The sequence below is a fragment of the Ranitomeya imitator genome, chromosome 2 (genome assembly GCF_032444005.1).
Source record: "Ranitomeya imitator isolate aRanImi1 chromosome 2, aRanImi1.pri, whole genome shotgun sequence".
NCBI lineage: Eukaryota > Metazoa > Chordata > Amphibia > Anura > Dendrobatidae > Ranitomeya > Ranitomeya imitator.
Window position 1 is genome coordinate 421799268 of NC_091283.1, and position 72089 is coordinate 421871356.

A 72089-nucleotide genomic window follows, 5' to 3' on the forward strand; every position below is an offset into this window, starting at 1 on the left:
TGACTTCCTAATGAATCCTCTTGCCAGATTTTCCTGGATGTACTGTGACATTGCCTCTGTCTCCGGGAGAGATAACGGATAAACTCGACCCCAGGGAGCCTCAGCACTAGGCAAGAGTTCAATAGAACAGTCATAGGGGCGATGGGACGGAAGGGTCTCTGCCGCCGTTTTGGAGAACACGTCTGCATAAGACCAACATTGCTTGGGGAGAGAGGATAAATCTGCGGGTACCTCTGTAGTAGCAACCTGAATGCACTCCCTCTGACACCTACCCCCACAAGATTCACTCCATCCCAGAATTCTGCCTGAGGACCACTCAATATGAGGAGAGTGGTACCGCAGCCAAGGTTGCTGTGAATTCTGTGGCAGAGCTCCCTCCTGTGGTCACAAGTGGTACTTCGGCTGATTCTCTCTATGAGCTTCCGTTGGTGGAGGAAAGTGGTACTGCGGCTTCTGAGTTTCCTTCCTCAGGTGATGTGGTGAAGTCGTTAGGTGCTGCTCTATTTAACTCCACCTAGTGCTTTGATCCTGGCCTCCAGTCAATGTTCTAGTATTGGACTTGCTTCCTCCTGGATCGTTCCTGTGGCCTGCTGCTCTGCATAGCTAAGTTGCTCTTGTGTTATTTTTGTTTGCTGTTTTTTCTGTCCAGCTTGTTTATTTGATTTTTCTTGCTTGCTGGAAGCTCTGGGACGCAGAGGGTGTTCCTCCGTGCCGTTAGTCGGTACGGAGGGTCTTTTTGCCCCCTTTGCTTGGTTGTTTGTAGGGTTTTGTGTTGACGGCAAAGTTACCTTTCCTATCCTCGCTCTGTTCAGAAAGTCGGGCCTCACTTTGCTAAATCTATTTCATCTCTACGTTTGTCTTTTCATCTTAACTCACAGTCATTATATGTGGGGGGCTGCCTTTTCCTTTGGGGTATTTCTCTGAGGCAAGGTAGGCTTATTTTCTATCTTCAGGCTAGCTAGTTTCTCAGGCTGTGCCGAGTTGCATAGGGAGCGTTAGGCACAATCCACGGCTGCCTCTAGTGTGGTTGGAGAAGATTAGGGATTGCGGTCAGCAGAGTTCCCACGTCTCAGAGCTCGTTCTATGTTTTTGGGTTATTGTCAGGTCACTGTATGTGCTCTGACTTCTATGTCCATTGTGGTACTGAATTACCTAATCACAACAGTACTGGAGGCCCAAAGTACTAATGATACTCAATAGAGGGAAAAAAGAAGTTCTGAGACCATTTTTTTTCTCTGCACTGTGTTTTGCCTTTTTTTTCCCCTAGACATTTGGGTGGTTCAGGACACAGGTGTAGCAATGGACATTAAAGGTCTGTCTTCATGTGTGGATCAGCTCACGGCAAGAGTACAAAATATTCAAGACTTTGTGGTTCAGAATTCTATGTTAGAACCAAGAATTCCTATTCCTGATTTGTTTTTTGGAGATAGAACTAAATTTCTGAGTTTCAAAAATAATTGTAAACTATTTCTGGCTTTGAAACCTCGCTCCTCTGGTGACCCAGTTCAACAAGTCAGGATCATTATTTCTTTTTTACGTGGCGACCCTCAGGACTGGGCATTTTCTCTTGCGCCAGGAGATCCTGCATTATGTAATATTGATGCGTTTTTCCTGGCGCTCGGATTGCTGTACGATGAACCTAATTCAGTGGATCAGGCAGAAAAAAATTTACTGACTCTGCGTCAGGGTCAGGATGAGATAGAGGTATATTGTCAGAAATTTAGAAAGTGGTCCGTGCTCACTCAATGGAATGAAGGTGCGCTCGCAGCTATTTTTAGAAAGGGTCTCTCTGAAGCCCTTAAGGATGTCATGGTGGGATTTCCTATGCCTGCTGGTCTGAATGAGTCTATGTCTTTGGCCATTCAGATCGGCCGACGCTTGCGTGAGCGTAAATCTGTGCACCATTTGGCGGTATTATCTGAGCATAAACCTGAGCCTATGCAGTGTGATAGGACTTTGACCAGAGTTGAACGAAAAGAACACAGACGTCAGAATGGGCTGTGTTTCTACTGTGGTGATTCCACTCATGCTATCTCTGATTGTCCTAAGCGCACTAAGCGGTTCGCTAGGTCTGCCACCATTGGTACGGTACAGTCAAAATTTCTTTTGTCCGTTACCTTGATCTGCTCTTTGTCATCTTATTCTGTCATGGCATTTGTGGATTCAGGCGCTGCCCTGAATTTGATGGACTTGGAGTATGCTAGGCGTTGTGGGTTTTTCTTGGAGCCCTTGCAGTGTCCTATTCCATTGAGAGGAATTGATGCTACGCCTTTGGCCAAGAATAAGCCTCAGTATTGGACCCAGCTGACCATGTGCATGGCTCCTGCACATCAGGAGGTTATTCGCTTTCTGGTGTTGCATAATCTGCATGATGTGGTCGTGTTGGGGTTGCCATGGCTACAAGTCCATAATCCAGTATTAGATTGAAAAGTCTGCAAAAGTTCCTGGGCTTTGCTACTTTTTATCATCGCTTCATCTGCAATTTTTCTAGTATTGCTAAACCATTGACCGATTTGACCAAGAAGGGTGCTGATGTGGTCAATTGGTCTTCTGCTGCTGTGGAAGTTTTCAAGAGTTGAAGCGTCGTTTTTCTTCTGCCCCTGTGTTGTGTCAGCCAGATGTTTTGCTTCCGTTCCAGGTCGAGGTTGATGCTTCTGAGATTGGAGCGGGGGCTGTTTTGTCGCAGAGAAGTTCTGATTGCTCGGTGATGAAACCATGCGCCTTCTTTTCCAGGAAGTTTTCGCCTGCTGAGCGAAATTATGATGTTGCCAATCGAGAGTTGCTGGCCATGAAGTGGGCATTCGAGGAGTGGCGTCATTGGCTTGAGGGAGCTAAGCATCGCGTGGTGGTCTTGACTGATCATAAGAACATGACTTATCTCGAGTCTGCCAAGCGGTTGAATCCTAGACAGGCTCGTTGGTCGCTGTTTTTCGCCCGTTTTGACTTTGTGATTTCGTACCTTCCGGGCTCTAAAAATGTGAAGGCGGATGCCCTGTCTAGGAGTTTTGTGCCCGACTCTCCGGGTTTGTCTGAGCCGGCGGGTATTCTCAAAGAGGGAGTAATTGTGTCTGCCATCTCCCCTGATTTGCGGCGGGTGCTGCAAAAATTTCAGGCTAATAAACCTGATCGTTGCCCAGCGGAGAAACTGTTTGTCCCTGATAGGTGGACGAATAAAGTTATTTCTGAGGTTCATTGTTCGGTGTTGGCTGGTCATCCTGGAATCTTTGGTACCAGAGAGTTCGTGGCTAGATCCTTTTGGTGGCCATCTCTGTCGCGGGATGTGCGTTCTTTTGTGCAGTCCTGTGGGATTTGTGCTCGGGCTAAGCCCTGCTGTTCTTGTTCCAGTGGGTTGCTTTTGCCCTTGCCGGTCCCGAAGAGGCCTTGGACACATATCTCTATGGATTTTATTTCAGATCTTCCCGTCTCTCAAAAAATGTCAGTCATTTGGGTAGTTTGTGATCGCTTCTCTAAGATGGTCCATTTGGTACCCTTGTCTAAATTACCTTCCTCCTCTGATTTGGTGCCATTGTTCTTCCAGCATGTGGTTCATTTACATGGCATTCCAGAGAATATCGTTTCTGACAGAGGTTCCCAGTTTGTTTCGAGGTTTTAGCGAGCCTTTTGTGCTAGGATGGGCATTGACTTGTCTTTTTCCTCGGCTTTCCATCCTCAGACTAATGGCCAGACCGAACGAACCAATCAGACCTTGGAAACATATCTGAGATGCTTTGTTTCTGCTGATCAGGATGACTGGGTGTCCTTTTTGCCTTTGGCTGAGTTCGCCCTTAATAATCGGGCCAGCTCGGCTACCTTGGTTTCGCCGTTTCTCTGCAACTCTGGGTTCCATCCTCGTTTCTCTTCAGGGCAGGTTGAGTCTTCAGACTGTCCTGGTGTGGATACTGTGGTGGGCAGGTTGCAGCGGATTTGGACTCATGTAGTGGACAATTTGACCTTGTCCCAGGAAAAGGCTCAACGTTTTGCTAATCGCAGACGCTGTGTGGGTCCCCGACTTCGTGTTGGGGATTTGGTTTGGTTGTCTTCTCGTCATATTCTTATGAAGGTTTCCTCTCCTAAGTTTAAACCTCGTTTCATTGGTCCGTATAGGATTTCTGAGGTTCTTAATCCTGTGTCTTTTCGTTTGACCCTTCCAGATTCTTTTTCCATCCATAACGTATTCCATAGGTCATTGTTGCGGAGATACGTGGCACCTATGGTTCCATCTGTTGATCCTCCTGCCCCGGTTTTGGTGGAGGGGGAGTTGGAGCATATTGTGGAGAAGATTTTGGATTCTCGTGTTTCAAGACGGAAACTCCAGTATCTGGTTAAGTGGAAGGGTTATGCTCAGGAAGATAATTCCTGGGTCTTTGCCTCTGATGTCCATGCTCCAGATCTTGTTCGTGCCTTTCATATGGCTCATCCTGGTCATCCTGGGGGCTCTGGTGAGGGTTCGGTGACCCCTCCTCAAGGGGGGGTACTGTTGTGAATTCTGTGGCAGAGCTCCCTCCTGTGGTCACAAGTGGTACTTCGGCTGATTCTCTCTATGAGCTTCCGTTGGTGGAGGAAAGTGGTACTGCGGCTTCTGAGTTTCCTTCCTCAGGTGATGTGGTGAAGTCGTTAGGTGCTGCTCTATTTAACTCCACCTAGTGCTTTGATCCTGGCCTCCAGTCAATGTTCTAGTATTGGACTTGCTTCCTCCTGGATCGTTCCTGTGGCCTGCTGCTCTGCATAGCTAAGTTGCTCTTGTGTTATTTTTGTTTGCTGTTTTTTCTGTCCAGCTTGTTTATTTGATTTTTCTTGCTTGCTGGAAGCTCTGGGACGCAGAGGGTGTTCCTCCGTGCCGTTAGTCGGTACGGAGGGTCTTTTTGCCCCTTTTGCGTGGTTGTTTGTAGGGTTTTGTGTTGACCGCAAAGTTACCTTTCCTATTCTCGCTCTGTTCAGAAAGTCGGGCCTCACTTTGCTAAATCTATTTCATCTCTACGTTTGTCTTTTCATCTTAACTCACAGTCATTATATGTGGGGGGCTGCCTTTTCCTTTGGGGTATTTCTCTGAGGCAAGGTAGGCTTATTTTCTATCTTCAGGCTAGCTAGTTTCTCAGGCTGTGCCGAGTTGCATAGGGAGCGTTAGGCACAATCCACGGCTGCCTCTAGTGTGGTTGGAGAGGATTAGGGATTGCGGTCAGCAGAGTTCCCACGCCTCAGAGCTCATTCTATGTTTTTGGGTTATTGTCAGGTCACTGTATGTGCTCTCACTTCTATGTCCATTGTGGTACTGAATTACCTAATCACAACACAAGGTATTCCCAACAGGACCTCATCAATTCCCTCAGGAATGACGAGCAGAGATATAATCTCCTGATGGGATGGCGACATGGACAGAGTAAAAGGGATGGTCTGGTGTGTTATCTGTGAGGGCAGTGTCGACCCATTCATCACTCGTACCGTTACTGGTTGAGCTAGCATAACCAGGGGTATTGCGTGACGTTGGGCGAAGGCAGAAGACATAAAATTGCCCTCCGCCCCAGAATCCACGCAGAGCTCTACCGAGTGAGTGAATGAGCCTATTGTTATTGTACCCTTAAAGGACAATTTGGAGGCAAACGTCGCCATGTCTAGTGTACCTCCACCTACTACCACTAGACATTGACGTTTCCTCGACCACGGGGAACATCTGGTGGCAAGATGTCCTGACTGCTGGCAAAGATGACAAACCTGGAGTGCACGTGCGGTCCGGGACTTAGATCCCGCTCGTGACACTTCCATGGCCTCATGTGACTCAGGGGCCTGGACTGGAGATTCCAAAGGTTTGGCAAAGGTGGGAGCCAGCCGAAACCTCTGCCTACACTGGGCTCGCTCTAACCTCCGCTCGTGAAAACGGAGGTCAATACGAGTGGACACAGCTATTAACTCCTCCAGTGTGGCAGGAATCTCTCTAGTAGCCAGGGCGCCCTTCAAGTGGTCAGCCAGCCCCCTCCAAAATATCGGAATTAGGGCTTTATCCGACCACTCCAGCTCAGATGCTAGGGTGTGGAATTGGACGGCAAAATGGCTGACCAAGGACGAGCCCTGAGTCAATGCCAACAGTTGGAGCGCCGTATAATGGTTGACACGAGGTCCTAAAAAGACCGGTTTCTGAGTGCTCAGGAAAAACGAAGCACTCTACACCACATGATCGCCACGCTCCCACAGCGGCGTAGCCCACTGCAACGCCCTATCCGACAGGAGAGACACAATAAACCCCACCTTTGCCCGCTCTGTAGGGAAACGAGAGGCCAGAAGCTCAAGATGTATAGAGCACTGACTCACGAAACCCCTACAGGACTTACTATCACCAGAAAATTTTTCTGGCAGCGGGAGGCGTGATAAAGTCGGTACAGGGGTCGCAGTGGACAAGGTTGCTGCAGCCACGCTAGCAGCTTGAACAGCAACTGCGGTTACATCCACAGCTGAGGTTGTACACTCGAGAGCCGCCAACCTACCCTCCAGCTGCTGGATGTAGTGCAAGGATTGCTGTTTGTCCATCATTGCTAGCCAGACCCTGGCGCTAGTGTAATGTTAGGGCTAGCGGAACGCACCAAATAAGATAGGTAGAATAAGGTGCGTTCGCAGCCCGGGGTCCACCGTGCAGAGATGGAACCTGCTGCCAAGTAATGACAGACTATATGGCGGTACAATGTGAATATACACGGGTTAACTTCACCCTGTGTGAAGGAAGCAAACCCTGTTAAGCCACCGGGCCGCGGTACCGCACACAAGAGCACAAGCAAGGAGTCTCCGAGCTCAGTCCTAAGACTTGGGTTCTGAGTCTGTGTAGACTACTTGCGGTCGACACCGCAACTGGGGTGTCAGCGTAACCAAAATAATAATAAAGGAATGCACGAGAGTGTGTTGTGCGGTGCCGCACTGGCGGACGCCACTAACCACCCAGGCTTGGGTCAGGAAAGCGCTGTGAAAGGGCATGGCGCCGCACTGGCGGACACAGCAACTAGACGCTGTATTAGTGTGTAACGTGCTGTTGGATAAGTCGGGGACTAGATAGCAATCATACACCTTCCGTGAACAGACATCCAATAGGGAGGGTTATTTAAAGAGTGACTTTCACTCACAACACACACACGTTTACAAATGTACACTAGCACATAGCCGTGCGGCCATGCGAGCCTTATATAGCTGCAGCACATATAGGACCTTTAAAAAGAAGGACCAATGGAATTGCTGCAGTACCTGAGCATGTGACCCTAGATCTCCACTGAGAGATCTTGCCCTGGGCATGCTCAGTGTGCAAAGCAGAACTTAGTCCTAGTACCTACAGGACCTTCTGTGAGAAGGACCAATGGAAGTCGCTGCAGTACCTGAGCATGTGACCCTAGATCTCCACTGAGAGATCTTGCCCTGGGCATGCTCAGTGTGTGCAAAGTGGGAATTAGCCCCAGAAGCGTCTGCTCGCCGCTGCCCAGCACTGGCTTCAATGGCAGAAACTGGAAAAGCAGCAGCAACCCTATGCACAGAGTGAGACTGAGCAAGACGCTGGGACCGACGTCTCCGCTGAGCAGACTCCACTGCGGCTGGAGAAGAATGGGAGACCGCAGAAGATATTGTTTGAGATTCCCCCTGTGCAGAGGCGGGAATTTAACACTTGCTTTGATAACATTGGACTTTGAAAAAGCATATGATAGAGTTGCTCATGATTTTTTATTTGCAGTTTTAGATAAAATGGGATGCCCCTGATGTTTTTAGTAAATGTATTAAATCCCTATACAGATCATGTTTTAGTAAAATATCTATTAATGGTTTTTTTATCTGAGGAAGTGAAAATAAATTGTGGTGTGAAACAGGGGTGTCCCTTCTCCCTATTTTATTTATTTGTGCAATAGACCCACTTTTAGGAGGGATAAAGTGATTAATGTTTTTTTTTATTCCTGGGAGTTGCAATGAACAAGTAAAAGTGGTGGCGTATATGGATGATGTGACGGTGTTGGTGAAGGATACCAGAAGTATGAACAGAACCATAAGATAGATGGACTGATTTGGAGGAGCATCAGGTTTTAAAATTAATATGCAAAAATCCGGTATTTTAACTGTTGGTGATTTTAACCTAGATTCTGAGTGTAAATTAGCAAAAGTTAATGATGTCAAAATTTTAGGTATTTATTTCTCGGGATCTGGAGGTAATGTAAAAAATTGGGAGTCTTTGTTGGAAAGAGTTAGGAAAAAGATCTGTTTTTGGGAGTTGAGAGACTAAAGGTACCGTCACACTAAGCGACGCTGCAGCGATACCGACAACGATGTCGATCGCTGCAGCATCGCTGTTTGGTCGCTGGAGAGCTGTCACACAGACAGCTCTCCAGCGACCAACGATCCCGAAGTCCCTGGGTAACCAGGGTAAATATAGGGTTACTAAGCGCAGGGCCGCGCTTAGTAACCCGATGTTTACCCTGGTTACCGTTGTGAATGTAAAAAAAAAACACTACATACTTACATTCCCGGTGTCTGGTCATGTCCCTCGCCGTCAGCTTCCCGCACTGACTGAGCGCCAGCCGTAAAGTACAGCGGTGACATCACCGCTGTGCTGTACTTTACGGCTGGCCGGCGCTCACCAGTCAGTGCGGGAAGCTGAAGGCGAGGGACATGACTAGACACCGGGAATGTAAGTATGTAGTGTTTTTTTTTTTACATTTACAACGGTAACCAGGGTGTCATGATCCAGTTCTGAGATTATGTTCAGCTCTCTTGTCTCTGGACTGGTCATGTGGGAGTTAATCCTCTCTGCCTCACCCTGGAGCTGGCTGAGCTATTTAAGTCCTCTGCAGCCTGTGGGCCAGTGTCAGCTATAGTTCATCCTGCACTGTTTGAGCTCCTGACCTGGATCCCTGTTCTAGTGTTTCTCTTTGCCTCTGACTGCCTGCACCCATTTGTTACTTGTTCTGACCTTTGGCCTGTACCCCGGCTTCGTCTTACATCTCACGTTTTGGTTACCACGTTCCGGGTAGGTTCTGACATCTTGCTTGTCCCCGACGATTCTCTGCTCGCCCCTTCTGTACCGCGCTGCTGTCTCCGTGAATGACCTTGGCTTGTTTCATGTCCCTTTCATTACCTGTGACACCTGTGTTGTTGTTCAGTGTTGCTGTGCTGTGTGTGCAGCCTCCTTTCCTTAATCAGCACCAACTGGTGGAGGTTGCTCTATAATGCACTACAGCAGCACATTACATTATAGCTGACCAGACATTTAAAGGGGATTTTGTCATTTGTTTTTTTTTGGTCATGGATCCGCTTTGCAACCTGGCGGATCAAGTGTCCAGTATGACACAGATGATGCGGGATTTTTCGGTGGAATATCGGGCCCTTGTCACGTCTCCTGCTCTCTTACAAAAAGAACTGACAGAGACTGTTCTGACTATGCAGGGAACCATCCCCCATGCTGTTAGTCAATCTTGTGAGTCTGTAGATGTTGCTTTGCATTCTGCCGAACCCTTGGTTCAGCTTCCTGACACTTTTTCTGGTGAAAAAGATAAATTTCACATGTTCAGGGAAAGCTGTAAGTTATTGTTTTCCCTTAAACCTCGATCGTCTGGGAATGAGACTCAGCGGGTAGGGATTATTATCTCCTTACTTAGGCAGGGTCCTCAATCTTGGGCTTTCTCACTGCCCCTCACTGCTCCTGAACGCATGTCAATAGATAGGTTCTTTGAGACCCTAGGACTTATCTATGACGAACCGGACCGTGTCAGGTTGGCAGAGGACACTATTATGGGTCTGGTTCAGGGGGAGCGCTCAGCTGAGTGGTACAGCTCTGAGTTCCGCCAATGGTCCACTCAGGTGTCCTGGGATGACTCCACGCTTAGATGTCTGTTCAGGAGTGGACTGGCAGATTACCTGAAGGATGCTCTGGCCTTTCATCCACCTCCCAGCTCATTGGAGGAGACCATGACTCAGGCTATCCGCATGGAACTGAGGCTGAGGGAGAGAGGTATTGCACAGCGAAAGGGTCCATTTTTTCCTGCTGGTCCTGTTTTATCCCCGTCTGAACCTATGGAGGTGGGAGTCGCCATTCTCAAGGAGAAGGAGAGGAGACGACGGTTTGAAGCATAGTTGTGTTTCTACTGTGGAGATCCTGGACACTGGAAAAAAGACTGCTCCTCCTGTCCACCAACCTACAAGCAGCTGAGTCTGGGTGATTGTCGTGGTAGTCACCCCGACACTCAGGTACCTTTTTTGGCATTTTCAAAAATCTTGTTGGAAGTGGAACTTTGTTGTGGGAGTGGCACCGTGTCCACTTCTGCCTTCGTGGATAGCGGGTTGTCCATGAACTTTATTAACTCTAACTTGGTGTCCAGGTGTAAGTTAGGGACAGTTAGGCTGGAGACTCCTATTCATGTCGTTGCCATTGACAAAACACCACTGGCTAAAAATGTCATCAAAATGGTTTCTGAAGAGTTTCTCCTTAAAGTGAGTGCTTTACACCAAGAACGTATTTCATGTTTTGTTATGGACAATATGCCTGCGGGACTGGTGTTGGGGCTTCCCTGGTTGCAATTACATAATCCTGTTATAAACTGGGAATCCCGGGACATTGTTAAATGGGGTCCCAGTTGTTCTAAGAAATGTCTTGCTTCTGTATCTGTGTCATCCGTAAGTCTGGAGGGTATTCCGGAGTACCTGAAGGACTTTGAGGATGTGTTCTCTGAAAAGGAGGCTGAGGTTTTGCCACCACACCGCCCATTCGATTGTGCTGTTGATCTTGTTCCTGGTGCCAAATTGCCCAAAGCCCGTCTATACAATCTCTCCGCCCCTGAGTGGGCTGCCATGAAGGAGTATATATCCGATAGTCTCCGCAAAGGGCACATTCGGCCATCTGTCTCTCCTGTGGCTGCGGGGTTCTTTTTCGTGAAGAAAAAGGATGGTGGTTTACGCCCATGCCTTAATTTTCGAGAACTTAATAAAATCACCATAAGAAATAATTATCCTCTCCCTCTGATCCCCGATTTGTATAACCAATCGTCGGGAGCCAGGTGGTTCTCTAAGTTGGACCTCAGGGGGGCATACAATCTCATCCGTATGCGGGAGGGGGATGAGTGGAAAACAGCTTTTCTCACTTCTGAAGGTTTGTTTGAGAATTTGGTTATGCCCTTTGGCCTGACTAACGCACCAGCTGTGTTTCAGAATTTCATGAATCATGTTTTCTCAGATTTTATTGGGCGTTTCATGGTAATTTATTTGGATGACATCCTCATATATTCTTCCGACAAACAGTCACATGGACCACCTCCGTGCAGTTCTTCTGAGGCTTAGGGAGAACTCACTATTTGCTAAACCTGAGAAATGTTCATTTTTTGCTCAGGAATTATCCTTTCTAGGGGTCATTCTGTCCGCTAAGGGGTTTCGTATGGATCCCAGGAAAGTACAGGCTATTGTGGATTGGGCGCAACCCAGAGATCTCAAGGGTCTTCAGCGTTTTCTGGGTTTCGCAAATTATTATAGAAAATTCATTAAGGGGTTTTCTCAGGTGTTCAAACCCCTCACAGATTTAACTCGTAAGGGGGCAGATCTCAAAACTGGTCAACTGCAGCTTTGGGGGCGTTTTCTTCTTTGAAGTATTGTTTCATGACTGCTCCTGTACTGGTTCAACCAGATTTGTCTAAACCATTTATCGTAGAGGTGGACGCCTCGGAGGTTGGAGTGGGGGCTGTGTTATCCCAAGGGCCCACCACGTTGACTAACTTAAGACCTTGTGCCTTCTTTTCGAGAAAATTTTCCTCTGCTGAGAGGAATTATAATGTGGGTAATCGGGAGCTGTTGGCCATTAAATTAGCATTTGAAGAATGGAGGCATTTTTTGGAGGGGGCTGCCCATCATATTACTGTCATTACTGATCACAAGAATCTGTCTTACATCGAATATGCCAAACGGTTGACCCAGAGACAAGCTAGGTGGTCACTTTTCTTTTCCCGATTTCAGTTTTCTATTACTTTCAGACCAGGGTCCAAAAATGTGAAGGCTGATGCCTTATCTCGTAGTCTGGAACCAGTTTCACCACCTGAACCTCCTTCTTCCATTCTTCAGCGCAGAGTGGTGGTAGCTGCAGTGTCCTCAGTATTGGAGCGAGAGATTCGTGAAGCCCAATCTCTTGCTCCCTCGTCCGTACCCAATGATAAGCTCTTTGTACCTGTCCAGTATCGGTTAAGGGTGCTTCGGGAGTTCCATGACTTGGCTCTTAGTGGGCATCCTGGAATCTCGGCCACACGTAAAGCCATCACTAGGCTGTTTTGGTGGCCTTCGTTGGCTTCTGACGTCATTGGGTTTGTGTCTTCCTGTGAAACTTGTGCTCGCGCTAAAACCTCCCGTAACCGGCCGGCCGGGGAATTGGTACCACTGCCAATTCCAGATAGACCATGGACTCACCTATCCATGGATTTTATCACTGATCTTCCCCACTCTCATGGCAAAACCTGTAATGAACAGGTGATTCAGAACCACAATGGACCTTGAAGTTCAGAGCACACAAAGTGACCTGACAATTACCAAAAACATAGGACGAGCTCTGAGACGTGGGAACTCTGCTGACCGCAATCCCTAATCCTATACAACCACACTAAAGGTAGCCGTGGAGCGCTCCTGACCAGACCTATGCGCCTCGAGCACAGCCTGAGAAACTAGCTAGCCCTAAGAAAGAAAAATAAGCCTACCTTGCCTCAGAGAAATACCCCAAAGGAAAAGGCAGCCCCCCACATATAATGACTGTGAGTTGAGATGAAAATACAAACGCAGAGATGAAATAGATTTAGCAAAGTGAGGCCCAACTTACTGAACAGACCGAAGATAGGAAAGATTGCTTTGCGGTCAACACAAAACCCTACAAACAACCACGCAGAGGGGGCAAAAAGACCCTCCGCACCGACTAACGGTACGGAGGTGCTCCCTCTGCGGCCCAGAGCTTCCAGCAAGCAAGAAAAACCAATATAGCAAGGTGGACAGAAAAAATAGCAAACAAAAATAACACAAGCAAAACTTAGCTTATGCAGGATAGACTGGCCACAGGAACGATCCAGGAGGAAGCAAGACCAATACTAGAACATTGACTGGAGGCCAGGATCAAAGCACTAGGTGGAGTTAAATAGAGCAGCACCTAACGACTTAACCTCATCACCTGAGGAAGGAAACTCAGAAGCCGCAGTACCACTCTCATCCACCAAAGGAAGCTCATAGACAGAACCAGCCGAAGTACCACTCACGACCAAAGGAGGGAGCTTGGCCACAGAATTCACAACAAAAACCGTTATCTGGGTAGTTGTTGATAGGTTCAGTAAGCAGGCGCATTTTGTACCTTTAGCGGGTCTCCCTAATGCTGAGACACTATCAAAACTATTCATGGAGCATGTGGTCCGATTGCATGGTGTGCCTGTCAGTGTGGTGTCTGATAGAGGAGTGCAGTTTGTGGCAAAATTCTGGAGGGCTTTTTGTAAAAGGCTGGGTATCAGTCTGTCCTTTTCTTCGGCCTATCATCCTGAGACTAACGTTCAGACTGAGAGGACCAATCAGTCTTTGGAGCAGATATTGCGATATCTTGCTATGTCCAGACAGGATGATTGGTGCTCTGCGGTACCCATGGCGGAATTTGCTTTTAATAATCGTGTCAATCAGTCCACTGGCACGTCCCCATTCTTTTGCAACTATGGGTTTCACCCTCACTTTGGTGAGTTTTCCCGGCTGGATTCGGGTTGTCCAGGGGCTGATTCAGCCTTTCTGCGGTTAGGAGAGATCTGGAGGGAGGTTCAGAGAAATATAGGGGAGGCTCAGGGCAAGTATAAATTTTTTGCCGATAAACGACGTTCTGTGGGGCCAACTTACCAGCTGGGGGATAAGGTATGGTTATCGACTACGAATATTAGATTGAGGATTCCCTCTGCTAAGCTGGGTCCCAAGTTTATTGGCCCTTATGAAATTTTGGAGGTGGTTAATCCTGTGTCCTTCCGTCTGTGCTTGCCTCCGTCATTGCGGATCCCCAATGTATTCCATAACGTGCTTCTGAAGCCGTCAGTGCCTTCCTCAGGTGAGTCTTCCGCGCACCCTCCGCCTGTTGTGGTTGATGGCCAGACCGAGTATGAGGTGGAACGGGTGGTCGATTCTCGTATGCTGCGCCGTTCACTGTAGTACTTGGTGCATTGGAGGGGTTACGGTCCTGAGGACCGGTCGTGGGTGCCGGCGCGTTTGGTCCATGCAGATAGGCTGGTCCGGGCCTTTCATGCTCGTTATCCAGAGAAGCCTGGGGGTCCAGTGGCCCCCCATTGAGAGGGGGGTACTGTCATGATACAGTTCTGAGATTATGTTCAGCTCTCTTGTCTCTGGACTGGTCATGTGGGAGTTAATCCTCTCTGCGTCACCCTGGAGCTGGCTGAGCTATTTAAGTCCTCTGCAGCCTGTGGGCCAGTGTCAGCTATAGTTCTTCCTGAACTGTTTGAGCTCCTGACCTGGATCCCTGTTCTAGTGTTCCTCTTTGCCTCTGACTGCCTGCACCCGTTTGTTACTTTTTCTGACCTTTGGGCTGTACCCCGACTCCGTCTTACGTCTCACGTTTTGGTTACCACGTTCCCGGTAGGTTCTGACATCTTGCTTGTCCCCGACGATTCTCTGCTCGCCCCTTCTGTACTGCGCTGCTATCTCCGTGTATGACCTTGGCTTGTTTCATGTCCCTTTCATTACCTGTGACACCTGTGTTGTTGTTCAGTTTTGCTGTGCTGTGTGTGCAGCCTCCTTTCCTTAATCAGCAGCCCCTGGTGGAGGTTGCTCTATACTGCACTGCAGCAGCACATTACACAGGGTAAACATCGGGTTACTAAGCGCGGCCCTGCGCTTAGTAACCCGATATTTACCCTAGTTACCAGTGAAGACATTGCTGAATCGGCGTCACACACGCCGATTCAGCGATGTCAGCGGGAGATCCAGCGACAAAATAAAGTGCTGGACTTTCCCCAGTGACCAACGATCTCCCAGCAGGGGCCTGATCGTTGGTCGCTGTCACACATAACGATTTCGTTAACGATATCGTTGCTATGTCAGAAAAAGCAACGATATCGTTAACGATATCGTTATGTGTGACGGTACCTTTAACCATGGAAGGGAAGATTTTAATTATAAAGCAGGTTTTACTCCCAATGTTTTTACATGTGGCAATAATTTTTATTCCTCCAAATAACATGATGAAGATTATTAAAGTATGTTTTAAATTTTTGTGGAAGTCTAAGATGGAGAGAGTAAAGAGGGAGGAGATGTATAAGCCGGAGAAAAAAAGGGGAAAAGGGTTTCCAGATATTAGATCTTTTTTATAAGCAAAATATATGGCTAACTGTGTAGGCACTTTATTAGGGCCAGATTCGAAGTTGAAACAATTTTCTATATACAACTTAGGCTTTTATATTAGAAATTATAAATGGTTGGAGATGTTTTTAAATAGGCCCTACAGATTTTTAGTCCCGGAAAATTACATTGTTTTAGAAAAAAAATTAAGAAATTTTAAATTAAAGTCAGTTGATTTAAATGTTAAGTGCCATAAGAAAATCCTAAAAATACTCGAAGACAGAATACGTACTAGTCCCGTGGAGCGGTTCACGTGGAAAATTGTGGATGAGATCTGGATGAATGTAAATTATAGCTTTTTATCTAATGATCACAAGGATCTACTGTGGTTTATTGTTAAAGATTGTCTGCCAACACGTGAGTTCCAACATAGGAGGGGATTGGTAAGATCTGAAGTGTGTCCAAGGTCCAGCTGTGGTGACAGTGAGACACACATGCATGTGTCCTGGAATTGCAAGTTTGCACAGGCAGTATGGCGGAATGTGTGCAATCTGGTGAAGGCTGTAAGTAGAGTTGAGCGACCTTGACCTTTTTAGAGTCGAGCCGGGTTTCGCGAAACCCGACTATCTCAAAAGTCGGGTCGAGTGAAATCGGCCGATTATGACGTAAAGTCGGGATCGACCGAAACACGAAACCCAATGCAAGTCAATGGGGCAGCATAGTCGGCAGTGAGTGGGGGCCAGGAAAACACCTAGAGTGCCCATTTTAATGTCAAAACCATCCATTCTTCTTAATGAAGCTTGTCAAGCGTAATTTACCTTATAATAATTGGAAGGCATTTGAAATTGGGGTTCATTTGGCTAAAGTTGTGGTGGGTAGGGCTGGTTCAAGTAATTAGTGGGCCCAGGAAATCTGGACCACGTCACGGCAGTGGAGCAGGGAGAGGTAAGTATTTCAACTTTGCAAGTGCTGTGAACCTGAGCAAGCAGGGGGGGCCCACTCGTTGGCATTGGCACTGGGCCCCTCAAAGTACAGCGGTGTGTTTGCACGGCGGGGGCACCTCCCACCGGCAGCAACACTTTTGCGTACTATGAGAGGCCCTGTGCCAGTGACGTCGCCAACTAATATTCCTCCCCCCACCTGATGAAGGAACCTGCACTTTCATCTGCACCTTCCTCTTTGTCCCCGTGTAAGGTGGTATGGTATGCGGGAAGAGGAACCTGACTTTCAGCAGGGTCACAATGTTGTTGTGTAGCGTGCACGGGGAATGTTGCGTTATGGGTCAATGTACCAGCAGACTCATCTATCACTGGCTGGGCAATGGGCAGGATGAGGAGGAAACACAGATATAGGCCCAAAGAATAAAGTTGGCTAAATGCAGTTCAAAATTGGTAACACAGTAATAACCAGGGGGCATTGCAGTGGAGGACAACTGGAATGAGAGGCTGACACAGAGAGTAGGCCCAAATAAGTAAGTAGTCGAAATGCAGTTCAAAATTGGCAACCGTAGTAAACAGGCGGCACAGCTTTGTTCAGTGGAGGAGAACAGCAAGGAGTGGCAGACACCGATAGTAGGCCCCAACCCAACTAGAAGGCCAAATGCAGTCTAACATTAACAACTACTTAACGAGCGCCTGAAAACGGAATTTCAGGACAGGAAACCAGGAGAACAGCAAGGAGTGGCAGACACCGATAGTAGGCCCCAAACCAACTAGTACGCCAAATGCAGTTGTTCCGTTTAACCACAATTTAATGAGAGCCTGAAGATAGAAGTTCAGGAAAGGCAACCTGGAGAACACCTTGGAGTGGAACACACCATCTCTCTACACCCCATACCCAATTTGTAGGCCTAATGCAGCGTAGTTTCCAACAACTACTAAACGAGAGCCGGAAGATCGAAGCTCAGGAAAGGCAACCTGGAGAACACCTTGGAGTGGAACACACCATCTCTCTACACCCCATACCCAATTTGTAGGCCTAATGCAGCGTAGTTTCCAACAACTACTAAACGAGAGCATGATGATCGAAGCATTGGCGAGGAAACCTGGGGAACACCTTGGAGTGGAACACACCATCTCTCTACACCCCATACCCAATTTGTAGGCCTAATGCAGCGTAGTTTCCAACAACTACTAAACGAGAGCATGATGATCGAAGCATTGGCGAGGAAACCTGGGGAACACCTTGGAGTGGAACACACCATCTCTCTACACCCCATACCCAATTTGTAGGCCTAATGCAGCGTAGTTTCCAACAACTACTAAACGAGAGCATGATGATCGAAGCATTGGCGAGGAAACCTGGGGAACACCTTGGAGTGGAACACACCATCTCTCTACACCCCATACCCAATTTGTAGGCCTAATGCAGCGTAGTTTCCAACAACTACTAAACGAGAGCCGGAAGATCGAAGCTCAGGAAAGGCAACCTGGAGAACACCTTGGAGTGGAACACACCATCTCTCTACACCCCATACCCAATTTGTAGGCCTAATGCAGTGTAGTTTCCAACAACTACTAAACGAGAGCATGATGATCGAAGCATTAGCGAGGAAACCTGGGGAACACCTTGGAGTGGAACACACCATCTCTCTACACCCCATACCCAATTTGTAGGCCTAATGCAGCGTAGTTTCCAACAACTACTAAACGAGAGCCGGAAGATCGAAGCTCAGGAAAGGCAACCTGGGGAACACCTTGGAGTGGAACACACCATCTCTCTACACCCCATACCCAATTTGTAGGCCTAATGCAGTGTAGTTTCCAAGAACTACTAAACGAGAGCCGGAAGATCGAAGCTCAGGAAAGGCAACCTGGAGAACACCTTGGAGTGGAACACACCATCTCTCTACACCCCATACCCAATTTGTAGGCCTAATGCAGTGTAGTTTCCAACAACTACTAAAAGACAGCCGGAAGATCGAAGCTCAGGAAAGGCAACCTGGGGAACACCTTGGAGTGGAACACACCATCTCTCTACACCCCATACCCAATTTGTAGGCCTAATGCAGTGTAGTTTCCAACAACTACTAAACGAGAGCATGATGATCGAAGCATTGGCGAGGAAACCTGGGGAACACCTTGGAGTGGAACACACCATCTCTCTACACCCCATACCCAATTTGTAGGCCTAATGCAGCGTAGTTTCCAACAACTACTAAACGAGAGCCGGAAGATCGAAGCTCAGGAAAGGCAACCTGGGGAACACCTTGGAGTGGAACACACCATCTCTCTACACCCCATACCCAATTTGTAGGCCTAATGCAGTGTAGTTTCCAAGAACTACTAAACGAGAGCCGGAAGATCGAAGCTCAGGAAAGGCAACCTGGAGAACACCTTGGAGTGGAACACACCATCTCTCTACACCCCATACCCAATTTGTAGGCCTAATGCAGTGTAGTTTCCAACAACTACTAAACGACAGCCGGAAGATCGAAGCTCAGATAAGGCAACCTGGGGAACACCTTGGAGTGGAACACACCATCTCTCTACACCCCATACCCAATTTGTAGGCCTAATGCAGCGTAGTTTCCAACAACTACTAAACGAGAGCATGATGATCGAAGCATTGGCGAGGAAACCTGGGGAACACCTTGGAGTGGAACACTCCGTCTCTCTACATCCCATACCCAATTTGTAGGCCTAATGCAGTGTAGTTTCCAAGAACTACTAAACGAGAGCCGGAAGATCGAAGCTCAGGAAAGGCAACCTGGAGAACACCTTGGAGTGGAACACACCATCTCTCTACACCCCATACCCAATTTGTAGGCCTAATGCAGTGTAGTTTCCAACAACTACTAAACGAGAGCATGATGATCGAAGCATTGGCGAGGAAACCTGGGGAACACCTTGGAGTGGAACACACCATCTCTCTACACCCCATACCCAATTTGTAGGCCTAATGCAGCGTAGTTTCCAACAACTACTAAACGAGAGCCGGAAGATCGAAGCTCAGGAAAGGCAACCTGGAGAACACCTTGGAGTGGAACACACCATCTCTCTACACCCCATACCCAATTTGTAGGCCTAATGCAGTGTAGTTTCCAAGAACTACTAAACGAGAGCCGGAAGATCGAAGCTCAGGAAAGGCAACCTGGAGAACACCTTGGAGTGGAACACACCATCTCTCTACACCCCATACCCAATTTGTAGGCCTAATGCAGTGTAGTTTCCAACAACTACTAAACGAGATCCGGAAGATCGAAGCTCAGGAAAGGCAACCTGGAGAACACCTTGGAGTGGAACACACCATCTCTCTACACCCCATACCCAATTTGTAGGCCTAATGCAGCGTAGTTTCCAACAACTACTAAACGAGAGCATGATGATCGAAGCATTGGCGAGGAAACATGGGGAACACCTTGGAGTGGAACACACCATCTCTCTACACCCCATACCCAATTTGTAGGCCTAATGCAGTGTAGTTTCCAAGAACTACTAAACGAGAGCCGGAAGATCGAAGCTCAGGAAAGGCAACCTGGAGAACACCTTGGAGTGGAACACACCATCTCTCTACACCACATACCCAATTTGTAGGCCTAATGCAGTGTAGTTTCCAACAACTACTAAACGAGAGCATGATGATCGAAGCATTGGCGAGGAAACCTGGGGAACACCTTGGAGTGGAACACACCATCTCTCTACACCCCATACCCAATTTGTAGGCCTAATGCAGCGTAGTTTCCAACAACTACTAAACGAGAGCCGGAAGATCGAAGCTCAGGAAAGGCAACCTGGAGAACACCTTGGAGTGGAACACACCATCTCTCTACACCCCATACCCAATTTGTAGGCCTAATGCAGTGTAGTTTCCAAGAACTACTAAACGAGAGCCGGAAGATCGAAGCTCAGGAAAGGCAACCTGGAGAACACCTTGGAGTGGAACACACCATCTCTCTACACCCCATACCCAATTTGTAGGCCTAATGCAGCGTAGTTTCCAACAACTACTAAACGAGAGCCGGAAGATCGAAGCTCAGGAAAGGCAACCTGGAGAACACCTTGGAGTGGAACACACCATCTCTCTACACCCCATACCCAATTTGTAGGCCTAATGCAGTGTAGTTTCCAACAACTACTAAACGAGAGCCGGAAGATCGAAGCTCAGGAAAGGCAACCTGGGGAACACCTTGGAGTGTAACACACCATCTCTCTCCACCCGATACCCATTTTGTAGGCCTAATGCAGTGTAGTTTTCTACAACTACTAAACGAGAGTCGGAAGACCGAAGCAATGGCAAGGAAACCTGGGGAACACCTTGGAGTGTAACACACCATCTCTCTCCACCCCATACCCAATTTGTAGGCCTAATGCAGCCTACTTTCCGACAACTACCAAACGAGAGCATGAAGATCGAAGCTCAGGAAAGGCAACCTGGGGAACACCTTGGAGTGTAACAAACCCTCTCTCTACACCACGGAAGGGCTGATTCTTAGGAAGAAAGGCTGTCGGAAAGAAGCAGGGCACGTCCGAGGGTGATTATATTCTTATTAGGTATATACTCACCCTCGGACGCGCCCTGCTTCTTTATTTGTAATGAATGTTTATTTGCAATGTGGTTTTGACTTACTCTATTTTTTTGGTAAATAATGATTTTATTATTTTCATTGTTTTGCATCTTCTTGGCAATAATAGAAAGAAGACGCGACAGGACAACACTCGGTGGATGCTATATCTGTGTTTTAAATTGAAAAAAACTTTCAGTTAACTACTTGCAGGAGAAAGTTATTGTAGCTGGTGGCCATTTTTAGTACTGTACCAGATTTTTGTTGTATGTGTTTGTTTTTAATGTTAAAATGTCTGCATTTGATATCTCTCCAGTATTTTCTTTTTTATAAGCAAAATACTTATTTTTATATTTTCTGATGTTGGTTCCAGGGGTACACGGGCAGCAGTGGTGTGGTCAGTGGAGGCCTAGTGGAAGGAGTGACCGCAGACAGGCATCGAAGGCCTAAAATAATAACACATGGCTGTAGGCAATTTTAAATTGGTTCCAGGGGTACACGGGCAGCAGTGGTGTGGTCAGTGGAGGCCTAGTGGAAGGAGTGACCGCAGACAGGCATCGAAGGCCTAAAGTAAAAAAATTGGGCTGGCTGTAGGCAATTTTAAATTGGTTCCAGGGGTACACGGGCAGCAGTGGTGTGGTCAGTGGAGGCCTAGTGGAAGGAGTGACCGCAGACAGGCATCGAAGGCCTAAAATAATAACACATGGCTGTAGGCAATTTTAAATTGGTTCCAGGGGTACACGGGCAGCAGTGGTGTGGTCAGTGGAGGCATATTGTAAGGAGTGACCGCACACAGGCATCGAAGGCCTAAAATAATAACACATGGCTGTAGGCAATTTTAAATTGGTTCCAGGGGTACACGGGCAGCAGTGGTGTGGTCAGTGGAGGCCTTGTGGAAGGAGTGACCACAGACAGGCATCGAAGGCCTAAAATAATAACACATGGCTGTAGGCAATTTTAAATTGGTTCCAGGGGTACACGGGCAGCAGTGGTGTGGTCAGTGGAGGCCTAGTGGAAGGAGTGACCGCAGACAGGCATCGAAGGCCTAAAATAATAACACATGGCTGTAGGCAATTTAAAATTGGTTCCAGGGGTACACGGGCAGCAGTGGCCTGGTCAGGGTAGTAGTAGTAGAAAGAACGGACCGCAGACAGGCATCGAAGGACTAAAATAAAAAAATTGGGCTGGCTGTAGGCAATTTTAAATTGGTTCCAGGGGTACACGGGCAGCAGTGGTGTGGTCAGTGGAGGCATATTGTAAGGAGTGACCGCAGACAGGCATCGAAGGCCTAAAATAATAACACATGGCTGTAGGCAATTTTAAATTGGTTCCAGGGGTACACGGGCAGCAGTGGTGTGGTCAGTGGAGGCCTAGTGGAAGGAGTGACCACAGACAGGCATCGAAGGCCTAAAATAATAACACATGGCTGTAGGCAATTTTAAATTGGTTCCAGGGGTACACGGGCAGCAGTGGTGTGGTCAGTGGAGGCCTAGTGGAAGGAGTGACCGCAGACAGGCATCGAAGGCCTAAAGTAAAAAAATTGGGCTGGCTGTAGGCAATTTTAAATTGGTTCCAGGGGTACACGGGCAGCAGTCGTGTGGTCAGTGGAGGCCTAGTGGAAGGAGTGACCACAGACAGGCATCGAAGGCCTAAAATAATAACACATGGCTGTAGGCAATTTTAAATTGGTTCCAGGGGTACACGGGCAGCAGTGGTGTGGTCAGTGGAGGCATATTGTAAGGAGTGACCGCAGACAGGCATCGAAGGCCTAAAATAATAACACATGGCTGTAGGCAATTTTAAATTGGTTCCAGGGGTACACGGGCAGCAGTTGTGTGGTCAGTGGAGGCCTAGTGGAAGGAGTGACCGCAGACATGCTTCGAAGGCCTAACATAACAAAAATGTCAATACAATGGTATTGTCAGTGGCAGGCATTGAAGGATGTCAGCGCATAGACTAAACATTGGTGGAGCTGTGAGATAATTTTGCAAGTGGTAGAGCACTGTTTGAGCTGGGGGGGGGGAACTGTCTTGTGGCCGGCGGTACAGGCCCAGGGCCACTCATATTACAACGGTGTGTCTGACGTTGGGTGCGCACCACCACCGCCAGAGACACTTTATTGTACTAGGAGGGACCCAGTGGCAGTGCCGTCGACCAAAAGCGGGCACACCCACCTCTTCAGACAAACAGCACTCTCACGGGTGCTGTCGCCAAGTGTCGATACCACGGCCCCGTGTGGGGAGTTTGGCCATTTAGTGAGGTGTAAACATGTCGTATGCTGGACAATCAGGTGCAGAAAATTACGAGATTGGAAAAGGCATTCAGAATAGTCCACAGGCAAGACCTTTTCATAGGAAAGCTAGGTGTCAGCCGGGCAAGGTGGGGCAAAAGATTTCGAAATCCAGTTGTGGTTCATTTTAATGAAGGTTAGATCATCTACATTTTGGGTAGCCAGACGAGTCCTTTTTTCTGTTAGTATTGAACCTGCAGCACTGAATACTCTTTCTGATAGGACACTAGCTGCCGGGCAAGCAAGCTCCTGCAATGCATATTCTGCCAATTCTGGCCAGGTGTCTAATTTTGATGCCCAGTAATCAAATGGGAATGACGGTTGAGGGAGAACATCGATAAGGGATGAAAAATAGTTTGTAACCATACTGGACAAATGTTGTCTCCTGTCACTTTGAATTGATGCTGCAGTACCTGTCCTGTCTGCGGTCATAGCAAAATCACTCCACAACCTGGTCAGAAAACCCCTCTGGCCAACGCCACTTCTGATTTCTCCCCCTCTAACTCCTCTGGTCTGCTGGCCCCTGCAGCTCGTGTGAGAACGATCACGGGCGCTGTGTGCAGGGAATGCCAGAAGCAAACGGTCAACAAGAGTTGATTGTTTGGTTGCTAATATTAGTTCCAAGTTCTCATGTGGCATAATATTTTGCAATTTGCCTTTATAGCGAGGATCAAGGAGGCAGGCCAACCAGTAATCGTCATCGTTCATCATTTTAGTTATGCGTGTGTCCCTTTTGAGGATACGTAAGGCATAATCCGCCATGTGGGCCAAAGTTCCAGTTCTCAAATCTGCGGTTGTGATTGGTTGAGGGGCAGTTTCAGGCAAATCCACGTCACTTGTGTCCCTCCAAAAACCAGAACCCGGCCTTGCCGCGCCACCAATTTCCAGTGGCCCCGGAAAAGCTTCCTCATTAAAAATATAATCATCCCCATCATCCTCCTCGTCCTCCTCCTCCTCTTCGCCCGCTAACTCGTCCTGTACACTGCCCTGGCCAGACAATGGCTGACTGTCATCAAGGCTTTCCTCTTCCTCAGCTGCAGACGCCTGATCCTTTATGTGCGTCAAACTTTGCATCAGCAGACGCATTAGGGGGATGCTCATGCTTATTATGGCGTTGTCTGCACTAACCAGCCGTGTGCATTCCTCAAAACACTGAAGGACTTGACACATGTCTTGAATCTTCGACCACTGCACACCTGACAACTCCATGTCTGCCATCCTACTGCCTGCCCGTGTATGTGTATCCTCCCACAAAAACATAACAGCCCGCCTCTGTTCGCACAGTCTCTGAAGCATGTGCAGTGTTGAGTTCCACCTTGTTGCAACGTCTATGATTAGGCGATGCTGGGGAAGGTTCAAAGAACGCTGATAGGTCTGCATACGGCTGGAGTGTACGGCGAACGGCGGATATGTGAGCAAAGTCCACGCACTTTGAGGAGCAGGTCGGATAACCCCGGATAACTTTTCAGGAAGCACTGCACCACCAGGTTTAAGGTGTGAGCCAGGCAAGGAATGTGTTTCAGTTGGGAAAGGGAGATGGCAGCCATGAAATTCCTTCCGTTATCACTCACTACCTTGCCTGCCTCAAGATCTACAGTGCCCAGCCACGACTGCGTTTCTTTCTGCAAGAACTCGGACAGAACTTCCGCGGTGTGTCTGTTGTCGCCCAAACACTTCATAGCCAATACAGCCTGCTGACGTTTGCCAGTAGCTGCCCCATAATGGGAGACCTGGTGTGCAACAGTGGCAGCTGCGGATGGAGTGGTTGTGCGACTGCGGTCTGTGGACGAGCTCTCGCTTCTGCAGGAGGACGAAGAGGAGGAGGAGGGGGTGCGAACGGCTACAGACAACTGTTTACTAGACCGTGGGCTAGGCAGAACTGTCCCAAACTTGCTGTCCCCTGTGGACCCTGCATCCACCACATTTACCCAGTGTGCCGTGATGGACACGTAACGTCCCTGGCCATGCCTACTGGTCCATGCATCTGTTGTCAGGTGCACCTTTGTGCTCACAGATTGCCTGAGTGCATGGACGATGCGCTCTTTAACATGCTGGTGGAGGGCTGGGATGGCTTTTCTGGAAAAAAAGTGTCGACTGGGTAGCTCGTAGCGTGGTACAGCGTAGTCCATCAGGGCTTTGAAAGCTTCGCTTTCAACTAACCGGTAGGGCATCATCTCTAACGAGATTAGTCTAGCTATGTGTGCGTTCAAACCCTGTGTACGCGGATGCGAGGCTAAGTACTTCCTTTTTCTAACCATAGTGTCATGTAGGGTGAGCTGGACTGGAGAGCTGGAGATCGTGGAACTAGCGGGGGTGCCGGTGGACATGGCAGACTGAGAGACGGTGGGAGATGGTATTGTTGCCGCCGCTGCCCTAGATGCAGTGTTTCCTACTACGAAACTGGTGATTCCCTGACCCTGACTGCTTTGGCCTGGCAAAGAAACCTGCACAGATACTGCAGGTGGTGCGGAAAATGGTGGCCCTACACTGCCGGAAGGGATGTTGCGTTGCTGACTAGCTTCATTGGCCGAGGGTGCTACAACCTTAAGGGACGTTTGGTAGTTAGTCCAGGCTTGCAAATGCATGGTGGTTAAATGTCTATGCTTGCAACTTGTATTGAGACTTTTCAGATTCTGTCCTCTGCTTAAGGTAGTTGAACATTTTTGACAGATGACTTTGCGCTGATCAATTGGATGTTGTTTAAAAAAATGCCAGACTGCACTCTTTCTAGCATCGGATACCTTTTCAGGCATTGCAGACTGAGCTTTAACCGGATGGCCATGCTGTCCTCCAACAGGTTTTGGCTTTGCCACGCGTTTTGGGCAAGATACGGGCCCGGCAGATGGAACCTGTTGCGATGTTGATGCCTGCTGCGGCCCCTCCTCCTCCGCTTCAGAACTGCTGCCGCCTGCACCCTGTTCCCCCAATGGCTGCCAATCGGGGTCAAGAACTGGGTCATCTATTACCTCTTCTTGTAGCTCGTGTGCAACTTCGTCTGTGTCACCGTGTCGGTCGGTGGTATAGCGTTCGTGATGGGGCAACATAGTCTCATCAGGGTCTGATTCTTGATCATTACCCTGCGAGGGCAATGTTGTGGTCTGAGTCAAAGGACCAGCATAGTAGTCTGGCTGTGGCTGTGCATCAGTGCACTCCATGTCAGATTCAACTTGTAATGGGCATGGACTGTTAACTGCTTCACTTTCTAAGCCAGGGACGGTATGTGTAAAGAGCTCCATGGAGTAACCCGTTGTGTCGCCTGCTGCATTCTTCTCTGTTGTTGTTTTTGCTGAAGAGGACAAGGAAGCGACTTGTCCCTGACCGTGAACATCCACTAACGACACGCTGCTTTGACATTTACCAGTTTCACGAGAGGAGGCAAAAGAGCTAGAGGCTGAGTCAGCAAGATAAGCCAAAACTTGCTCTTGCTGCTCCGGCTTTAAAAGCTGTTTTCCTACTCCCAGAAAAGGGAGCGTTCGAGGCCTTGTGTAGCCAGACGACGAACCTGGCTCCACAGCTCCAGACTTAGGTGCAATATTTTTTTTCCCACGACCAGCTGATGCTCCACCACTACCACTACCCTCATTACCAGCTGACAATGAACGCCCCCGGCCACGACCTCTTCCACCAGACTTCCTCATTGTTTTAAAAACGTAAACAAACTAACGGTATTTGTTGCTGTCACACAAATTACACGGTGAGCTATAACTTCAGTATGATTTAGCTACCCCTTTACAGGTGAGTGAGACCACAACGAAAATCAGGCACAATGTTACACACTCTGTTGTTGGTGGCAACAAATGAGAGAGATGCCACACACGCAGGACTGTCACTGAAGCACAAATGTAAATATTAATCTCCCACTGATTTGATTTTTTTTTTTTTCAGGGAGACTTTAGGAAAAAAAAATAATAGAATAAAATTATTTTTTCAGGAAGAATTTAGAAACCAAATAAAATAAAATGATTTTTTCAGGGAGAATTTAGAAAACAAATAAAACAAAAAAAGGCTTTCTATGGCCCACTGAGTGAGAGATGACGCACACAGGAGTCAGGAGTGGCACACAAGCCCAGAGGCCAATATTTATCTCCCACTGATTGATGTAGTGATTTTTTCAGGTAGATTTTGGAACCCAAATCAAGCTAAAAAAATAATAGGCTTTCTATGGCCCACAATTGGAGAGAGAGAGAGAGATGGCACACCCAGGAGTCAAGACTGGCACACAAGCAGAAAGGGCAATATTAATCTCCCACTGATTTGTTTTTTTTTCAGGGAGACTTTAGGAAAAAAAAATAATAGAATAAAATGATTTTTTCAGGAAGAATTTAGAAACCAAATAAAATAAAATGATTTTTTCAGGGAGAATTTAGAAAACAAATAAAACAAAAAAAAGGCTTTCTATGGCCCACTGAGTGAGAGATGACGCACACAGGAGTCAGGAGTGGCACACAAGCCCAGAGGTCAATATTTATCTCCCACTAATTGATGTAGTGATTTTTTCAGGTAGATTTTGGAACCCAAATCAAGCTAAAAAAATAATAGGCTTTCTATGGCCCACAATTGGAGAGAGAGAGAGAGATGGCACACCCAGGAGTCAAGACTGGCACACAAGCAGAAAGGGCAATATTAATCTCCCACTGATTTGTTTTTTTTTTTTTTTTTCAGGGAGACTTTAGGAAAAAAAAATAATAGAATAAAATGATTTTTTTCAGGAAGAATTTAGAAACCAAATAAAATAAAATGATTTTTTCAGGGAGAATTTAGAAAACAAATAAAACAAAAAAAGGCTTTCTATGGCCCACTGAGTGAGAGATGACGCACACAGGAGTCAGGAGTGGCACACAAGCCCAGAGGCCAATATTTATCTCCCACTGATTGATGTAGTGATTTTTTCAGGTAGATTTTGGAACCCAAATCAAGCTAAAAAAATAATAGGCTTTCTATGGCCCACAATTGGAGAGAGAGAGAGAGATGGCACACCCAGGAGTCAAGACTGGCACACAAGCAGAAAGGGCAATATTAATCTCCCACTGATTTTTTTTTTTTTTCAGGGAGACTTTAGGAAAAAAAATAATAGAATAAAATGATTTTTTCAGGAAGAATTTAGAAACCAAATAAAATAAAATGATTTTTTCAGGGAGAATTTAGAAAACAAATAAAACAAAAAAAGGCTTTCTATGGCCCACTGAGTGAGAGATGACGCACACAGGAGTCAGGAGTGGCACACAAGTCCAGAGGCCAATATTTATCTCCCACTTTTTTTTTTTGTTCCAGGGAAAATTTATAAACCCAATAAAAAAAATAATAAATAGGCTTTCTATGGCACACTATCTGAGAGAGAGAGATGGCACGCTTAGGACTGGCACACAAGCCCAAAGGCCAATATTAATCTCCCACTGATTGATTTATTGATTTTTTCAGGTAGAATTTAGAACCCAAATAAAGCAAAAAAAAAAAAATGGGCTTTCTATGGCCCACTGAGTGAGTGATGATGCACACAGGAGTCAGGAGCGGCACACAAGCCCTGAGGCCAATATTTTTCTCCCACTGATTGATGTAGTGATTTTTTCAGGTACATTTTAGAACCCAAATCAAGCAAAAAAATAAATAGGCTTTCTATGGCCCACTATTTGTGAGAGAGATGGCACGCTCAGGACTGGCACACAAGCCCAGAGGCCAATATTAATCTCCCACTTTTTTTTTTTGGGTTCCAGGGAAAATTTATAAACCCAATAAAAAAAATAATAAATAGGCTTTCTATGGCCCACTATCTGAGAGAGAGAGATGGCACGCTTAGGACTGGCACACAAGCCCAAAGGCCAATATTAATCTCCCACTGATTGATTTATTGATTTTTTCAGGTAGAATTTAGAACCCAAATAAAGCAAAAAAAAAAAAATGGGCTTTCTATGGCCCACTGAGTGAGTGATGATGCACACAGGAGTCAGGAGTGGCACACAAGCCCTGAGGCCAATATTTTTCTCCCACTGATTGATGTAGTGATTTTTTCAGGTAGATTTTAGAACCAAAATCAAGCAAAAAAATAAATAGGCTTTCTATGGCCCACTGACTGAGAGATGGCACACACAGGAGTCAAGAGTGGCACACAAGCCCTGAGGCCAATATTTTTCTCCCACTGATTGATGTAGTGATTTTTTCAGGAAGATTTTATAACCCAAATCAAGCAAAAAAATAAATAGGCTTTCTATGGCCCACTGAGTGAGAGATGACACAGACAGAGATGGCACTCTAGCAGAAATGTCAATCTTAATCTCCCACAAAAAAAAAAAAAAAAAAAAAAAACAGGGAGTGTCCTTCAATTACTATCTCCCTGCAGTAATCTCAGCCAGGTATGGCAGGCAGCAATAAGGAGTGGACTGATGCACAAATTAAATAAAAAGTGTGTACAAACAAAAAAGATAGCTGTGCAGAAAGGAAGGAACAAGAGGATTTGTGCTTTGAAAAAAGCAGTTGGTTTGCACAGCGGCGTACACACAGCAATGCAGCTATCAGGGAGCCTTCTAGGGCAGCCCAATGAGCTACAGCGCTGAGGGGAAAAAAAAAAAAATGTAGCTTCCACTGTCCCTGCACACCGAAGGTGGTGTTGGGCAGTGGAAATCGCTACAGCACAAGCGGTTTGGTGGTTAATGGACCCTGCCTAACGCTATCCCTGCTTCTGACGAAGCGGCAGCAACCTCTCCCTAAGCTCAGATCAGCAGCAGTAACATGGCGGTCGGCGGGAACGCCCCTTTATAGCCCCTGTGACGCCGCAGACAGCAAGCCAATCACTGCAATGCCCTTCTCTAAGATGGTGGGGACCAGGACCTATGTCATCACGCTGCCCACACTCTGCGTTTACCTTCATTGGCTGAGAAATGGCGCTTTTCGCGTCATTGAAACGCGACTTTGGCGCGAAAGTCGCGTACCGCATGGCCGACCCCGCACAGGGGTCGGATCGGGTTTCATGAAACCCGACTTTGCCAAAAGTCGGCGACTTTTGAAAATGAACGACCCGTTTCGCTCAACCCTAGCTGTAAGTACTGTAAATTTTCTAGATTTTAATAGAATATTTCATGGGATGGGTGTAAAGAAGAGGATTTTAAAAAAGTATGGGTAATTATAACGTGTGTGAAAATGGCATTGTGGAAAGCAAGAAACATTCTGATATTTAAACATAATGAGATAACAGTTAGCCAGTGTATTAAATTATGTCTTAGTTATTTGTATCTGTATTTTTGGAGAGAATGTTGGTATGGAGAAAGCAAGCGAAATATGGAAACAGTCTGAATGGAATGTACTTACTGTGCAACCATTGTTTTGATATAATTTTTTGTAGGCAAAGTTTATATGAGATGAAAAGAATATAACAAAATAGAAAATATAAAAATGGAAAAAATAATTATTGTTAGGACTGGCGGAACGCACCAAGACAGATGATAAAGGTGCGTTCGCAGTCCGGGGTCCACCGTGCAGGTGAGAACCTGCTGCTAGCAATTTGCAGACCATATGGCGGTACACTAAAGTATACACGCGTGGGTTAAACCTCACCCAGCGTGAAGAAAGCGATCCTGTTAATTCACAGGACCGCAGTACCGCACTAGTGCGCGAGCAGGTGGTCAGCGGACTTAACCCCAGAAGGGATTGGAGCCCGATTAGACCCTTGCTGGCGTAACACCGCAACTGGGTGTGTAGAGAACCTTAAGAAATCTATGTGCACAAGAGTGCGAGCGATGCCGCACTAACGGACGCCACTAACCACCCAGACTCGGGTATGGAAAGCGCAAGGCAGGCGCACGGCGCCGTACTGGCAGGCACAGCTACAGGACGCTGTGATGTGTGTTTAGTGCTGTAGGCTAAGTCGGGCGCTAGATAGCAGCCATACACCTTCCGCGAACAGACATTCAATAGGGTAGGGGTTTCCAAGGACGACTTGCACTCACAACATACACACATTAGCAATTGTTTGACAATACTAGCGCATGGCCGTGCGGTCATGCGCAGTTTATATAGCAGCAGCACAGGAAGTGGCCACAGCACTTTTGCCCTTCTAGGACCTGCCAAGAGGACCAATGGAATGTGCTGCAGAGCCTGAGCACATGACCCTCGATCTCCAACAGGAGACCTTACGCTGGGCATGCTCAGTACATGCAGACAAGGACTTAGTCCCAGAGAAGTCCGCTCGCTGCTGACCAGCACTGACTTTAATGGCAGAGACTGGAGAAGCAGCACTAACTCTCAGAACAGAGTGAGAATGAGCAAGATGCTGGGACTGACGTCCTTGCTGAGCAGGCTCCACTGCGGCTGGACAAGAATGGGAGACCGCAGCGGAAGTGGCTCGAGATTCCCCCTGTGCAGAAGCGGGAACTCGACCCCTAACAATTATAATGTAAAGATAAAAAAGTTAAAAAGAAAATGGTGATATTGGAAATAGAAAATATAATCACAAAAAATGGTGGAATGCACGATGATGGATTTGAGTCTTTTATTCTTTTTTAATGGGAGTCTAGGACTTTGTCATCTGAGTGTTAAAAAAAAAATCTGTTCTTATCAGTATAATATCTCATACGTCCCCTATTTGGGGACCATATATTAAATGGATTTTTAGAACAGGTAGATGGAAAAAGAGCTTGCTCTGTCCACTCCATGCATTGACCCCGTTATTGCAGTATCTCTGGGAACAGTGCACCCCTTCTCTGATCCGGTTTCTAAAAACAGACTGAATTGAAATCAGCGCAAGTTGTCTTTTAACCCTTTACGTGAATTTATTTCAGGGTCAAAGAAGCACATTTCCCAGGCCAAATATAGCATTTTGCTCGATTTCGCTTGACCATTTGCAACATTTCCTGTGCCTTGCCTTCACCTACGTATGTCAAGCATTGTATTGCATCCAATATGCAATCAATTAATCAATCAATCAGTCTTTACTGGTTGCAACAGGTGTGTTAAGATGTAGGCCTGTATTAGGCCTTTGTTACGTTGTTGCAAATATACTGTGCTATCTACAAAATTAGGCCCTGTGCTGTCAGGACTTGGTGTTTAAATGGAAGTATTAAAATAAGTTGTTCTGCCATACATACCACATTTGGGACCGCATGACTTCTTTTGTAAAACATTGTCTCTCTCTTGTGGACCGCTGACTTTAAAATGCGGTGTAGTATATGCATTTAATAACCCAAAAAAAGGAAACATGGTGCCTGTGCTGATCTTGCATGTGCTTGTCTTGTCCTTCGACACCTGTGTGAGTAGTATTCTAATGCTATTTACCAACCAGGTGCGCTGTCTGCAGTTAATAGAATCTGTGCACGGAACCCTCACGTGTAACCACAATGGGGCCTTTATCCATTGTCTCCGGAACTCTCACGTGTCACAATGGGCTCCGGAACTCTCACATGTCACAATGGGCTCTGGAACTCTCACGTGTCACAATGGGCTCTTGGCCTATAACAGGCAGTGTAAAATGGCTGCCATCTTCAGTCTGCTACTGGAGCAGCAGCAGACCACATGGGGGGGGGGGTGCGCACAGCTTCAGGAGAGCTGGGAAGACAACTGCTCACCTGTCTGTTTTTTTTTTTTATTTTCCCTCTCTTTCTCGCATTCCCTTGCACACTTTAAAACAACAGGGGGATGTTGGGAGTGTTAAAATAGGTGGAGTTATGCAAATTCAAAACGCGTTGTGCACAGCTTGAACACACACAAAGCAGAACTGTCATTGAGAATGCATCCAGAGTTTCTAGAAATGTCTTCCCTTGGCAATTTTTTGCTCTGTCTCCACAATGGGTGTCGGTTTTTGGCCTTGGTGCGGCAGAAGTGGCAAACCATTTCTGGTTATCGCTTCTCGGCCGACTGGCTAAGATCAAGTGTAGTGATCTAGCGGTTGCTGCCTTTGTCTTGGCCTGAGGTGTCTGGGGTACCCGGCTTGTTGGCCTTGGGGGATTGCTCTCTTAGCAGAGGGAGCTCCGCCCCCTTACTGCTATCGGCAGGTCGGCTTAGTCCCCAGACAACGAGAGGTGATCACCTACCGGTGCACCTTGATAAAGGTGTCTGAAGCCTGTTTTCTTGGAGAACGTGCGCTGGTTTTTTGAAGATGGAAGAGATACCTGACTATATGAGTACGAAGAATGCAGTATGGATTGCAGTAGATAAGAACGTAAGAGATGTTAAGAACTTGGATTTTGTGATCAAGGAGCTTCTTTTAAGTTTGTTTCAATTAGAGAGATCGTGGATCTTATCGATTATGGATTATCCAAAACGTGGACATTTTGATGTTACTTTTTGCCAGGAAAATTATTTTTTGCAGTTTTTGGAATGATGGTGTGAGAGGAAGGTGGATCCAAGAATGGTTGGAGTGAGGGTAATCCCTCATTTCAAAGTAAACCGGAAAATGTTTATTATAAAATTGTATTCTCCATATGTGAAGGAAAATGACATTGAAGTTTTTTTGAGGAAGTACTGTGACATTGAAGAGAGAAAAGGAAAAATGATCAATTTGCATGGTTTTTGGACTGGCAAATGGAAGTTTTTTTGCAAATTGAGGAAAGAGGGGAGTGGTAAGTGGCTCTTGCTACCAGCAAGATTTAAGGTGGGGAGTGCAACAGGGGACTTTTTTTTTGCAGTTATGGGTGTGTTCTGTAAGAATTATAAGCAGTATGGTCACGAGGCAGAAGTATGTACAAAGGTTGTGTGCTCCAGATGTCTACAAGAAGGTCATATGTTTGCCAACTGTCAAGAGTGGAAAGTTTGTAACTTATGTGGTGGGAAAGGGCATTTGTTCAGAGATTGTCCTGAGAGAAGGAAGAGTGAACAGATACAGGAGGTGAGAATAAAAGTAGGTATGTTAGGGCTAGCGGAACGCACCAAGAAAAAAAGATAGAATAAGGTACGTTCGCAGCCCGGGGTCCACAGTGCAGAGATGGAACCTGCTGCCACGTAATGACGGACTATATGGCGGTACAATGTGAATACACACACGGGTTAACTTCACCCTGTGGGAAGGAAGCGAACCCTGTTGCATCACAGGGCCGCGGTACCGCACACAAGAGCGCAAGCAAGGTGTCAGCGTAACCAAAATAATAATTAAAGATGCACGAGAGTGCATGCGGTGCCACACTGCTGGACGCCACTAACCACCCAGACTTGGGTCAAGAAAGTGCTGTGAAAGCGCACGGCGCCGCACTGGCGGTCACAGCAATTAGACGCTGTATGGTGTTTTACGTGCTGATGGCTAAGTCGGGTGCTAGATAGCAATCATCAGAGATCTTGCCCTGGGCATGCTCAGAAGGGGAGAAGCAGGACTTAGTCCCAAATGCGTCTGCTCGCCACTGCCCAGCACTGGCTTCAATGGCAGAAACTGGAAAAGCAGCAGTAACCCTATGCACAGAGTGAGACTGAGCAAGACGCTGGGACCGACGTCTCCGCTGAGCAGACTCCACTGTGGCTGGAGAAGAATGGGAGACCACAGCAGAGATGGTTTGAGATTCCCCCTGTGCAGAGGCAGGAATTCGACACGTAACATTACCCCCCCTCCTTGGACCTCGCCACGCTCGAAGGCAGCAATGAGCTGTGGAGCTCGAATGTGTTCAGCAGGCTCCCAGGACCTGTCCTCTGGGTCATAACCCTTCCAATCCACCAAATAGAATTTTTGCCACGTACCACCTTGCACCCCAAAATAGCGTTCACCTCGTAATCGTCCGTAGACGAACTCGATGTCCCGGCAGATGACTTGGAAAACCGGGACATGTATACGGGTTTCAAGAAGGACACATGAAAGGTGTCGGTTGATACCCAAGCGTGGAGGAAGGGCCAGACGGTAGACCACAGGGTTAACCTGTTCGAGGACCTTCAAGGGACCCAAGTAGCGAGGTGCAAACTTAGTGGACTCAACACGCAGCCTGATGTTATGGGTGGAGAGCCACACTAAGTCGCCAGGAGCAAAGGTTGGAGCAGGACGCCGATGAGCATCGGCGGAGGACCTCATACACTCCTTGGAGGCCCGAATGGCATCCTGAGTGCGGTCCCAAATATCCCGTGCCTCCACAGCCCAGTCTGCCACCCTGGAGTCAGCAGAAGACACGGGCATGGGCACTGCTATGATCCGGTGAACTTGGAGCAGTATGAGAACTTCCACTGGAGAAGGTGGCCACTATACTGACCGCAATCCTGAACTTAACACCGCAACTAGAAGTAGCCGTGGAGTGTACCTAACACACCTAGACACCTCGTCACAGCTGGAGGACTAAATACCCCTAAAGATGGAAATAGGAATACTATCTTGCCTCAGAGCAGACCCCCAAAGGATAGACAGCCCCCCACAAATATTGGCGGTGAGTCGGAGAGGAAAAAACATACACAGGCAGAAAAACAGGATTTAGCACAGGAGGCCACTCTAGCTAAATAGGACAGGATAGGACAGAGTTCTGTGCGGTCAGTATTAAAACCCTTCAAAAATATCCACGGCAGAATATACATAAACTTCCTACATCTAACTAAAGATGTAGGAGTGTAAATCTGCAACTCCAGCGAATCCTACAATCAGAGCAGGAATATAAACAAAAAACAAGCACACAGCAGTGTGCCACAGACGCAAAAACCAAACACTTATCTTTGCTGAATTTGGCAGCCAGCAGGAGAAGCCAGAAAGTGATCCAACACTTCACAAGGAACATTGACAACTGGCAAGGGCTAATGAATCCTGCACACCTAAATATCACAGTCAGAATTGTAATCAGCAGATACACCTGGCCAGGACTGCGACTCAGAGACAACTGCATTCCCACTTACAACCACTGGAGGGAACCCAAGAGCAGAATTCACAACAGGGCACAGGGACACGCGGATGCTGGCCGTAATTTAGAAGGAATGGAGTCTGACCGGTGGAGTCGGCTACGGCATTGTTAAGTGCAAACTCTGCCCACGGTAGCAAGGATGCCCAGTCATCCTGCCTGGCAGAAACAAAATGTCATAAATATGTGACCAGGGTCTGGTTGCCCTCTGTACCAACCCATTCGTCTCGGGATGATATGCCGAGGAGAGATTCAACTCAATACTGAGTAGACGACAAAGCTCTCTCCAGAATCGAGACGCAAACTGGGGATCCCGGTCACTGACAATTTTGTCTGGCATACCGTGTAAGCGAAAGATATGTTTGATGAACCACACAGCCAGAGCCCGTGCAGAAGGTAGCCGTGGAAGAGGCACCAAGTGCACCATTTTGGAAAATGGTGCAGTTACGAGACTTGGGTAAGCCCACCACAAAATCCATCCTGACCATCTCCCAGGGCCTGTCTGCCGCCGGCATGGGGTAAAGCAACCCAGCTGGCCGTTGGTGCAGGAGACACATGCCCGAACATAGTCTGCGATGTCACGTGCCATATGCGGCCACCAGTACGTCCTTGCCAAGAGCTCAGATGTCCTCTCGGTCCCAAAGTGTGCACCCACTGTTAGGACTGGCGGAACGCACCAAGAAAGATGATATAGATGCGTTCGCAGTCCGGGGTCCACCGTGCAGGCGAAACCCGCTGCTAGTAAATGACAGACTATATGGCGGTACTTTAAAGTATACACACGTGGGTTCAACCTCACCCAGCGTGAAGAAAGCGATCCTGTTAAGTCACAGGACCGCGGTACCGCACATAGAGCGCGAGCAAGTAGTCAGCGAACTTAACCCCAAAAGGGATTGAAGTCCGATTTGACCCTTGCTGGCACAACACCGCAACTGGGTGTGTAGAGAACCTTATAGAAATATATGAGCACAAGAGTGCGTGTGATGCCGCACTAACGGACGCCACTAACCACCCAGGCTTGGGTATGGAAAGCGCAAGGCAAGCGCACGGCGCCGTACTGGCAGGCACAGCTATAGGACGCTGTGATGTGTGTAACATACAGATGGATAGTCGGGCGCTAGAGAGCTACCATCATCAGCGAGCAGTCAACAACTCTAGGGAGGGATATTTAGGAGCTTTCATCCATCGACATACATCCATCTACACACACACATAATAATTGTACACTAGCGCATGGCCGTGCGGTCATGCGCAGTTTAAATAGTTGCAGGACAGGAAGTGGCCACAGAAACTTTGCCCCTCCAAGACCTGCCAAGAGGACCAATGGAATGCGCTGCAGAGCCTGAGCACGTGACCCTCGATCTCCAACGGGAGATCTTGCCCTGGGCATGCTCAGTGTGCGCAAACAAGGACTTAGTCCCAGAGAAGTCTGCTCGCTGCTGACCAGCACTGACTTTAATGGCAGGAGCTGAAGAAGCAGCAGTAACTCTCTGTACATAGTGAGACCAAGCAAGACGCTGGGACCGACGTCCCTGCTGAGCAGACTCCACTGCGGCTGGATAGGAATGGGAGACCGCAGCGGAGACGGCTCGAGATTCCCCCTGTGCAGAAGTGGGAACTCGAGACCTAACACCCACCATGGACGAGTGAGCCCAAGAGAGAACCTCGTTCATAAATTACCGTATATACTCGAGTATAAGCTGAGATTTTCAGCCCAAATTTTTGGGCTGAATGTGCCCCTCTCGGCTTATACTCGAGTCAAGGTGGGTGGCAGGGTCGGCGGGTGAGGGCGCTGAGGCATACTTACCTGCTTCCAGCGATCCTGACGCTCCCCGCCTGTCCCACGGCCTTCGGTGCTGCAGTTCTTCCACTGTTCAGCGGTCACGTGGGACCGCTTCTTAGAGAAATGAATATGCGGGTCCACCTCCCATAGGGGTGGAGCCACATAGTCATTTCTCTAATCAGCGGTAACGGTGACCGCTGATAGAGGAAGAAGCTGCGGCACCGAAGACAGCTGTCCAGGAGAAGGAGCCGGACGCCGGGACTAGGTAAGTGTAGCATATTTACCTGTCCCCGTACCAGCCACCGGGCGCCGCTCCATCTTCCCGGCGTCTATCCGCTCTGACTGTGCAGGTCAGAGGGCGCGATGACGCATATAGTGTGCGCGGCGCCCTCTGCCTGATCAGTCAGTGCGGAGAGACGCTGGGAGCTGCAAGCAAGAGAGGTGAGTATGGCTTTTTTTTTTTTTTTTTTACTGCAGCAGCAGCGGCACAGATTTATGTGGAGCATCTATGGGGAAATATGAACGGTGCAGAGCACTATATGGGCACAGCTATGGGGAAATATGAACGGTGCAGAGCACTATATGGGGCACAGCTATGGGGAAATATGAACGGTGCAGAGCACTATATGGGGCACAGCTGTTATGATCTGGTGGTTTAGGAACAACATGAGACAAGCTCTGAAGGAGGTGGTATCTGTACTGACCGCAAACCCTGAACCTAGCAGCGCAACTAAAAATAGCCGTGGGGGGTACCTGACGCTCCATAGACCCCTCGGCACAGCCTAAGATCTAACTTCCCCTAAAGATGGAAACAGGAAACCTATCTTGCCTCAGAGAAAATCCCCAAAGGAAAGATAGCCCCCCACAAATATTGACGATGAGAGGAGGGGAAAATAACATACGCAGAAATGAAATCAAATTTTAGCATAGGAGGCCAGTCTAGCTTGATAGATAGGACAGGAAAGGATACTGTGCGGTCAGTATAAAAACTACAAAACAATCCACACAGGGTTTACAAAATCTCCACACCTGACTAAAGATGTGGAGGGTAAATCTGCTTCCCAGAGCTTCCAGCTAACAGAAAAAAATCCATACTGACAACTGGACAAATATAGAATGCACAGAACAATAAGTCCACAACATGTGGACTGAAATGAGCAAAGCCAGAACTTATCTTTGCAGAACTGGTCAGGAAACCAGGAGAATCCAAGCAGAGATGTGAATCCAGCCAGGAACATTGACAAGTGGCACAGGCTGAATAAAGAGCCAGACTTAAATAGCGGACAATAAGTGGAGGCAGCTGATGACAGCTAACTCCAAGGAGCAGCCATACCACTAGAAACCACAAGAGGGAGCCCAAGAGCAGAACTCACAAAAGTGCCACTTACAACCACTGGAGGGAGCCCAAGAGCAGAATTCACAACACACAGCTAAGGGGAAATATGAACGGTGCAGAGCACTATCTGGCACAGGTATGGGGAAATATGAACGGTGCAGAGCACTATATGGCACAGCTATGGGGAAATATGAACAGTGCAGAGCACTATATGGCACAACTATGGGACAATAATGAACAGTGCAGAGCACTATATGGCACAGCTATAGGGCAAGAATGAACGGTGCAGAGCACTATATGGCACAGCTATGGGGCAATAATGAACGGTGCAGAGCACTATATGGCACAGCTATGGGGCAATAATGAACGGTGCAGAGCACTATATGGGGCACAGCTATGGGGAAATAATGAACATGCAGAGCACTATATGGCACAGCTATGGGGAAATAATGATCTATTTTTATTTTTGAAGTTCACCAGTAAATGCTGCATTTCCACCCTAGGCTTATACTCGAGTCAATAAGTTTTCCCAGTTTTTTGTGGCAAAATTAGGGGGGTCGGCTTATACTCGGGTCGGCTTATACTCGAGTATATATGGTAGATGGAATGAAAGTTTTGCCTGGGGGCACAGACTCTAGCGAAACCGGAGCCACCGTTCTCAGGTTCTCTGAAGGGACAATAAGCTGAGGCTCGTCCTCCTCTGATGATGATGATACTACAGAGCGAGAGTGAGCGTCGGCACGAATGTTCTTCTCCCCGGAAAGAAAATGGAGGGTAAAATGGAACCAGGAGAAGAACAGGGACCATCTAGCCTGACGAGAATTTAGCCGCTGGGCTGTCTGTAAATACACCAAGCTCCCTCCAGAAGATGTCTCCACTCTGCGAAAGCCAACTTCATAGCTAGCAACTCCCTGTCCCCGATGGAATAATTTCTCTCCGCTGGTGAAAAGGTCTTAGAAAAGAAGCAGAAAGGATGCTTCCGACCTTGAGCATCCTTTTGGAAGAGGACTGCTCCAGCACCAACGGATGAGGCATCCACCTCCATAATAAATGGCCTATCTACATCGGGGCGATGCAGCATGGGAGCGCTAGCGAAGTGTGACTTAATCAAGAGAAAGGCCTTGGAGACCTCCTCCGACCACAACTTGGGATTTGCCCCCTTCTTGGTGAGAGCAACTAAGGGAGCTACCAAAGTTGAGAAGTGGGGAATGAACTGGCGATAATAATTAATGAACCCCATAAAGCGCTGCACCGCTTTGAGAGAATGGGGTTCCTGCCAGTCCATCACATCCTGTAGCTGGGCAGGATCCATAGCCAATCCCTGGGCAGAGATGATATAGCCAAGGAAAGGCAAGGACTCCTGCTCAAACACACACTTCTCCAACTTGGCATAGAGGGAGTTAGCCCATAGGAGGTCGAAGACCTTGCAAACATCTCTCCGGTGGGAGTCAATATCTGGAGAGTAGATGAGAATATCATACAGATAGACTACGACTGAGGTGGAAAGCATATCCCGGAAGATGTCGTTTACAAAGTCTTGGAAAACAGCTGGGGCATTACAGAGCCCGAAGGACATCACCTGATATTCATAGTGCCCATCCCTGGTGTTAAAAGCCGTCTTCCATTCGTCCCCCTCACGGATGCGAATCAGGTTGTAAGCACCCCGCAGATCTAATTTAGTAAATACCCTTGCTCCTCGTAGCCTGTCAAAAAGCTCAGATAGCAGGGGCAAAGGATACTTATTGTTAACGGTGATGGCGTTAAGACCCCTATAATCTATGCATGAACGTAGTTCCCCATTCTTCTTCTGCACAAAAAAGAACCCTGCCCCAGCAGGTGACACTGACTCCCTGATGAACCCTCTTTCCAGATTCTCTTGAATGTACTGAGACATTGCCTCCGTCTCCGGGAGAGATAACGGATAGACTCGGCCCCAGGAGGCTCAGCACCAGGCAAGAGATCAATAGGACAGTCATAGGGGCGATGGGGCGGAAGGGTCTCCGCCGCCTTTTTGGAGAACACGTCCGCATAGGACCAATATTGCTTGGGGAGAGAGGATAGATCTGCGGGTACCTCTGTAGTAGCAACCTGAACGCACTCCCTCTGACACCTACCCCCACAAGATTCACCCCATCCCAGAATTCTGCCTGAGCACCACTCGATATGAGGAGAGTGGTACCGTAGCCAAGGTATTCCCAACAGGACCTCATCAATTCCCTCAGGAATGACGAGCAGAGCTATAATCTCCTGATGGGATGGCGACATGGACAGAGTAAAAGGGATGGTCTGGTGTGTTATCTGTGAGGGCAGTGTCGACCCATTCACCACTTGTACCATTACTGGTTAAGCTAGCATAACCAGGGGTATTGCGTGACGTTGGGAGAAGGTAGAAGACATAAAATTGCCCTCCGCCCCAGAATCCACGCAGAGCTCTACCGAGTGAGTGAATGAGCCTATTGTTGTTGACCCCTTAAAGGACAATTTGGAGGCAAACGTCACCGTGTCTAGTGTACCTCCACCTACTACCACTAGACGCTGACGTTTCCTCGACCACGGGGAACATCTGGTGGCAAGATGTCCTGACTGCTGGCAAACATGACAAACCTAGAATGCACGAGCTGTCCGGGACTTAGATCCTGCTCGTGACACTTCCATGGCCTCATGTGACTCAGGGGCCTGGACTGGAGATTCCAAAGGTTTGGCAAAGGTGGGAGCCAGCCGAAACCTCTGCCTACACTGGGCTCGCTCTAACCTCCACTCATGAAAACGGAGGTCAATACGAGTGGACACTGCTATTAATTCTTCCAGTGTGGCGGGAATCTCCCTAGTGGCCAGGGCGTCCTTCACGTGGTCAGCCAGCCCCCTCCAAAATATCGGAATTAGGGCTTTATCAGACCACTTCAGCTCAGATGCTAGGGTGCGGAAGTTAATGGCAAAATGGCTGACCAAGGACGAGCCCCGAGTCAATGCAAACAGTTGGAGCGCCGTATAATGGGTGACACGAGGTCCTAAAAAGTCTTGTTTCAGAGTGCTCAGGAACAACGAAGCACTCTGCACCACATGATCGCCATGCTCCCACAGCGGCGTAACCCACTCTAACGCCCTATCCGACAGGAGAGACACAATAAACCCCACCTTTGCCCACTCTGTAGGGAAACGAGAGGCCAGAAGCTCGAGATGTATAAAGCACTGACTCACGAAACCCCTACAGGACTTACTATCACCAGAAAATTTTTCTGGCAGCGAGAGGCGTGATAAAGTCGGTGCAGGGGTGTCAGTGGACAAGGTTGCTGCAGCCACGCTAGCAGCTTGAACAGCAACTGCGGTTACATCCACAGCTGAGGTTGAGCGCTCAAGAGCCGCCAACCTATCCTCCAGCTGCTGGATGTACTGCAAGGATTGCTGTTTGTCTGTCATTACTAGCCAGACCCTGGCGCTAGTGTAATGTTAGGGCTAGCGGAACGCACCAAATAATAAGAAAGATAGAATAAGGTGCGTTCGCAGCCCGGGGTCCACCATGCAGAGATGGAACCTGCTGCCAAGTAATGACGGACTATATGGCGGTACAATGTGAATACACACATGGGTTAACTTCACCCTGTGTGAAGGATGCAAACCCTGTTAAGTCACAGGGCCATGGTACGGCACACAAGAGCGCAAGCAAGGAGTCACCGAGCTCAGTCCCAAGACTTGGGATCAGAGTCCGTGTAGACTACTTGCGCTCGACACCGCTAATGGGGTGTCAGCGTAACCAAAATAATAATTAAAGATGAACGAGAGTGCGTGCGGTGCCGCACTGGTGGACGCCACTAACCACCCAGATTTGGGTCAGGAAAGCGCTGTGAAAGCGCACGGCGCCGCACTGGCAGTCACAGCAATTAGCCATCAGCACGTAAAACACCATACAGCGTCTAAGTCTGGCGCGTTAGATAGAAATCATCCACCTTCCGCGAACAGACATCCAATAGGGAGGGGATATTAATGAACGACTTTCACTCACAACACACACACGTTTACAAATGTACACTAGCGCATGGCCGTGCCGTCATGCGAACCTTATATAGCTGCAGCATGAACATGACCTTCCCAGAAGGACCAATGGGAGGCTGCCACAGAAGTTGAGCACCTTCAGGACCTTCCTGGAGGACCAATGGGATCTGCTGCAGTATCTGAGCATGTGACCCTCGATCTCCAATGGGAGATCTTGCCCTGGGCATGCTCAGAAGGGGAGAAGCAGGACGTAGTCCCAAAAGCATCTGCTCGCCGCTGCCCAGCACTGGCTTCAATGGCAGAAGCTGGAAAAGCAGCAGTAACCCTATGCACAGTGAGACTGAGCAAGACGCTGGGACCAACATCTGCTGAGCAGACTCCACTGCAGCTGGAGAAGAATGGGAGACCACAAAGAGATGGTTCGAGATTCCCCCTGTGCAGAGGCAGGAACTCGACACTTAACAAGGTATGAGTGGTATTGAAGAAAAGAAGGAAGAGAAAAATGAGGAATGTAAAGTACAGTGGGGTGATACAGAATGTCAAGAGGATGATTCAGAGTCTGAGGAGATGGTAGAGGATAGTTCGACACCAGTGATGACGAGGTCTGTGAATGACAGCGCAAGTAGGTTGTCAACTGGAAGTAAAGAGGGGAAAAGTGTGTGGGAAAGGGCAAGGGAACTTCCTGTGGCTTCTACAGTGAATGAAGAGGTGGTAAATATGAGAGAAATTGGGGTTGATCTTAAGGTGTTACACCCAAAGGTAATTAATAGTATGTACAGTGATTCAGAAAGATTTTTTTCAACTTATAAAGTGGTAAAAAAGTTAAAGTACAGTGGGGCAAAAAAGTATTTGGTCAGTCAGCAATAGTGCAAGTTCCACCACTTAAAAAGATGAGAGGCGTCTGTAATTTACATCATAGGTAGACCTCAACTATGGGAGACAAACTGAGAAAAAAAAATCCAGAAAATCACATTGTCTTTTTTTTAAACATTTTATTTGCATATTATGGTGGAAAATAAGTATTTGGTCAGAAACAAACAATCAAGATTTCTGGCTCTCACAGACCTGTAACTTCTTCTTTAAGAGGCTCCTCTGTCCTCCACTCATTACCTGTAGTAATGGCACCTGTTTAAACTTGTTATCAGTATAAAAAGACACCTGTGCACACCCTCAAACAGTCTGACTCCAAACTCCACTATGGTGAAGACCAAAGAGCTGTCAAAGGACACCAGAAACAAAATTGTAGCCCTGCACCAGGCTGGGAAGACTGAATCTGCAATAGCCAACCAGCTTGGAGTGAAGAAATCAACAGTGGGAGCAATAATTAGAAAATGGAAGACAATACAAGACCACTGATAATCTCCCTCGATCTGGGGCTCCACGCAAAATCCCACCCCGTGGGGTCAGAATGATCACAAGAATGGTGAGCAAAAATCCCAGAACCACGCGGGGGGACCTAGTGAATGAACTGCAGAGAGCTGGGACCAATGTAACAAGGCCTACCATAAGTAACACACTACGCCACCATGGACTCAGATCCTGCAGTGCCAGACGTGTCCCACTGCTTAAGCCAGTACATGTCCGGGCCCGTCTGAAGTTTGCTAGAGAGCATTTGGATGATCCAGAGGAGTTTTGGGAGAATGTCCTATGGTCTGATGAAACCAAACTGGAACTGTTTGGCAGAAACACAACTTGTCGGGTTTGGAGGAAAAAGAATACTGAGTTGCATCCATCAAACACCATACCTAATGTAAAGCATGGTGGTGGAAACATCATGCTTTGGGGCTGTTTCTCTGCAAAGGGGCCAGGACGACTGATCCGGGTACATGAAAGAATGAATGGGGCCATGTATCGTGAGATTTTGAGTGCAAACCTCCTTCCATCAGCAAGGGAAATTGAAGATGAAATGTGGCTGGGTCTTTCAACATGACAATGATCCAAAGCACACCGCCAGGGCAACGAAGGAGTGGCTTCGTAAGAAGCATTTCAAGGTCCTGGAGTGGCCTAGCCAGTCTCCAGATCTCAACCCTATAGAAAACCTTTGGAGGGAGTTGAAAGTCCGTGTTGCCAAGCGAAAAGCCAAAAAAATCACTGCTCTCGAGGAGATCTGCATGGAGGAATGGGCCAACATACCAACAACAGTGTGTGGCAACCTTGTGAAGACTTACAGAAAACATTTGACCTCTGTCATTGCCAACAAAGGATATATTACAAAGTATTGAGATGAAATTTTGTTTCTGACCAAATACTTATTTTCCACCATAATATGCAAATAAAATGTTAAAAAAACAGACAATGTGATTTTCTGGATTTTTTTTTCTCAGTTTGTCTCCCATAGTTGAGGTATATTTATGATGTAAATTACAGACGCCTCTCATCTTTTTAAGTGGTGGAACTTGCACTATTGCTGACTGACTAAATACTTTTTTGCCCCACTGTATATGGTGGAGTTAGAAATGGCATCTCCTGATGGGATGTCGTTACAGACATTGGATTTTTTGGCAGTTTTTGGAATTAGAGGGGGGATGACACCGTAATAAGTTTAAAAATTGGAAGAGGTAAAAGCAATAATCCTTGTAGATACTATTTGATTGTTTTTTTTCTGATGTTGTACCATGTTTTTAAAGGAAAAAAAAAATGATGAATTTTCCAATGATGATGGGAACAGCTTTTGTGTTTTGGATTTGACGCAGCTGTTTGGGATGTTTCTTTGGTCTTGGATTTCTGAACCGTAGATTTTCCCATCTGAGAGAAAAATTAATAAAAATCTGTTCTTATCTTCTCTTGGAAACCATAAATAATTCAAAAGGAAAAAAGGGAGAATGTGAGTAAAGAAAAAGAATTGAAAGTGGAAAAATTGTAGTCTTTTTAGATTTGAAATTTTCGAGTAGTGAAGACCTTATATTAGAAGAGGTAAGAGCTGATTTGGAGTTAGAAGAGAATGTTCGGAAAAAGACGAAGAAAAAGGAGAAAGGGAAAATGTACTTGTTATTTTTTGCATTTTTTACCGTAGTACGTGGAAGAACTGGAAGCGGTATTGATTTTGTTTTTTGGAACTGGGATAGCAGGAAATATTTTTTTGGAACTGTGTGAACAGGAAAAATGATTGGGAATTTTTTCTTGTGTAAACGTTTTTGGTGGTAGTAACTGTTATGTTTAATTCTTTAAAACAAAAAATAATAATAATAACAATCTTTTGCTCTGTCTCCACAATGGGTGTCGGTTTTTGGCCATTTCTGGTTATCGCTTCTCGGCCTTTTGGCTGCGATCATTTTGGTTGCAGCTGAATTGGTGCGAGTTATCTGGAGGATTCCAGGCCTTTTTGCAAAGGTTTTTGCATCTTCTGTGGTTTATACTAACAGTAATTTGGAAGCATGAATTTCGTCAGGAACACCATCCGAAGTGGAGTGGACCCGAGGAGTTCTGAGAGGAATACCGTGAAGTTTGTCGTGCATGATCTTCTGGAAGGTAAAGCTGGGGCAAGACGAGGGGATTTCTACAGCGTCAATGAGTTTCCTATGATGTGACTTTTGTAGAAGAAAATGTCTGCCTTGATACCTTTGATTGGCTTCGGAGTCATTCTGATGATCCCTTCTTGGAAGGAATAGAGTTTGAGCCTTTGTTTGGGCTGCAAGAAAAAACTGTGTGGGTAACTGTGTATAACCCATTTACGGAGCCAGCTTTACTGGAGGGCTTCCTTTCGCGGTATTGCGAATATGTGCGGAACGGAGAAAGGCAGGTGAACTGTCTGGGAATTTTTAATTGTAAGTATAAGTTTCGTGTGAAACTTAAGAAGGAACCCGAGAGTGTGGGAGGCTTCAGGCATCCTCCGGCGAACTTCTCCGTGGCAGGACATAGGGATTTCCTTTCTTATGCAGGGCAACCCATGTTTTGCAGGAAGTGCTATTCCTTTGGCCATGTGCAGGCTACATGTAAAAGAGGGCAGTGTTGCCGCAATTGTAAAAAGGAGGGACATGTGGCAGGCGAGTGCCCAATGCCCAAGTTTTGTGATATGTGCGGTAGCGGCAATCATGTCTTCAAGGATTGCCCAAGGGGTGTGCCCAGGAAAACGGAAAAAGAAAGGAAGGAGGAGGACGGTGGAGTGGGTAAAGTGTGAGACTGCCAGAATGGAGCGGGAGGAGAGGAGGCAGGGAGAAAGGGAGGATCGCGCCTCTCAAGCATCAGATGATGTTCTTCTGGAGCCTGCTTATGTGAAGATGGTGTTGGAGAAGGATCTGATGAAGGCATTGAGGCAAGTGGAAAAAGGTTTTGGAGGAGCGGAAGGAGGGGAGCATCCAGACATGCTGCAATTGCAGGACGCTGAAGATGGTGCGGAATGTATGGAAGCTATGGAAAGTTCAGTACATCTCTCAGATCCGGAGTTTTACTCGGATGATGGTGGAGAGAGTGAAAAGTGTCACAGAGAGGGTGGTGGGGAAAGTGACAGAGAAAATGAGGATGTGGCACCTCAGAGGAAAGCAGGTGTCAAGAAGTCAAGGTGAAGTGAGAGTGGAGAGGCCAGCGGGTCGGAAACTAGCCACTCATTGCAGATGGTGGAGGACTTATTATTTTTTTTTTCTCTCCTGTGTTTTTAGAGCTTTGACTTAAGTCAAAGGCTTTCTGTTTTGTTTGTATAGTGTATGGACTTTTTTTTCCAGATTTCAGCATGGTGTTTACTATAGTCTCACAAAATATGAGGGTGTTTAAAAATAGATGTAGAAGGGCTGCAATTTTTGATTTTTTTAGCTATGAAAAATGCATCAAATTTTTGTTTGCAAGAGTGTGGGGTGGTGGATGGTGTGAAAGGGGATGAGTGGCCTTATGGGGCATCAGTGTGGTCTGGGAGTGAATGTAATAAGAATGATGGTGTGGGAATTTTGGTAAAGGGGCGGGAGGTTGTTTTGAATAGTTATGTGGTTATTGAGGTGGGTAGGTGCATACTAGCAAATTTTGTGTATAGAAATGTAAAATTTTGCATTATTAATGTTTATGCGCCGGTGGTTAAGAATGAGCGGAAAAATTTGTTTGAAAAAATAATTTTTTTTGTGCCGGGGAGAATACATGTGGTGATTTTGGGTAATATGAATTGTGATGTGGGGAAAGTGAATGTGGATGTGTCTGGTAGGGTTTATTAGATTTGGTTGGTGATTTTGGGTTGAGAGAAATGCAGCGTTTGTGTAAGGTGAATCCGTTGTTGAATACTTTTTTTCTGAGAGTGGAAAAATACAATCTAGGTTGGATTATTGTTTTATAAATATGGTTTCTATTAGATATAAGCAGGAGAATGTTTTGTTTTCAGATCATGTGTGCGTGTCATGTGAGGTGGATATAGATGTAAATGGTGTGTTCGGTAGGGGCATATGGAAATTAAATTGTAAGTTGTTGGAGAATGTGACGGTGAGGAAGGTGTATGCAAGACAGTGTAAAGAGTGGTGTAAGGGTAAGAGTGGCTTTGGGGATGTGTGTGAGTGGTGGGATTGGGTTAAAAAACACAAAAAATTTCTTTAAAAATTTAGGTTATAAGGTTGCTGCAATTAAGAGAGAAAAATTTGTGAGTTTAAATGTGCATCTAAATTTATTGTATAAATTAAGGGAAGGAGGAATGGTGGTGGAGGAGGAGATTTTGTTGGTAAAGAAGGAAATTCATGAATTTTTAATGTAGACGGGAAGGAGTATTGTTTTTAGGTCTAAGGTTGATAGTTTGGAGCATGAAATGCTCACTTTTTTTTTTTTTTTCAAAAAAGTCTTTGGGGAAAAACAAAGTATGAATGTGTTGTGTGGGGCTGATGGGAGAGAAGTATGTGGGGATGATATCTGTGAGGAGGTAGCAAAGTTTTATGAGGATTTGTATGCGGTGAAATGGAGGGATGGAAATTTGGAGAATGAAGTGTTGAGTGTGTTAGAGAATAAGTTGGGTGAGGTAGAGAAAGGGAGTGTGATGAGTGAGGTGACAGATGATGAGGTTTGGAAGGTGATGAATAGTATGGCGTTAAACAAAACACCAGGGAAGATGGTCTTCCTGTAGAGTTTTATCGAATGATGTGGGAGGTGATTGGTAAGGATTTTGTGGAGGTTTGTAAATATATGTGGGTAAATATGGAAGTAGCTGAGAGCATGCGTGCGGGTATGGTTGTGCTAATACCAAAGAAAGGTGTTTTGAGAAATATATAAGAATTGGAGACCGATAATGTTATTGAATTGTGATTATAAGATCTATGCAAAAGTAATGGCAAATAGAATGCGTGATTGGGGACGAACAGTGTTGTGCGGTACCTGGGAGGCGTATACATGAGTGTGTGTGTATGTTAAGGGATTGTTTGTGGGATTGTAAGAGTCGTAAGAGGAGTGTGTTTTTGTTAAGTTTAGATTTGAAAAGGCGTATGATAGATTATCACATATGTTTTTGTTTAGAGTGTTATTAAAAATGGGTTTTCCAGCTGAATTTGTGGGGAGAGTGAGAAGTCTATATAAGGATATTTATAGCTGCGTTTTGATGAATGGTTATGTTGGTAGGCAGGTGAATGTCTTTTCGGGTGTGCATCAGGGGTGTCCTTTGTCCCCTGTGGCTTTTATTTGTGCTGTTGAGCCGTTGCTTTGTATGTTGAAAAAAGATAAGGTGATTCGGGGTGTGCAAGTGCCAGGTGGTGGGGGTAAGGAGCGGAAGGTTAGTGGTTATATGGATGATGTGTGTGTTGTGTGACTCGGAATGTTCAGTGAGGCGGGTGAAGTTATTAGTGTCTATTTTTTGTGGTGCATCTGCTTTTAAAGTGAATTGGGAGAAGAGTGAATGTAAGAGTTTTGGGGGAGGTTTTTTGAGTAGGGATGATGGTGTGAATGAACTGAATGGACCTATTAGAGTGTTGGGTATGAAGTTTTCTGAGAGTTTGGATGGCAAGGAAAGTTGGGATGATGCGAAAGAGAAAGTTGAGCGGAAGTTGTGTTTTTGAAGGTTGAGGAATCTTACCTTTTTTGGAAAAATGTTGAATATTAAGAGTGTGGTGTTGCCTATATTTTTTTTATATATTGCACTGGTTTTTCCACCAGGGTATATGTGTATGAGGAGGTTAAATCAGGTGCTTTTTGCTTTGTTATAAAATTCAAGACTGGTGAGGGCTAAGAGAGAAACTTTGGTGAAGTGCTTGGAGAAAGGTGGTTTGAATTTACCTAACCTTGAAGTGTTTTTTGGTGTAAATAGTGTGTTGTATGTTTTGAGGATGATTAGAGCAGATGGAAACTATTCATGTATGTGTAGGTATTTGTTTGGGGCTTATTTGTTACGTTTGAAGTGGTGGGAGAGAGATTTGCGGTGTCCAGTGGCTTTTGAGGTTCCTGTATGGTATGTGTGGGTTTATACATTTTTGGTGAAGTATGAGTTGTGTGATGTGGATGTGAGATTGTTGGAGAAGAAGAAGACTATGTACAGAATGATTGAGTGCAGAGAGGTGGAGTGTGGAATAAATATGGTTAAAGGGTCTGATGTACAAAAAGTGTGGAAGAAAATACGAATGGATGGTATGACAAATAGGCAGAGTGAGATTGTGTGGCAGTCATTGCATGGAGTGTTACCTGTAAAGAATTTCAAAGGAATCATGGGTTGGTGAGAAGTGAGATGTGTCCAAGAGAGGGTTGTGGTGGAATGGAGAGTGTAATACATCTTTTTTGGAATTGTAAGTATGCTAGGAATGTGATTGCAAGAATGGGGCCATTATGTAAAGAATTGGGTGGTGTGAGTTTGTTATCTTTTGAGGTGTTTATGTTTAGTTTGGGAATGTGTGATGGGGAGAGAGGAAGAGTGTTGTGGTTGATGCTTGCATGTATAAAGGAAGTGTGGTGGGATGTAAGGAATTTATATGTGTTTAAGAGGAAAGAGATTTCAGTTAAGGATTGTGTAAAGGTGATTTTGGGGAAATTGTATGTTTGTTATTTGTGGGAGGTGAAGAGGAGAGAGGAGGTAGATGCAGAGGGCATTTGGAATGTTAAAAAGTGGAGATATTTTGTTAATACTTTTTGATTGTTTTCTTATTATGTAAATATGCAATTTGAAAAAAAGAATTTTCTGCTGATGATGGGAACAGCTTTTTGTGTTTTAGTTTTGACACATCTGTTTGGGAAAGTTTCTTCGGTTATGGCTTTCTAGACCGTGAAATTCCCCATCTGAGGGAAAAGAAAAAAGAAAAAAATCTGTTCTTATCAGTTTAATATCTGATATGTCCCCTATTTGGGGACCACATATTAAATGGATTTTTAGAACAGGGAGATGGAAAAAGAGCTTGCTCTGTCCACTCCACGCATTGACCCGTTATTGCAGTATCTCCAGGAACAGTGCACTCCTTCTCTGATCCAGTTTCTAAAAACAGATTGAATTGAAATCAGCGCAAGTTGTCTTTTAACCCTTTCTGTGAATTTATTTCAGGGTCAAAGAAGCACATTTCCCAGGCCAAATGCAGTATTTTGCTCGATTTCGCTTGACCATTTGCAACATTTTGTGTGCCTTGCCTTGCTTTCACCTACGTATGTCAAGCGATGCATTGCATCCAATATGCAATCAATTAATCAATCAGTCTTTACTGGTTGCAACTGGTGTGTTAAGATGTAGGCCTGTATTAGGCCTTTGTTACGTTGTTGCAAATATACTGTGCCATCTACAAAATTAGGCCCCATGCTGTCAGGACTTGATGTTTAAATGGAAGTATTAAAATGAGTTGTTCTGCCATACATACCACATTTGGGACCGCATGACTTTTGTAAAACATTGTCTCTCTTGTGGACCGCTGACTTTAAAATGCGGTGTATTATATGCATTTAATAACCCAAAAAAAGGAAACATGGTGCCTGTGCTGATCTTGCATGTGCTTGTCCTGTCCTTCGACACCTGTGTGAGTAGTTTTCTAATGCTATTTACCAACCCGGTGCGCTGCATGCAGTTAATAGAATCTGTGCACGGAACCCTCACGTGCAGCCACAATGGTGCCTTTATCCATTGTCTCTGGAACTCTCATGTGTCACAATGGGCTCCGGAGCTCTCACGTGCCACAATGGGTTCCGGAACGCTCACGTGTCACAATGGGCTCCGGAACGCTCACGTGTCACAATGGGCTCCGGAACTCTCACGTGTCACAATGGGCTCTTGGCCTATAACAGGCAGTGTAAAATGGCTGCCATCTTCATTCTGCTGCTGGAGCAGCAGCAGACCACATGGGGGGGGGGTGCTGCACACAGCTTCAGGAGAGCCTTCTTCTCGCCTGTCTGTTTTTTGATTTTCCCTCTCTTGCACACTTTAGAACAAAAGGGGGATGTTGGGTGTATTAAAATAGGTGGAGTTATGCAGATTCAAAACGTGTTGTGCACAGCTTGAACACACACACACACAAAGCAGAACTGTCATTGAGAATGCATCCAGAGTTTCTAGAAATGTCTTCCCTTGGCAATCTTTTGCTCTGTCTCCACAGTGGGTGTCTGTTTTTGGCCTTGGTGCAGCAGAATTGGCAAACCATTTCTGGTTGTCGCTTCTCGGTCTTTTGGCTAAGATCAAGTGCAGTGGCTTGATGGTTGCTCTGCTTGGTCTGGTCTAAGGTGTCTGGGGTACCCGGTTCGTTGTCCTTACTTACCTGTGGGGACTTCACCCCCTTGCTGCTATATGCATCTGGCTTAGTACCCAGATGAGAGGCGATCACATACCTGACACCATTAGGTGTTGAAGGTTTTCCGGAAATCGTTGGAGTCAATTTCCTTTGAAGATGGAGGGGATCCCGCAGTTTATGCGTATCCGGAATGCAGTACGTTTTATCGTGGAGGAAAACAGAAGAGGTGAAAAAGGATTGGACTTCCTTGGAAGAGATTTGCTGCTTGGACTTTTTCAGTTAAGTAAAGATGACATTTTCACTGTTATGGATTATCCTCGTAGGGGTTACTACGATGTGACTTTAAACAGTGAAGCTGCATATTTAAAATTTTTGGATACCTATAAGAATGTAAAGACGGATCCAAGGCTGTCTGGTATGTTGATGGTGCCACACTTTGCTTTGGAGAAGAAACTTGTGACTGTGAAAATGTATTCGCCATATGTGGCTGAAAAAGATATTAAAACTTTTTTGTTTAATTTTTGTTCTCAAATAGTTTGTAAGGGAAAGGTCCTAAACCAAATTGGGTTTTGGACAGGTGAATGGAGGTTTCTGTGTGAATTTAAACAGAAACCAGGTTCCTCGGATTTGTGGTGTTTTCCGCCAGCTCGTTTTAAGTTAGGTGAAGCCACAGGAATTATCCCTAAAAAATTACTTGAAACCATTGAAACACTCAAACCCAAATTACCAACATTCTATCTGTTACCCAAACTGCATAAGAACCCTAAAGATCCACCTGGGCGTCCTATCGTATCTGGTAAGGAAAACCTTAATGAAATATGTAAAATAATTGATCATTATTTGAAACCCATGGTTACAACTCTACCGTCACACATATTAGATACATTTGATGACTCATTTGAATAATAACGATATGAATATTCACTTAGCATATGCATATGGACGTAAAGTCACGTTTCTAGACATTGAGATTTCAGTAGACCCTAATGGATCTCTATAACAATTTTCAGGAAACCTACAGCAACAAACTCTATTCTACATGCTAGTTCATCACATTTGCCATCTACAATCAAATCCATTCCAATTAGCCAATATCCAAGAGCTAAAAGAATTTGCTCAACCGAACAAGCTTATCAAGAACAAGCAAAAGATCTAGATTCTAGATTCCCGGAAAGGGGTTATGGGCATAGATCAATTAGACATGCCTATAATAGAGCACAAAGTTCAACTAGAAACCAGCTGTTATATCTTAACAGAGAAAGAAAGGCAACATCAGAAAACTCAGACGTGAGATTTATCACACCATATAATAATCGGTCGAAGCAACTCACCAAAATCATACATGATCGATGGCTTTTGGTGGATCCCATATTAAGAAGGACACTCTTTCCCAAACCTCTCTTTCCTAAACCCTGAAAAGAGCCAAGAATTTATCTGACCTATTGGTAAGAAGCCATTATTGCCCTAAAAAGCAAAATATCCAAACCAATGTATTTGGGGAAGTTCAGGGCTTTTTTCCTTGTAAAAAATGTAAAGCCTGTGCCAACACCATTAAAAGCAAAGAATTCTCCAATTTTGATGGCTCTAAGAAATTCTCAATAAGGAGATATCTGACTTGCTTGTCTCAAGGAGTAATATACCAAGCACGGTGCCCTTGCAATCTAATATACATTGGAATGACAACTAGAGAGCTACGTATAAGAATATGGGAACACGTGCGTGATATAGAAAAATCGAAAGAAGCGAACAAGGGTGAACAACTCAAAACTCTTCCAGGCAGTACATGAATCTGATGCACGTGGCCTCCGTATTATGGCCATTGATCAGGTAATTCTTGGTATACGGGGAGGTATTCTGTTTAAAATTTTGTTTCAGGTGGAGAGTCGGTGGATCTACCGACTCAACACCTTGGTACCGAATGGGTTGAATGAAAACCATGGGTTCGGGTCTTTCCTATGAGCTGTGTATCTAAAATTTTGGGCTTTTAATAATTCTAATATATTTATCTTGTTTTAATTCTTTGACCTTGTGTCACTTTTTGTTTTTAATGTATTGCTATCTATATTTTTTTAGTGTTTATATCTATTGTGTATGTTATTTGGTCTAATCTGTTCGGCTGCTCCTGGATGGTGTCTTGTGGCTTTGGTTGATGCCTTGCTGTCACCATATTTTAAACTGATGGACATATCAAGAAAAGAAGATATTCCTTCAAAATTAACATCGACTATATAAGGATGTGTGAATTTTTGCTTAGGACTAGAGTTGAGCGACCTTGACCTTTTTAGAGTCGAGCCGGGTTTCGCGAAACCCGACTATCTCAAAAGTCGGGTCGAGTGAAATCGCCCGATTATGACGTAAAGTCGGGATCGACCGAAACACGAAACCCAATGCAAGTCAATGGGGCAGCATAGTCGGCAGTGAGTGGGGGCCAGGAAAACACCTAGAGTGCCCATTTTAATGTCAAAACCATCCATTCTTCTTAATGAAGCTTGTCAAGCGTAATTTACCTTATAATAATTGGAAGGCATTTGAAATTGGGGGTCATTTGGCTAAAGTTGTGGTGGGTAGGGCTGGTTCAAGTAATTAGTGGGCCCAGGAAATCTGGACCATGTCACGGCAGTGGAGCAGGGAGAGGTAAGTATTTCAACTTTGCAAGTGCTGTGAACCTGAGCAAGCAGGGGGGGCCCACTCGTTGGCATTGGCACTGGCACAGGGCCCCTCAAAGTACAGCGGTGTGTTTGCACGGCGGGGGCGCCTCCCACCGGCAGCAACACTTTTGCGTACCATGAGAGGCCCTGTGCCAGTGACGTCGCCAACTAGTATTCCTCCCCCCACCTGATGAAGGAACCTGCACTTTCATCTGCACCTTCCTGTTTGTCCCCGTGTAAGGTGGTATGGTATGCGGGAAGGGGGACCTGACTTTCAGCAGGGTCACAATCTTGCAGTGTAGCGTGCACGGGAAATATTGCGTTATGGGTCAATGTACCAGCAGACTCATCTATCACTGGCTGGGCAATGGGCAGGATGAGGAGGAAACACAGATATAGGCCCAAAGAATAAAGTGGGCTAAATGCAGTTCAAAATTGGTAACACAGGACTAATCAGGGGGCATTGCAGTGGAGGACAACTGGAATGAGAGGCTGACACAGAGAGTAGGCCCAAATCAGAAAGTAGTTGAAATGCAGTTCAAAATTGGCAACAGTAGTAAACAGGCGGCACAGCTTTGTTCAGTGGAGGAGAACAGCAAGGAGTGGCAGACACCGATAGTAGGCCCCAACCCAACTAGTAGGCCAAATGCAGTCTAACATTAACAACTACTTAACGAGCGCCTGAAAACGGAATTTCAGGACAGGAAACCAGGAGAACAGCAAGGAGCGGCAGACACCGATAGTAGGCCCCAAACCAACTAGTACGCCAAATGCAGTTGTTCCGTTTAACCACAATTTAATGAGAGCCTGAAGATAGAAGTTCAGGAAAGGCAACCTGGAGAACACCTTGGAGTGGAACACACCATCTCTCTACACCCCATACCCAATTTGTAGGCCTAATGCAGCGTAGTTTCCAACAACTACTAAACGAGAGCATGATGATCGAAGCATTGGCGAGGAAACCTGGGGAACACCTTGGAGTGGAACACACCATCTCTCTACAGTGGAACACACCATCTCTCTACACCCCATACCCAATTTGTAGGCCTAATGCAGCGTAGTTTCCAACAACTACTAAACGAGAGCCGGAAGATCGAAGCTCAGGAAAGGCAACCTGGAGAACACCTTGGAGTGGAACACACCATCTCTCTACACCCCATACCCAATTTGTAGGCCCAATGCAGCGTAGTTTCCAACAACTACTAAACGAGAGCTGGAAGATCGAAGCAATGGAGAGGAAACCTGGGGAACACCTTGGAGTGTAACACACCATCTCTCTACACCCCATACCCAATTTGTAGGCCTAATGCAGCGTAGTTTCCAACAACAACTAAACGAGAGCCGGAAGATCGAAGCAATGGAGAGGAAACCTGGGGAACACCTTGGAGTGGAACACACCATCTCTCTACAGTGGAACACACCATCTCTCTACACCCCATACCCAATTTGTAGGCCTAATGCAGCGTAGTTTCCAACAACTACTAAACGAGAGCCGGAAGATCGAAGCTCAGGAAAGGCAACCTGGGGAACACCTTGGAGTGGAACACACCATCTCTCTACACCCCATACCCAATTTGTAGGCCCAATGCAGCGTAGTTTCCAACAACTACTAAACGAGAGCCGGAAGATCGAAGCTCAGGAAAGGCAACCTGGGGAACACCTTGGAGTGTAACAAACCCTCTCTCTACACCACGGAAGGGCTGATTCTTAGGAAGGAAGGCTGTCGGAAAGAAGCAGGGCGCGTCCGAGGGTGATTATATTCTCATTAGGTATATACTCACCCTCGGACGCGCCCTGCTTCTTTATTTGTAATGAATGTTTATTTGCAATGTGGTTTTGACTTACTCTATTTTTTTGGTAAATAATGATTTTATTATTTTCATTGTTTTGCATCTTCTTGGCAATAATATAAAGAAGACGCGACAGGACAACACTCGGTGGATGCCATATCTGTGTTTAAAATTGAAAAAACCTTTCAGTTAACTACTTGCAGGAGAAAGTTATTGTAGCTGGTGGCCATTTTTAGTACTGTACCAGATATTTGTTGTATGTGTTTGTTTTTAATCTTAAAATGTCTGCATTTGATATCTCTCCAGTATTTTCTTTTTTATAAGCAAAATACTTATTTTTATATTTTCTGATGTTGGTTCCAGGGGTACACGGGCAGCAGTGGTGTGGTCAGTGGAGGCCTAGTGGAAGGAGTGACCGCAGACAGGCATCGAAGGCCTAAAATAATAACACATGGCTGTAGGCAATTTTAAATTGGTTACAGGGGTACACGGGCAGCAGTGGTGTGGTCAGTGGAGGCCTAGTGGAAGGAGTGACCGCAGACAGGCATCGAAGGCCTAAAATAATAACACATGGCTGTAGGCAATTTTAAATTGGTTCCAGGGGTACACGGGCAGCAGTGGTGTGGTCAGTGGAGGCCTAGTGGAAGGAGTGACCACAGACAGGCATCGAAGGCCTAAAATAATAACACATGGCTGTAGGCAATTTTAAATTGGTTACAGGGGTACACGGGCAGCAGTGGTGTGGTCAGTGGAGGCCTAGTGGAAGGAGTGACCGCAGACAGGCATCGAAGGCCTAAAATAATAACACATGGCTGTAGGCAATTTTAAATTGGTTCCAGGGGTACACGGGCAGCAGTGGTGTGGTCAGTGGAGGCCTAGTGGAAGGAGTGACCGCAGACAGGCATCGAAGGTCTAAAATAATAACACATGGCTGTAGGCAATTTTAAATTGGTTCCAGGGGTACACGGGCAGCAGTGGTGTGGTCAGTGGAGGCCTAGTGGAAGGAGTCACCGCAGACAGGCATCGAAGGCCTAAAATAATAACACATGGCTGTAGGCAATTTTAAATTGGTTACAGGGGTACACGGGCAGCAGTGGTGTGGTCAGTGGAGGCCTAGTGGAAGGAGTAACCGCAGACAGGCATCGAAGGCCTAAAATAATAACACATGGCTGTAGGCAATTTTAAATTGGTTCCAGGGGTACACGGGCAGCAGTGGTGTGGTCAGTGGAGGCCTAGTGGAAGGAGTCACCGCAGACAGGCATCGAAGGCCTAAAATAATAACACATGGCTGTAGGCAATTTTAAATTGGTTACAGGGGTACACGGGCAGCAGTGGTGTGGTCAGTGGAGGCCTAGTGGAAGGAGTAACCGCAGACAGGCATCGAAGGCCTAAAATAATAACACATGGCTGTAGGCAATTTTAAATTGGTTCCAGGGGTACACGGGCAGCAGTGGTGTGGTCAGTGGAGGCCTAGTGGAAGGAGTGACCGCAGACAGGCATCGAAGGCCTAAAATAATAACACATGGCTGTAGGCAATTTTAAATTGCTTCCAGGGGTACACGGGCAGCAGTGGTGTGGTCAGTGGAGGCCTAGTGGAAGGAGTGACCACAGACAGGCATCGAAGGCCTAAAATAATAACACATGGCTGTAGGCAATTTTAAATTGGTTCCAGGGGTACACGGGCAGCAGTGGTGTGGTCAGTGGAGGCCTAGTGGAAGGAGTAACCGCAGACAGGCATCGAAGGCCTAAAATAATAACACATGGCTGTAGGCAATTTTAAATTGGTTCCAGGGGTACACGGGCAGCAGTGGTGTGGTCAGTGGAGGCCTAGTGGAAGGAGTGACCGCAGACAGGCATCGAAGGCCTAAAATAATAACACATGGCTGTAGGCAATTTTAAATTGGTTACAGGGGTACACGGGCAGCAGTGGTGTGGTCAGTGGAGGCCTAGTGGAAGGAGTGACCGCAGACAGGCATCGAAGGCCTAAAATAATAACACATGGCTGTAGGCAATTTTAAATTGGTTCCAGGGGTACACGGGCAGCAGTGGTGTGGTCAGTGGAGGCCTAGTGGAAGGAGTGACCACAGACAGGCATCGAAGGCCTAAAATAATAACACATGGCTGTAGGCAATTTTAAATTGGTTACAGGGGTACACGGGCAGCAGTGGTGTGGTCAGTGGAGGCCTAGTGGAAGGAGTGACCGCAGACAGGCATCGAAGGCCTAAAATAATAACACATGGCTGTAGGCAATTTTAAATTGGTTCCAGGGGTACACGGGCAGCAGTGGTGTGGTCAGTGGAGGCCTAGTGGAAGGAGTGACCGCAGACAGGCATCGAAGGCCTAAAATAATAACACATGGCTGTAGGCAATTTTAAATTGGTTCCAGGGGTACACGGGCAGCAGTGGTGTGGTCAGTGGAGGCCTAGTGGAAGGAGTCACCGCAGACAGGCATCGAAGGCCTAAAATAATAACACATGGCTGTAGGCAATTTTAAATTGGTTACAGGGGTACACGGGCAGCAGTGGTGTGGTCAGTGGAGGCCTAGTGGAAGGAGTAACCGCAGACAGGCATCGAAGGCCTAAAATAATAACACATGACTGTAGGCAATTTTAAATTGGTTCCAGGGGTACACGGGCAGCAGTGGTGTGGTCAGTGGAGGCCTAGTGGAAGGAGTCACCGCACACAGGCATCGAAGGCCTAAAATAATAACACATGGCTGTATTCAATTTTAAATTGGTTACAGGGGTACACGGGCAGCAGTGGTGTGGTCAGTGGAGGCCTAGTGGAAGGAGTAACCGCAGACAGGCATCGAAGGCCTAAAATAATAACACATGGCTGTAGGCAATTTTAAATTGGTTCCAGGGGTACACGGGCAGCAGTGGTGTGGTCAGTGAAGGCCTAGTGGAAGGAGTGACCGCAGACAGGCATCGAAGGCCTAAATAATAACACATGGCTGTAGGCAATTTTAAATTGGTTCCAGGGGTACACGGGCAGCAGTGGTGTGGTCAGTGGAGGCCTAGTGGAAGGAGTGACCACAGACAGGCATCGAAGGCCTAAAATAATAACACATGGCTGTAGGCAATTTTAAATTGGTTCCAGGGGTACACGGGCAGCAGTGGTGTGGTCAGTGGAGGCCTAGTGGAAGGAGTAACCGCAGACAGGCATCGAAGGCCTAAAATAATAACACATGGCTGTAGGCAATTTTAAATTGGTTACAGGGGTACACGGGCAGCAGTGGTGTGGTCAGTGGAGGCCTAGTGGAAGGAGTAACCGCAGACAGGCATCGAAGGCCTAAAATAATAACACATGACTGTAGGCAATTTTAAATTGGTTCCAGGGGTACACGGGCAGCAGTGGTGTGGTCAGTGGAGGCCTAGTGGAAGGAGTAACCGCAGACAGGCATCGAAGGCCTAAAATAATAACACATGACTGTAGGCAATTTTAAATTGGTTCCAGGGGTACACGGGCAGCAGTGGTGTGGTCAGTGGAGGCCTAGTGGAAGGAGTCACCGCACACAGGCATCGAAGGCCTAAAATAATAACACATGGCTGTATTCAATTTTAAATTGGTTACAGGGGTACACGGGCAGCAGTGGTGTGGTCAGTGGAGGCCTAGTGGAAGGAGTAACCGCAGACAGGCATCGAAGGCCTAAAATAATAACACATGGCTGTAGGCAATTTTAAATTGGTTCCAGGGGTACACGGGCAGCAGTGGTGTGGTCAGTGGAGGCCTAGTGGAAGGAGTGACCGCAGACAGGCATCGAAGGCCTAAATAATAACACATGGCTGTAGGCAATTTTAAATTGGTTCCAGGGGTACACGGGCAGCAGTGGTGTGGTCAGTGGAGGCCTAGTGGAAGGAGTGACCACAGACAGGCATCGAAGGCCTAAAATAATAACACATGGCTGTAGGCAATTTTAAATTGGTTCCAGGGGTACACGGGCAGCAGTGGTGTGGTCAGTGGAGGCCTAGTGGAAGGAGTCACCGCACACAGGCATCGAAGGCCTAAAATAATAACACATGGCTGTATTCAATTTTAAATTGGTTACAGGGGTACACGGGCAGCAGTGGTGTGGTCAGTGGAGGCCTAGTGGAAGGAGTAACCGCAGACAGGCATCGAAGGCCTAAAATAATAACACATGGCTGTAGGCAATTTTAAATTGGTTCCAGGGGTACACGGGCAGCAGTGGTGTGGTCAGTGGAGGCCTAGTGGAAGGAGTGACCGCAGACAGGCATCGAAGGCCTAAATAATAACACATGGCTGTAGGCAATTTCAAATTGGTTCCAGGGGTACACGGGCAGCAGTGGTGTGGTCAGTGGAGGCCTAGTGGAAGGAGTGACCACAGACAGGCATCGAAGGCCTAAAATAATAACACATGGCTGTAGGCAATTTTAAATTGGTTCCAGGGGTACACGGGCAGCAGTGGTGTGGTCAGTGGAGGCCTAGTGGAAGGAGTCACCGCAGACAGGCATCGAAGGCCTAAAATAATAACACATGGCTGTAGGCAATTTTAAATTGGTTACAGGGGTACACGGGCAGCAGTGGTGTGGTCAGTGGAGGCCTAGTGGAAGGAGTGACCGCAGACAGGCATCGAAGGCCTAAAATAATAACACATGGCTGTAGGCAATTTTAAATTGGTTCCAGGGGTACACGGGCAGCAGTGGTGTGGTCAGTGGAGGCCTAGTGGAAGGAGTCACTGCAGACAGGCATCGAAGGCCTAAAATAATAACACATGGCTGTAGGCAATTTTAAATTGGTTACAGGGGTACACGGGCAGCAGTGGTGTGGTCAGTGGAGGCCTAGTGGAAGGAGTGACCACAGACAGGCATCGAAGGCCTAACATAACAAAAATGTCAATACAATGGTATTGTCAGTGGCAGGCATTGAAGGATGTCAGCGCATAGACTAAACATTGGTGGAGCTGTGAGATAATTTTGCAAGTGGTAGAGCACTGTTTGAGCTGGGGTGGGGGGAAACTGTCTTGTGGCCGGCGGTACAGGCCCAGGGCCCCTCATATTATAACGGTGTGTCTGACGTTGGGTGCGCACCACCACCGCCAGAGACACTTTATTGTACTAGGAGGGACCCAGTGGCAGTGCCGTCGACCAAAAGCGGGCTCACCCACCTCTTCAGACAAACTGCACTCTCACGGGTGCTGTCGCCAAGTGTCGATACCACGGCCCCGTGTGGGGAGTTTGGCCATTTAGTGAGGTGTAAACATGTCGTATGCTGGACAATCAGGTGCAGAAAATTACGAGATTGGAAAAGGCATTCAGAATAGTCCACAGGCAAGACCTTTTCATAGGAAAGCTAGGTGTCAGCCGGGCAAGGTGGGGCAAAAGATTTCGAAATCCTGTTGTGGTTCATTTTAATGAAGGTTAGATCATCTACATTTTGGGCAGCCAGACGAGTCCTTTTTTCTGTTAGTATTGAACCTGCAGCACTGAATACTCTTTCTGATAGGACACTAGCTGCCGGGCAAGCAAGCTCCTGCAATGCATATTCTGCCAATTCTGGCCAGGTGTCTAATTTTGATGCCCAGTAATCAAATGGGAATGACGGTTGAGGGAGAACATCGATAAGGGATGAAAAATAGTTTGTAACCATACTGGACAAATGTTGTCTTCTGTCACTTTGAATTGATGCTGCAGTACCTGTCCTGTCTGCGGTCATAGCAAAATCACTCCACAACCTGGTCAGAAAACCCCTTTGGCCAATGCCACTTCTGATTTCTGCCCCTCTAACTCCTCTGGTCTGCTGGCCCCTGCAGCTCGTGTGAGAACGATCACGGGCGCTGTGTGCAGGGAATGCCAGAAGCAAACGGTCAACAAGAGTTGATTGTTTGGTTGCTAATATTAGTTCCAAGTTCTCATGTGGCATTATATTTTGCAATTTGCCTTTATAGCGAGGATCAAGGAGGCAGGCCAACCAGTAATCGTCATCATTCATCATTTTAGTTATGCGTGTGTCCCTTTTGAGGATACGTAAGGCATAATCCACCATGTGGGCCAAAGTTCCAGTTCTCAAATCTGCGGTTGTGCTTGGTTGAGGGGCAGTTTCAGGCAAATCCACGTCACTTGTGTCCCTCAAAAAACCAGAACCCGGCCTTGCCGCGCCACCAATTTCCAGTGGCCCCGGAAAAGCTTCCTCATTAAAAATATAATCATCCCCATCATCCTCCTCGTCCTCCTCCTCCTCTTCGCCCGCTACCTCGTCCTGTACACTGCCCTGGCCAGACAATGGCTGACTGTCATCAAGGCTTTCCTCTTCCTCAGCTGCAGACGCCTGATCCTTTATGTGCGTCAAACTTTGCATCAGCAGACGCATTAGGGGGATGCTCATGCTTATTATGGCGTTGTCTGCACTAACCAGCCGTGTGCATTCCTCAAAACACTGAAGGACTTGACACATGTCTTGAATCTTCCACCACTGCACACCTGACAACTCCATGTCTGCCATCCTACTGCCTGCCCGTGTATGTGTATCCTCCCACAAAAACATAACAGCCCGCCTCTGTTCACACAGTCTCTGAAGCATGTGCAGTGTTGAGTTCCACCTTGTTGCAACGGCTATGATTAGGCGATGCTGGGGAAGGTTCAAAGAACGCTGATAGGTCTGCATACGGCTGGAGTGTACAGGCGAACGGCGGATATGTGAGCAAAGTCCACGCACTTTGAGGAGCAGGTCGGATAACCCTGGATAACTTTTCAGGAAGCACTGCACCACCAGGTTTAAGGTGGGAGCCAGGCAAGGAATGTGTTTCAGTTGGGAAAGGGAGATGGCAGCCATGAAATTCCTTCCGTTATCACTCACTACCTTGCCTGCCTCAAGATCTACAGTGCCCAGCCACGACTGCGTTTCTTTCTGCAAGAACTCGGACAGAACTTCCGCGGTGTGTCTGTTGTCGCCCAAACACTTCATAGCCAATACAGCCTGCTGATGTTTGCCAGTAGCTGCCCCATAATGGGAGACCTGGTGTGCAACAGTGGCAGCTGCGGATGGAGTGGTTGTGCGACTGCGGTCTGTGGACGAGCTCTCGCTTCTGCAGGAGGACGAAGAGGAGGAGGAGGGGGAGCGAACGGCTACAGCCAATTGTTTCCTAGACCGTGGGCTAGGCAGAACTGTCCCAAACTTGCTGTCCCCTGTGGACCCTGCATCCACCACATTTACCCAGTGTGCCGTGATGGACACGTAACGTCCCTGGCCATGCCTACTGGTCCATGCATCTGTTGTCAGGTGCACCTTTGTGCTCACAGATTGCCTGAGTGCATGGACGATGCGCTCTTTAACATGCTGGTGGAGGGCTGGGATGGCTTTTCTGGAAAAAAAGTGTCGACTGGGTAGCTCGTAGCGTGGTACAGCGTAGTCCATCAGGGCTTTGAAAGCTTCGCTTTCAACTAACCGGTAGGGCATCATCTCTAACGAGATTAGTCTAGCTATGTGTGCGTTCAAACCCTGTGTACGCGGATGCGAGGCTAAGTACTTCTTTTTTCTAACCATAGTCTCATGTAGGGTGAGCTGGACTGGAGAGCTGGAGATCGTGGAACTAGCGGGGGTGCCGGTGGACATGGCAGACTGAGAGACGGTGGGAGATGGTATTGTTGCCACCGGTGCCCTAGATGCAGTGTTTCCTACTACGAAACTGGTGATTCCTTGACCCTGACGGCTTTGGCCTGGCAAAGAAACCTGCACAGATACTGCAGGTGGTGCGGAAAATGGTGGCCCTACACTGCCGGAAGGGATGTTGCGTTGCTGACTAGCTTCATTGGCCGAGGGTGCTACAACCTTAAGGGACGTTTGGTAGTTAGTCCAGGCTTGCAAATGCATGGTGTCTATGCATGCAACTTGTATTGAGACTTTTCAGATTCTGTCCTCTGCTTAAGGTAGTTGAACATTTTTGACAGATGACTTTGCGCTGATCAATTGGATGTTGTTTAAAAAAATGCCAGACTGCACTCTTTCTAGCATCGGATACCTTTTCAGGCATTGCAGACTGAGCTTTAACCGGATGGCCACGCTGTCCTCCAACAGGTTTTAGCTTTGCCACGCGTTTTGGGCAAGATACGGGCCCGGCAGATGGAACCTGTTGCGATGTTGATGCCTGCTGCGGCCCCTCCTCCTCCGCTTCAGAACTGCTGCCGCCTGCACCCTGTTCCCCCAATGGCTGCCAATCGGGGTCAAGAACTGGGTCATCTATTACCTCTTCTTGTAGCTCGTGTGCAACTTCGTCTGTGTCACCGTGTCGGTCGGTGGTATAGCGTTCGTGATGGGGCAACATAGTCTCATCAGGGTCTGATTCTTGATCAGCACCTTGCGAGAGCAATGTTGTGGTCTGAGTCAAAGGACCAGCATAGTAGTCTGGCTGTGGCTGTGCATCAGTGCACTCCATGTCAGATTCAACTTGTAATGGGCATGGACTGTTAACTGCTTCACTTTCTAAGCCAGGGACGGTATGTGTAAAGAGCTCCATGGAGTAACCCGTTGTGTCGCCTGCTGCATTCTTCTCTGTTGTTGTTTTTGCTGAAGAGGACAAGGAAGCGACTTGTCCCTGACCGTGAACATCCACTAACGACACGCTGCTTTGACATTTACCAGTTTCACGAGAGGAGGCAAAAGAGCTAGAGGCTGAGTCAGCAAGATAAGCCAAAACTTGCTCTTGCTGCTCCGGCTTTAAAAGCGGTTTTCCTACTCCCAGAAAAGGGAGCGTTCGAGGCCTTGTGTAGCCAGACGACGAACCTGGCTCCACAGCTCCAGACTTAGGTGCAGTATTTTTTTTCCCATGACCAGCTGATGCTCCACCACTACCACTACCCTCATTACCAGCTGACAATGAACGCCCCCGGCCACGACCTCTTCCACCATACTTCCTCATTGTTTTAAAAACGTAAACAAACTAAGGGTATTTGTTGCTGTCACACAAATTACACGGTGAGCTATAACTTCAGTATGATTTAGCTACCCCTTTACAGGTGAGTGAGACCACAACGAAAATCAGGCACAATGTTACACACTCTGTTGTTGGTGGCAACAAATGAGAGAGATGCCACACACGCAGGACTGTCACTGAAGCACAAATGTAAATATTAATCTCCCACTGATTTGATTTTTTTTTTTTTTTTCAGGGAGCCTTTAGGAAAAAAAAGAAATAGAATAAAATGATTTTTTCAGGAAGAATTTAGAAACCAAAGAAAATAAAATGATTTTTTCAGGGAGAATTTAGAAAACAAATAAAACAAAAAAAGGCTTTCTATGGCCCACTGAGTGAGAGATGACGCACACAGGAGTCAGGAGTGGCACACAAGCCCAGAGGCCAATATTTATCTCCCACTGATTGATGTAGTGATTTTTTCAGGTAGATTTTGGAACCCAAATCAAGCTAAAAAAAATAATAGGCTTTCTATGGCCCACAATTGGAGAGATAGAGAGAGATGGCACACCCAGGAGTCAAGACTGGCACACAAGCAGAAAGGGCAATATTAATCTCCCACTGATTTGTTTTTTTTTTTTTTTTTTTCAGGGAGACTTTAGGAAAAAAAAAATAGAATAAAATGATTTTTTCAGGAAGAATTTAGAAACCAAATAAAATAAAATGATTTTTTCAGGGAGAATTTAGAAAACAAATAAAACAAAAAAAGGCTTTCTATGGCCCACTGAGTGAGAGATGACGCACACAGGAGTCAGGAGTGGCACACAAGCCCAGAGGCCAATATTTATCTCCCACTGATTGATGTAGTGATTTTTTCAGGTAGATTTTGGAACCCAAATCAAGCTAAAAAAATAATAGGCTTTCTATTGCCCACAATTGGAGAGAGAGAGAGAGATGGCACACCCAGGAGTCAAGACTGGCACACAAGCAGAAAGGGCAATATTAATCTCCCACTGATTTGTTTTTTTTGTTTTTTTTTCAGGGAGACTTTAGGAAAAAAAAAATAGAATAAAATGATTTTTTCAGGAAGAATTTAGAAACCAAAGAAAATAAAATGATTTTTTCAGGGAGAATTTAGAAAACAAATAAAACAAAAAAAGGCTTTCTATGGCCCACTGAGTGAGAGATGACGCACACAGGAGTCAGGAGTGGCACACAAGCCCAGAGGCCAATATTTATCTCCCACTGATTGATGTAGTGATTTTTTCAGGTAGATTTTGGAACCCAAATCAAGCTAAAAAAAATAATAGGCTTTCTATGGCCCACAATTGGAGAGAGAGAGAGAGATGGCACACCCAGGAGTCAAGACTGGCACACAAGCAGAAAGGGCAATATTAATCTCCCACTGATTTGTTTTTTTTTGTTTTTTTTCAGGGAGACTTTAGGAAAAAAAAATAGAATAAAATGATTTTTTCAGGAAGAATTTAGAAACCAAATAAAATAAAATGATTTTTTCAGGGAGAATTTAGAAAACAAATAAATCAAAAAAAGGCTTTCTATGGCCCACTGAGTGAGAGATGACGCACACAGGAGTCAGGAGTGGCACACAAGCCCAGAGGCCAATATTTATCTCCCACTGATTGATGTAGTGATTTTTTCAGGTAGATTTTGGAACCCAAATCAAGCTAAAAAAATAATAGGCTTTCTATGGCCCACAATTGGAGAGAGAGAGAGAGATGGCACACCCAGGAGTCAAGACTGGCACACAAGCAGAAAGGGCAATATTAATCTCCCACTGATTTGTTTTTTTTTTTTTTTTTCAGGGAGACTTTTGGAAAAAAAAAATAGAATAAAATGATTTTTTCAGGAAGAATTTAGAAACCAAATAAAATAAAATGATTTTTTCAGGGAGAATTTAGAAAACAAATAAAACAAAAAAAGGCTTTCTATGGCCCACTGAGTGAGAGATGACGCACACAGGAGTCAGGAGTGGCACACAAGCCCAGAGGCCAATAGTTATCTCCCACTGATTGATGTAGTGATTTTTTCAGGTAGATTTTGGAACCCAAATCAAGCTAAAAAAAATAATAGGCTTTCTATGGCCCACAATTGGAGAGAGAGAGAGAGATGGCACACCCAGGAGTCAAGACTGGCACACAAGCAGAAAGGGCAATATTAATCTCCCACTGATTTGTTTTTTTTTGTTTTTTTTTCAGGGAGACTTTAGGAAAAAAAAAATAGAATAAAATGATTTTTTCAGGAAGAATTTAGAAACCAAATAAAATAAAATGATTTTTTCAGGGAGAATTTAGAAAACAAATAAAACAAAAAAAAGGCTTTCTATGGCCAACTGAGTGAGAGATGACGCACACAGGAGTCAGGAGTGGCACACAAGCCCAGAGGCCAATATTTATCTCCCACTTTTTTTTTTTTGTTCCAGGGAAAATTTATAAACCCAATAAAAAAAATAATAAATAGGCTTTCTATGGCCCACTATCTGAGAGACAGAGAGAGATGGCACGCTTAGGACTGGCACACAAGCCCAAAGGCCAATATTAATCTCCCTTTTTTTTTTAAGGGAGAATTTATAAAACCAAAAAAAAATAAATAAATAGGCTGTTAGGGGTCGAGTTCCCGCTTCTGCACAGGGGGAATCTCGAGCTACTTCCGCTGCGGTCTCCCATTCTTGTCCAGCCGCAGTGGAGCCTGCTCAGCAAGGACGTCGGTCCCAGCATCTTGCTCATTCTCACTCTGTTCTGAGAGTTAGTGCTGCTTCTCCAGTCTCTGCCATTAAAGTCAGTGCTGGTCAGCAGCGAGCGGACTTCTCTGGGACTAAGTCCTTGTCTGCATGTACTGAGCATGCCCAGCGTAAGGTCTCCCGTTGGAGATCGAGGGTCATGTGCTCAGGCTCTGCAGCACATTCCATTGGTCCTCTTGGCAGGTCCTAGAAGGGCAAAAGTGCTGTGGCCACTTCCTGTGCTGCTGCTATATAAACTGCGCATGACCGCACGGCCATGCGCTAGTATTGTCAAACAATTGCTAATGTGTGTATGTTGTGAGTGCAAGTCGTCCTTGGAAACCCCTACCCTATTGAATGTCTGTTCGCGGAAGGTGTATGGCTGCTACCTAGCGCCCGACTTAGCCTACAGCACTAAACACACATCTCAGCGTCCTGTAGCTGTGCCTGCCAGTACGGCGCCGTGCGCCTGCCTTGCGCTTTCCATACCCGAGTCTGGGTGGTTAGTGGCGTCCGTTAGTGCGGCATCGCTCGCACTCTTGTGCACTTATATTTCTTAAAGTACTCTACACACCCAGTTGCGGTGTTACGCCAGCAAGGGTCTAATCGGGCTCCAATCCCTTCTGGGGTTAAGTCCGCTGACCACTTGCTCGTGCACTAGTGCGGTACTGCGGTCCTGTGAATTAACAGGATCGCTTTCTTCACGCTGGGTAAGGTTTAACCCACGCGTGTATCCTTTAGTGTACCGCCATATTGTCCGTCTTGCTAGCTGCAGGGTCTTTTACCTGCACGGTGGACCTCGGACTGCGAACGCACCTAGTTTCTTACCATATATACTTGGTGCGTTCCGCCAGTCCTTAACATAATACTAGCGCCAAGGTCTGGCTAGTATGGCGGACATTCAGCAATCTTTGCGGTATATCCAGCAGTTGGAGGGTAGGTTGAAGGTTCTCGAGAACTCAACCTCAGCTGTGGATGTTACCGCTAGGGTTGAGCGAAACGGGTCGAACATTTTCAAAAGTCGCCGACTTTTGGCTAAGTCGGGGTTTCATGAAACCCGATCCGACCCCTGTGCGGGGTCGGCCATGCGGTACGCGACTTTCGCGCCAAAGTCGCGTTTCAATGACGCGAAAAGCACCATTTCTCAGCCAATGAAGGTAAACGCAGAGTGTGGGCAGCGTGATGACATAGGTCCTGGTCCCCACCATCTTAGAGAAGGGCATTGCAGTGATTGGCTTGCTGTCTGCGACGTCACAGGGGCTATAAAGAGGCGTTCCCGCCGACCGCCATCTTACTGCTGCTGATCTGAGCTTAGGGAGAGGTTGCTGCCGCTTTGTCAGAAGCAGGGATAGCGTTAGGCAGGGTCCATTAACCACAAAACCGCTTGTGCTGCAGCGATTTGCACTGTCCAACACCACCCTCGGTGTGCAGGGACAGTGGAAGTTTTTTTTTTTTTTTTTCCCCTCAGCGCTGTAGCTCATTGGGCTGCCCTAGAAGGCTCCCTGATAGCTGCATTGCTGTGTGTACGCCGCTGTGCAAACCAACTGCTTTTTTCAAAGCACAAATCCTCTTGTTCCTTCCTTTCTGCACAGCTATCTTTTTTGTTTGTCCACACTTTTTATTTCATTTGTGCATCAGTCCACTCCTTATTGCTGCCTGCCATACCTGGCTGAGATTACTGCAGGCAGGGAGATAGTAGCTGCCTGCCATACCTGGCTGAGATTACTGCAGGCAGGGAGATAGTAATTGTAGGACATTCCCTGTTTTTTTTTTTTTGGTGGGAGATTAAGATTGGCAATTTGGCATTTCTGCTAGAGTGCCATCCCTGTGTGTGCCATCTCTCTCACATAGTGGGCCATAGAAAGCCTTTTCATTTTTCTGTATTTTTTTTTGTGGGGTGTATAAATTCTCCCTGATAAAAATACAGTGGGAGATTAATATTGGCCTTTGGGCTTGTGTGCCAGTCCTGAGTGTGCCATCTCTCTCACAAATAGTTTGCCATAGAAAGCCTATTTTATTTTTTTTTGGGTTTTATAAATTCTCCCTGAAAAAAAGGGAGATTAATATTGGCCTCTGGGCTTGTGTGCCAGTCCTGAGCGTGCCATCTGTGCCAGCCCTGAGCGTGCCATCTCTCTCACAAATAGTGGGCCATAGAAAGCCTATTTAATTTTTTTTTTGGTTTTATAAATTCTCCCTGAAAAAAAGGGAGATTAATATTGGCCTCTGGGCTTGTGTGCCAGTTGTGAGCGTGCCATCTGTGCCAGTCCTGAGCGTGCCATCTCTCTCACAAATAGTGGGCCATAGAAAGCCTATTTAATTTTTTTTTTGGTTTTATAAATTTTCCCTGAAAAAAGGGAGATTAATATTGGCCTCTGGGCTTGTGTGCCAGTTGTGAGCGTGCCATCTGTGCCAGCCCTGAGCGTGCCATCTCTCTCACAAATAGTGGGCCATAGAAAGCCTATTTAATTTTTTTTTTTGGTTTTATAAATTCTCCCTGAAAAAAAGGGAGATTAATATTGGCCTCTGGGGTTGTGTGCCAGTTGTGAGCGTGCCATCTGTGCCAGTCCTGAGCGTGCCATCTCTCTCACAAATAGTGGGCCATAGAAAGCCTATTTAATTTTTTTTTTGGTTTTATAAATTTTCCCTGAAAAAAGGGAGATTAATATTGGCCTCTGGGCTTGTGTGCCAGTTGTGAGCGTGCCATCTGTGCCAGTCCTGAGCGTGCCATCTCTCTCACAAATAGTGGGCCATAGAAAGCCTATTTAATTTTTTTTTTGGTTTTATAAATTTTCCCTGAAAAAAGGGAGATTAATATTGGCCTCTGGGCTTGTGTGCCAGTTGTGAGCGTGCCATCTGTGCCAGTCCTGAGCGTGCCATCTCTCTCACAAATAGTGGGCCATAGAAAGCCTATTTAAATATTTTTTTGGTTTTATAAATTCTCCCAGAAAAAAAGAGAGATTAATATTGGCCTCTGGGCTTCTGTGCCAGTCCTGAGCGTGCCATCTGTGCCAGTCCTGAGCGTCCCATCTCTCTCACAAATAGTGGGCCATAGAAAGCCTATTTTTTTTTTTTTTTGGGGTTTTAGAAATTCTCCCTGAAAAAAAAAGGGAGATTAATATTGCCCTTTGGGCTTGTGTGCCAGTACTAAGCGTGCCATCTCTCTCTCTCTCTGTCAGTGGGCCATAGAACGCCTATTTTTGGTTTTATTTGTTTTCTAAATTCTCCCTGAAAAAATCATTTTATTTTATTTGGTTTCTAAATTCTTCCTGATAAAATCATATTTTTTTTATTATTTTTTTTTCTAAAGTCTCCCTGAAAAAAAAAAAAAAAAAAAAAAAACAGTGGGAGATTAATATTGGCCTTTCTGCTTGTGTGCCAGTCTTGACTCCTGGGTGCGTCATCTCTCAGTCAGTGGGCCATAGAACGCCTATTTTTGGTTTTATTTGTTTTATAAATTCTCCCTGAAAAAATCATTTTATTTTATTTGGTTTCTAAATTCTT

General features: G+C 46.5%; 2 pseudogenes; both read left to right on the forward strand.

Moving 5' to 3' along the window:
• The first annotated feature begins 31562 nt into the window (after positions 1–31562).
• LOC138668189 (U2 spliceosomal RNA) lies at positions 31563–31769 on the forward strand (annotated as a pseudogene).
• A 19322-nt stretch (positions 31770–51091) lies between these two features.
• LOC138668062 (U2 spliceosomal RNA) lies at positions 51092–51299 on the forward strand (annotated as a pseudogene).
• Positions 51300–72089: the final 20790 nt, after the last annotated feature.